The 72089-nt window shown below is 34.2% G+C and overlaps 3 protein-coding genes and 1 long non-coding RNA gene across 7 annotated transcripts; all 4 read right to left on the reverse strand.

Moving 5' to 3' along the window:
- Window positions 1-19357: 19357 nt before the first annotated feature.
- On the reverse strand, window positions 19358-21457 carry LOC142541346 (uncharacterized). The gene is made up of 2 exons (XR_012819315.1): window positions 20925-21457; window positions 19358-19603 (listed from the first exon to the last, which is right to left on the reverse strand). It is a non-coding gene; the product is annotated as an uncharacterized LOC142541346 (long non-coding RNA).
- Window positions 21458-24608: 3151 nt separating this feature from the next.
- On the reverse strand, window positions 24609-27445 carry LOC142541350 (uncharacterized). The gene is made up of 2 exons (XM_075647897.1): window positions 25829-27445; window positions 24609-25713 (listed from the first exon to the last, which is right to left on the reverse strand). Exons 1-2 carry the CDS (start codon window positions 27405-27407, stop codon window positions 24698-24700), a joined length of 2595 nt encoding a protein of 864 aa, XP_075504012.1. The 5' UTR covers window positions 27408-27445; the 3' UTR covers window positions 24609-24697.
- Window positions 27446-32550: 5105 nt separating this feature from the next.
- On the reverse strand, window positions 32551-34039 carry LOC142541359 (heavy metal-associated isoprenylated plant protein 26-like). The gene is made up of 2 exons (XM_075647905.1): window positions 33792-34039; window positions 32551-33309 (listed from the first exon to the last, which is right to left on the reverse strand). Exons 1-2 carry the CDS (start codon window positions 33873-33875, stop codon window positions 32926-32928), a joined length of 468 nt encoding a protein of 155 aa, XP_075504020.1. The 5' UTR covers window positions 33876-34039; the 3' UTR covers window positions 32551-32925.
- Window positions 34040-41571: 7532 nt separating this feature from the next.
- Window positions 41572-62785, reverse strand: LOC142541371 (uncharacterized). Of its 4 annotated transcripts, XM_075647911.1 has the most exons (6): window positions 61341-61681; window positions 59869-60027; window positions 48242-48357; window positions 47415-47627; window positions 47123-47238; window positions 41572-46314 (listed from the first exon to the last, which is right to left on the reverse strand). In XM_075647911.1, the coding sequence occupies exons 4-6, from the start codon at window positions 47578-47580 to the stop codon at window positions 46210-46212; spliced, it is 387 nt and encodes a 128-aa protein (XP_075504026.1). In that variant the 5' UTR covers window positions 47581-47627; window positions 48242-48357; window positions 59869-60027; window positions 61341-61681; the 3' UTR covers window positions 41572-46209. The 4 variants fall into 4 exon arrangements, with proteins under 4 accessions (XP_075504026.1, XP_075504038.1, XP_075504034.1 ...); XM_075647923.1 differs by lacking the exons at window positions 48242-48357; window positions 59869-60027; window positions 61341-61681 and adding exons at window positions 61706-61850; window positions 62480-62785; XM_075647919.1 differs by lacking the exon at window positions 48242-48357.
- Between the last annotated feature and the right edge of the window lie 9304 nt (window positions 62786-72089).

Here is a 72089-nt window from a genome sequence, read left to right on the forward strand (position 1 = left end):
GCCATAGCGTTCAATAAGTGTGCAGGAATTTGATTTGCCATTTCTGAGATTAAGAAAACCTGAAATTTCACAAGACACAAGCTCGGAATGTATGAGTTTTCTCTTGAAAGTAGATGTACGCGTAAGAAGAAACTGAAGTTAAGCGGGGAAAGGTACTTATGTACGTGACTATTCAAATGCTGGACACGTGTTAGTCCATTGAAAATTTTGAATAAAAACATGTGTACGTGTGCTGTAAGCGTGTGTACAAATTAAACGGTTAATAAGCGTCCACGTTTTAAGATAAAATTCATCATGAGATAGCAGATAGTCACGTCACTTGATTTGTAATATAATATGGTTAATTAGATAACTTATATGAGAAGATTAGTGAAATACCCAACTGATCGATCAGTTGTAAGACTGAGTCCTTTCAGTTGAGAATTGAATAACATTTGTCTTCTCAGTTATCCTCTTAAAACCAATATTCTCCCTTAATAGATTCATATAAAAAATTATAAGCAAGATTAATTAAAATTATCCTGATGCTTAGAAGTGTAATCGTCTGCTGTAATGACATTGTCCTTTCATCTTCCTTGTCCTGGTCTATAAATAAGAGTAGAACAGTTAGTTGCAAATATATCAGCAAAAAGAAATTCAACAGCTAAAATGGCAGATGCAAGTGGTTCAAAGGCTCCGGATATGGCTGAAGAATTTATGCGAGCTGCACTGGAGAAAAGGAAAGAGACAATAGAAGAAGAAGTCTTCCATCAAATCCTTCGCTACTGGGAGGATTTACAAGAGCTCCAGTTACTTTGGGAGAATGAGATGGCTACCACTCCCGTCCTGGTGGAGAAACTGGAGAAATACCGGAAGCGCGTGCACGTGGCACACACGGTGAATATTTTCGAGTATGACAGAGATTATCAGCTGATGCTCTATAAGGAGGAGAGAATCCTAGAGCTTATGGCTAAGTCTGACAGCTTCCATAAGACTTCCACTGGAGATTTAACTCAATGGATGAGCAAGTGGAGAGCTTTTATTCAGGAAGAATTGAACACTGTAATCGATGATGATTTCTTCAGATGAATAAAATGTCATTTCAATTTATCTCTGTCTTTTATTTTCCTGTATTTGTTTTCAATTTCATCAACTGACAAATAACTCATAAGCAAGATTACTGATAAAGATTAACTGGTAAAAAATTAAGATAAATCAATTAATCTAAGTATATTTCGAAAATGAGAAAACTTAGTCTCAGCCAATGGTTTGGTGAAGATATCAGCTGCTTGCTGATCAGTTGAAACATATTCCAGTCTGATGTCCTTCTTCAAGGCATGATCTCTGATGAAGTGATGCCTGACATCTATGTGCTTGGTCCTGGAGTGAAGAACTGGATTGTAGGTAATAGCAATCGTGCTTGTATTGTCACAAAATATGGGTGATTCTTTTGCGTCAATTCCATAATCTCTCAGTTGTTGCTGAACCCAGAGCAGTTGAGCACAGCAGCAAGGTATTCTGCCTCAGTTGTGGAAGTTGCTATGGATGTTTGCTTCTTGCTGAACCAAGAGATCAGTCAGTCTCCTAGAAACTGACATGATCCACTTGTACTTTTACGATCAAGCTTACATCCTGCATAATCTGCATCTGAATATCCAACTAAATTGAAAGATAAATCTTTAGAATACCATAACCCAACATTTTGTGTGCCTTTTAGATATTTTAGAATACGCTTGGCAGCTGTAAAATGTGATTGCATAGGATTTGCCTGAAATCTAGCACACATGCAAACATCAAATACAATATCTGGACGACTAGCATTTAGGTACAATAATGAACCTGTTAAACCTCTGTAAAGCGTCGTCTCAACTGATATTCTCCCTTGATCTGTGTCCAGTTTTACTGATGAACTCATGGGAGTATTTGCAGCTGAACACGATTCCATGCCAAACTTCTTCAGTAATTTCTTTGTGTATTTAGTTTGACTAATGAAAGTACCCGACTCCAGTTGCTTCACTTGTAATCCATGAAAGAATGTTAGTTCACCCATCATGCTCATTTCAAATTTCTCCTGCATCAACTTAGCAAATTTCTCGCATAATTTGGGGTTAGTTGACCCAAAAATGATGTCATCAACATAAATTTGAACGAGTAGAATATGATCATTCTTGGAGAATTTGAACAAAGTCTTGTCAACTGATCCAACAGAAAAATCGTGATCAGTTAGAAATTTTGAAAGAGTGTCATACCAAGCTCTTGGAGCTTGCTTAAGACCATATAAGGCTTTGTTCAAATGGTAGACATGATCAGGAAGGTGATGATTGATAAAACCTGGAGGTTGTTCAACGTAGACTTCTTCCTGCAACTGGCCATTCAGAAATGCACTCTTTACGTCCATCTGATAGACTTTGAAGTTTTTGAATGAAGCATAGGCAAGGAATATTCTGATTGCCTCCAGTCTTGCAACTGGTGCATATGTCTCATCGTAGTCAATTCCTTCTTCTTGCCTATAACCTTGTGCTACTAGCCTTGCTTTGTTGCACACAACTGAACCATCTTCGTTCAGTTTGTTCCTGAAAACCCATTTTGTACCTATAACAGTTTTTGAAACTGGTCTTGGAACTAGGTTCCAGACATTTTTATGGATAAACTGATTTATCTCTTCTTGCATTGCATTTATCCAATTTGGATCAGCAAGAGCTTCATCAGCTTTCTTTGGTTCCAGTTGTGATACAAAAGCTGAGTGAATGAATAGATTGAGCATCTGATTTCTTGTTCTCACCGGATCAGATGGATTACCTATCACCAATTCTGGAGGATGTGATTTTTTCCATCTGAGTTCAGCGTTTATTGCTTCTGAGTCAGCAACTGCTTCTGTGGGCAACTGAATGTTTTCAGTTTCAGTTGGAGCGGTTTCAGTTGGTAACTGAATATCATTTGTTTGCTCTATCAACTGATCGTTAGGAACAGCTTCTGGTTCAGCTGGTTGATCTAATACTTCTGGTTCAGGTGTTTAGAGGTTGTTTTGATTGATATGATTTTCTTCTTCATCATCATCCTCCAAACTGATATCTGTAAATCTATCTACTAGCTCAACTGGGTCAGTTGGCTTATCAGTTAGTACAGTTTCTTCAAAAACAACATGGATAGATTCTTCAACATTCAAAGAATTTTTATTAAAAACTCTATAAGCTTTGCTCACCGAAGAATATCCAAGAAATATTCCCTCTGTAGATTTTGCATCAAAAGTTTTTAAATAATTTTTGCCATTGTCAAGAATGAAACATCTGCAGCCGAATATTTTGAAGTATGAAACCACACTTTTTCTTCCATGCCAGATCTCATAAGGTGTTTTCATATGATTCTTATTAATCATTGATCTGTTCTGAGTATAACACGCAGTGTTTACTGCCTCTGCCCAAAATCTTTGAGAAATACCCGAATCAGCAAGCATTGTTCTAGCAGCTTCTTTAAGAGTCTGATTTCTCCTCTCAGCTACACCATTTTGCTGAGGAGATCTAGCTGCTGAGAGCTCATGCTTAATTCCAGTATTTTCTAAAAAATTTGAAAGAATTTGATTGATGAATTCAGTTCCTCGATCGGATCTGATTCTATCAATACCAACTGATTTTTCATTTAATAATCTTTTGAAAAGCTTGATCAATTGTGCAGCAGTTTGGTCTTTTGTCTTGAGAAAAATAACCCAAGTAAATCTTGAAAAATCGTCTACAACCACCAAGGTGTATTTCATTCCCCCTAAGCTCATGACCGGTATTGGACCAAATAGATCCATGTGCAACAGCTCTAAGCATCGGGAAGAGGATTTACGACCCTTGTTTTTAAAAGAAGATTTTACTTGTTTACCAAACTGACATGCTGGACAAATTTTGTCTTTGATAAAATCCATTTTGGGCAAACCAGTGACAAGATCGTGGTTACTCAGATATGTAATAGATTTGAAATTCAGGTGGTTTAATCTCTTATGCCACAACCAGTTTTGAGAAAATTTTGAAGCAACTAAACATACTGGTGCATAAGGTTGATCATTCCAACTTACTTTGTATGTATTTCCACACCGTTTGCCAGTTAGGATGATCTCATTATTTGATCATTTGACTGAACAAGAATGTTTGTCAAACTGAACTGAGAATCCATTATCGCATAATTGACTGATGCTAATCAGATTATACTTGAGATTCTCAACTAATAAAACATCATTAATGATAAAGTTACCATGGATAAGCTTACCCTTACCCACAGTTTTACCTTTGGAATTATCTCCAAAAATGATGTTTGGTCCAGTGTACTTAACCAGTTGAGATAACAAGTTTGACTCTCCTGTCATGTGTCGTGAGCATCCACTATCCAAGTACCATATTGATTCAATGCTTGTACCTGTTACGTGCAATCACACACAAGATAAGATTCTGGTACCCGTTTCTATTTGGTCCAAAATTGATTAGTCCTTTAGGAATCCAGACTTGGATCAGTCTAACTGACCGTCCAGTTGCTGTATTCCAGATGGTCTTTCTCGATCTTTGTGTGCTTGGTGTATAGTGTGCAGAAGATACAACATGTGATTTGTCCTTTTTCAACTGATTGTTCAGCCAGTATCTTTTCTGAACTGGCTTCCTGTTGTAGCAATTGGAGTAGCCATTCGAATAATTTTTGCTAAAGCTTTTTGGTGGCTGACTGCGTGAATCAGTTACCACTTTTGGGCTATAACCAATACCACATCTTTTGCCCTTGTTCATACTTTCAGTTGGCTGTTCAACCAGTTTACTTGGCTCTGGTTGTTCTTGTACCATAACTGATTTGACAAAGTGAATGTATTTCCCTTTGTCCATATTCAGTTTTGGTCGAGTATCTTTGGGAGACATTTCATCTTGGTTACTGAACCCTAAACCATTTTTATTAGTAACTGATTTCTGTGAGTTCTGTATATCAGTCAATGCAACAGATGATTTGTTCCAAGCCTGAATAAGCTCAGTTTGCTTTGATTTTTCAAGCATTAACTTTTGAATCATTAATTGATCCTTGCTTCTTTCAGTATTGAGTTCACCAATCTCCTTTTTCAGACTCAACATATCAACTGATTCATCAGTTTTAGTCTTATTGTCTATAGGATCAGGTTGCTTTGCTCTAGCCTTTTCAAATGATAAGGCAAGCTTATGATACTCACTAACCATATCATGCAGAGTTGAAATAAGTTCTTCTCTGGTAAAATCAGTTGAGCTAAAGTCAAATACCTGTTGACTGCTGGACTCTAGTTCTGTATCCCCAGCCATCAAACATTTCACTTCCTCTTCATTGTCACTAGAACTGCATGAAGTTTCTGGTTCTGACCCCCCACTGTCAGTTTCTGCCCATTTTGATGTGCTCTCTTCAGCCAAGAGCACTTCATGCCTCTTCCTAGAGAACTTCTTATCATCCTTGGATCTCTTTTTGTGCTCATATGGTTTCTTTCTTCTTTCAGTTGAGCCTTAACTGTCTTTCTTTGGTTTGGTACAGTCAGCAATGAAATGACCTGGTTTGCCACAGTTGTAGCAAGCGTTTGATTCTTCCTTGGAATTGCTTCTTTGATATTTATTTTGAAAATTTCCCTGATTTTTCCTCATAAATCTTCCGAACTTTTTGATGAACAATGACATGGAATCATTGCTTAGTTGATCAGCAGCTTTTTCAACTGAACCAGTTGGTTCTGTTCTAACCGCAGCTAAGGCAGTCGTGGCTGCTGGAGTAGAAGATTCTCCTTCTCGAGTTTGCAGCTCAAACTCGTAAGCTTTCAAATTAGCAAATAGATCATGAAGCTCAACTTTGTTCAGATCCTTGGATTCTCTCATTGCCATGGTCTTCACGTCCCACTCCTTGGGAAGACCTCTGATTAACTTCAATGCAACTTCTTTGTTTGTGTACACTTTTCCAAGTGCATTTAATTCATTGATGATGCAGCTGGTTCTTTCATCATATTCATGCATCGTTTTACCAACTCTCATTTTGATATTGTCAAACTTCTGAACAGCAACAGAAAGTTTGTTTTCTTTGGTTTGTTCGTTCCCTTCGCAAAGCTGGATCAGCTTCTCCCAAATTTCTTTGGCTGTCTTGAACATTTTGATTTTGCTGAAGGTCACTTTATCCAGCGTCTTGTATAGTATGTCATTTGCCACATTATCCAAATTGGCTTTTCTTTTATCCTCTTTCGTCCATTCTTCTCTGGGCTTTTCTATACGATGAGGTGCCCCATCAGTAATGGCAACAGCTGTGTTGGCTTTCAAAATCTTCATGGGTCCGTCAGTTATAACATACCACATATCATCATCTTGTGCAACTAAGTGAGCCTGCATTCTTATTTTCCAGTCATCAAAGTCCTCTCTGGAAAACATTGGGATCTTGTTAAAAGAAGACATACTGAACAGTTTGAGTAAGATATTCTGAGACGAAATACAACTGCTTTGATACCACTTGAAAGGATCGGTTAGAAGGAAGAAAAGTGTTTAGAAGGGGGGGAGGGGGGGGTTGAATAAACACTTCACGAATTTTATATTCTCTTCGAAGATTTGGATTTAGTTTGGTTACAAACTGACTCTAGGTATCACGTCGGTCAATGACAATCAGTTAAACTGAAGAAAACAGTTGCGGAATAAGAACAGACTGAAAGATAGAATATCTAACTGAAATATAATAACTGAAGGAAAAGAACACAATTGTTTCTGGATGTTCGGAGACTTGAATAACTCCTACGTCACCGCTTCTATCACGAAGATAGGATATCCACTAAAAGACTTTGATCAAATACAAGACTTGTACTGACCCACTTCAGTTTGGACTTAACACTGCCAAAACTGAAACTCTTAGTTACAAACGCTTTTACAGTCCTTGACTGAACTTAGCACAACTTAAAGAATTAGCAGATATTACAAAGTGCTATTAAGCTCAAATGTATAGCCTGAATGCTACTGATAGAACAAGTAAGCGAGAGCTTTCGATAAGTAAAGAATTTTGCAGTGTAACAGCAAGCTTCAAAGAGATTGGAATTTCGTTGTAGGTTTATTCCTGTTCTCAGCTGTTCTCTTCAACTATTTATAAGCTTCCATTTCAACGGTAACATTAACTGTTGTTTGAATATTATATCCGTTGATATGCCACATCGTTATTCTTCTGACAACCGTACTCTGTGACCTCTGAAATGCGGCGTCCCACTAATAGTTGCAGACTGTAGTGGTACTATCTGTCGGTTTTTAATGACGTGTTCAGTTGAATTAATCAGTTGCTGAGCAATAAACTGGTGAGGAGAATAACTGAGTTGCGTTTCAGTTGTGTAGATCAGTTTACTATATTCAGTTGCTGAGTTCAGTTTACTAGATTCAGTTGGTTCGAATAATCAGTTGGCAATTTGTCAAACGCCATAATTTTGTTTCCAACAGACGTATTATTTTAAGTTGTGGTTTGAGAACAATATTTGCTTCCGCTGTTACATTAAACATTAAATCTTTTTATCAGTTTATTTTATGAATGAGACATGTTATTTATTTTAAAAAGGAAAATTTTAAATAATTCCGCAAATTTTCAAATACGAAATACGGACCTCTACATCTAGATAAAAGCAACATAATTTAGTCATGTTTCACAAGAATAGAGGCAAAGGTCCTGTATGTGAATTAGAACCTAAGCCCAACCAAGAAAAGTAAGCTCATTGGCACAAAAATTGTTGAATTGAGGTGATTAATCCAGATCTCCAGTAGTTTATGATTCCTGAGTTGGCATAAAGAAGATGGAATATTTCCTTGAAGTAAGTTGTTCATTAATACGAGAATCTGGAGATTGGATATCAGGTATTCAGCCAGATAATAGGTTGTTTCCTAACCAAAGAGAATTCAACTTTGACAGATTGCTATATTTTCTGATGGAGGGCCTTCAAATGAATTACAAGAGATGCCTAGATCTTCAAGCTGCCACAAGTTTTTGAAAACTAATTCGGGCATTCTGTGGGTGAAATGGGTTTGCTGACAAATAAAGAACAATAATGTAATAATATATGGAAATTCCAAAGTGAGTTCGTTGTTAGAAAAGTCGAGGTGTGTCAAAAAAAGGAGTTAAAGGATTCTAGAACATTCAGTTGTCTCCAAGTGATTCGAATAAAAATCCAAGAATCTTACCTTTTGTAAATAGCCAATTCGGCATGGAACTTCACCATTGAGTTGTTGCATTGTAAAATAATATACTGAATCTCTGTCAAATTCTCAATCTCAGGTGGAATTATGCCTTCCAATATATTGTAGCAGAGGTCCAATAAAATAATGCTCGACAGGTTTCCAATACTAGACGATATCAACCCACTGAAGTTGTTTCCGCTGATATCAAAACTGGCGAGATTTGGGAAAGAACCGAAATCGAGCCCGTCAATTCTGCCTTAAAGACGTGCTTTCGATAAAAACTGAGCCCCCATCATTGCAGGTAATCCTGGCTCAATGACAAATGTTACTAAGGTTATCATGGGACCATGAACGGGAAACATGTGTAAGGCCCAGATTTCACATATCCAAACACACGCAATATTTGTAGAGGTCAAGCCTTATTTAAAGTACTAATAACTCATATAATCAACACAATGCCTAAAATTTATAAAGAATCTTAATTTGTTTATTAAAAAGAACAATGAGTCAATATCTCAATCAGATATATGATTAAATAAATTAGTTTTCCAAAAGATTAGTCAAAATATTTGGAAGAAAATAATCCATGAATCCTAAAAGAACTCAAATGAAAGAATTAAATCTCCAAACTCTACGGAACATCTTCTATGTCAGCATCATCCTCAATGATCTCTTCTATATATTCTACATATTCGTCTTTCTCATTCAGATTATTAATTGAAAACAAAATTATTCAGTACACTCATGTATCCCGCCACTAATTCTATATCAAGGATAATGACAAAAGCTTTCATAATAATAAATAATAACTACACATGTACATAGGATGATAGAATGCAAGAATAACATAATTATATAATCTAGATCAGAATTCATTTCATGCATCACTTTGACCATAGAGAAACAAGAGGTAGCTCACATGCAGCACTTTGACCCGCAAGAACCAAGATGTAGCTCACATGACAGACATTACATAACTATCCACAATGGGACCCCATCATGCAGCACTTTGACCATAGGAAAACAAGAGGTGGCTCACATGCATACTCACATGCAACATTTTGACTCGCAAGAACCAAGAGGTGGCTCACATGACATACATATCATTCAAGATATCACAAAAACATAATCTGATACAGAATTCCATCGTATAAAGAAACAATAAAAGCACCAATAACAACAATATACATCCAAATCAATTATTGTAGAGCTTTTGCGAAATAATGACGAAATAGGAGTGTACGCACCTGAGATCCTTAACTTAATTGTGAATACTTGGACAAAATCTTCCCACTCTATATAAAACCAAATTAGTTATCCCAATTAACAATGGCTTAATAAACTCTAACTTTAAAGCAAATATTATAAATATTTCTAAGATTTTCGCATTATTTACAATTAATTATGGGTTACTGTTTGAAAGTTTACAATTAGACTATTTTATTAAACATAAAAATATCTAGATACTTAGTTTTAGCACAAATTCCCATATTCAACGAACATTAGAGTCCTATCTATCTTTGACACAAGCATTGAAGCTTTATTTAAATTAATATCTAAGACTTGATAATTCAACTAAAGTCACTGTAAAATTTTAAAAATTAGCTATGATTTATTTAAGATGTTCACACGTAAGATTAGAATTCAAGAAGATGACTTTTCTATAGAATTTGATCTTAATCCATCAAAACTAATTAATTATAGATAAATCAAGTTTCATAACCTTCGAGAAATAGCACACTTGCAAACTAATTAGTAATCCATTTTTTTAAAGTCGCTAATCAGTTGTTGGCTAATTGTATTATACATCAAACCCAAATTCTATTCAATCTACTCATTCAATCTTATTCCCAAATACACATATATTAATGTTTCCTTGGAAGAAGAAGAAGAACAACTAACATTATCTCCAAAATACAACTAACCTTGGACTAGAAAGGTGCACAACCTAAGCTTCCGGCAGTAGGAGTCGGCCAATTTGTTCGGTGATGAAGTCTGTTTTTTTTTTTTTTAAAGAACGGCGCTAAGAGGCTGTGGGTATGGTTTTCTTTTCTTTTTCTTACTTATAAATATTTATGTGTATACGTTATGCAAGATAATGAGCCAACATCTAATTATTATTTATTTTGTAAGCCCATTAATTAGCTAGATTCTTATATACATATATTTACGAAATTTAATTGGCTAGGATTAGGGTGTTACATTTCTTCTCTTCTAAGAAAATTCCGACCTCGAAATTAGCATGCATGTCACATATCTACTCAAACAAAGTACGTAGACAAACAATGAATGAAATGCATGAATTTGTAAATAATATGTTTTGAGATTAGCTACTTGTCTTACTAAAATAGTTCAGATTGGATTTTCTCATCTTGTCCTCTAGTTCCCAAGTCGACTCTTCGACACCATGTCTAAGCCACTGGACTTTCACCAATCGAATGGTTTTGTTTCTCAATCTTCTTTCTTTGCTGTCCAAAATATTTAAATGTTTCTCTTCATATTGTAGAGCATCGTTTAACTCTAATTTGTCGACTTTTAGCACATGACTTTCATCAGGTTCGTTCTTTCTAAGTAGTGAAATGTGAAATACATCGTGAATCTTGGATAGTTGTAGTGGCAATTCCAATCGATACGCCAAATCACCAATATTCTCAACAATATCATAGGGACCAACATATCGGGGTGATAGCTTCCCATGCATCCAAAATCTCATAGTCCCTCGGAAAGGAGATATCTTCAAGAATATTTTGTCTCCCACTTGAAATTCTAGTGGCCTTCTTCTTTGATCGGCATATTTTTTTTGTATGTCTTGAGCTGCTATCAATATTTTCTTTATCAATTGAACTTTTTCGATCATTTGCTGGATATCGTCTGGACCTGTAAGACTTCGTTCGCCTATTTCTTGCCAAAATAAAAGAGAACGACATTTTCTACCATAAAGTGCCTCAAAAGGCGCCATAAAAATGCTGTCATAATAGCTATTGTTGTAAGCAAACTCTACAAACGGTAAAGCTTCTTGCTATCCCATGTTAAAATCCATCACAACGGTTCTTAACATATCTTCGAGTGTCTGGATGGTTATTTCAAATCACCCATCCATTTGAGGATGGTAAGCAGTGCTCATACTCAGTTTTGTTCCCAAAGCATCTTGAAAGCTTTCCCAAAATCTTGAAGCAAATCTTGGGTCTTTGTCTGAAACTATCGAAACTGGAATACCGTGATACTTCAAAATCTCTTTGATGTATAATTGTGCGATTTCCTTGAATTTATAACTCCTTCGGCATGGAATAAAATATGCAGAATTTGTCAAACTATCCACTATTACCCAAATTGCATCACAATTCTTAAAGGATTTCGACAAGTGAGTTACAAAATTCATAGTGATATGATCCCATTTCCATTCCGGAATTTCGAGAGTCTTGAGTAATCCATTGGGTCTCTTGTGCTCAACTTTAATTAGTTGGCATTCTGGACATTTCAATACAAAATCTGCTATATCATTCTTCATGCCTTTCTACCAAAACTTTTCCTTCAAGTCTTTGTGCATTTTCTTGCCTCATGGATGTACGCTGAAATGGCTAGAATGAGCATCTTTCAAAATTTATTTTCTCAAATCTTTTTCACTTGGTAAAACCCGTCGACCATTTAGTCTCAATGAGTCATCTGTCGCAATCTCGAGTCCAGACTTTGTGGTCTTCAGTAGCCAATCTTCGTAACTTATGAATTTTTTTGTCATTTTTCTGAGCATCTCTTATTCATTGATAAATACTTGGCTCAACTGTGATTGTAGCAACTTTAATTGGTTGGTGCTTGTCACTGAACAACATACAACAGTCCTCAATTAGCTTAGAAATTCCTCTAGTCACTTGCACAACATTCAATGTCTTTCGACTCAAGGCATCTGCAACTTGGTTTCTCTACCTGGATTGTAACATATATTACAATCGTAATCTTTTAATCTTTCACTAAGTCCATCCATCGTCTCTGTCTCATATTCATATATGGCTGAGTGAAAATATACTCGAGGCTTTTATGATCATAAAGTATATCAAACTTAGCCCCATAAAGATATTGTCGCCATATCTTCAATGCAAGCACTATGGCTGCTAACTCTAAGTCATGAACTGGGTATTTCAGCTCATGCGGCTTTAATTTTCGTGAGGCACAGGCAACTACATGTCCATTTTGCATCAAGACACATCATAAACCTTTGTGTGAGGCATCAGTATACACTGCAAATCCTTCAGTACCTTCAGGAACAATTAAGACAGGTGCACTTGTTAATTTCTGCTTGAGCTCTTCAAAGCTTTTCTCGCATTCTTCTGACCAATGAAACTTTACTTCTTCTGTGTCAATTGGGTTAATGGTTTTGCTATTTTTGAGAATCCTGAGATGAACCTTTGGTAGTATCCTGCTAAACCCAAAAAGCTCCAAATCTCTGGCACGGACTTTGGTCTTTACCAATTAAGTACTGCAACAACTTTCTTCGGATCAACTGATGTGACCTGAGCCGATATCACGTGGCCTAAGAAAGTTACTTGACTTATCCAAAACTCACACTTACTTAACTTTACATAAAGTCGGGCCTTCTCTCAAGGTTTGCAATACTATTCTTAGATGTTCCTCATGTTTGTCTTCTGTCCTTGAGTACACCAAAATGTCATCGATAAAAACTATGACAAATCGATCCAGAAATTTCTTGAACACTCGATTCATCAGATCCATGAATACTGCTGGAGTATTAGTCAATCCAAATGGCATCACTAAAAATTCATAGTGACCATATCGAGTTCTAAAGGTTGTTTTTGGTACATCTGCCTCCGTCACTCTCAATTGGTGATATCCAGATCTCAAATCAATTTTTGAGAAAATAGTTGTCCCTTGAAGCTGGTCGAACAGATAGTCAATTCTCGGCAGTGGTTACTTATTCTTTACTGTTGCTTTATTTATTTGCCTATAGTCAATACATAAGCGCATCGATCCATCCTTTTTCTTCACAAATAACACTGGGGAACCCAAAGGTGAATTGCTAGGTCTGATGTACCCTTTATCTAGCAGCTCTTGCAACTGATCCACCAATTCCTTCAATTCAGCTGGAGCCATCCGGTATGGTGCTCTTGAAATGGGTCCCTGGTGATAGGACGATACAAAATTCCACTTCTCTATTTGGTGGAAGTATTGGTATTTCTTCTAGAAAAATATCCGTGAAGTCTTGGACCATACATATACCATCAAAACTTTTCTCGGTTTCTTCTACTTTCATTGCATAAATCAAGCACCCATCACATCCAATCTTTAGTAGTCTTTGCATTTTTATAGCAGTAATCATAGGGACTTTGGCTCTCTAACATTTCCCATAAAATATAAATTTATTCCCATCTTCAGATTCATACCGTGCGACACGTTGATGACAATCTAATTTCTCCTCACATCTCTTCATTATTTCCATACCCATGATATGGTCGAAATCATTCATGTCCAATATTATTAGGTCGGCTATTATTTTATGGCCCTCGTGAGTTAATTCACAGTTCTTAATTCTCTTAGTTATCAACACTTTTCCCAACGGTGTAGAAACGGTAAGAGGCTCAGACATAATAGAATCATGCAATGACTGTGCGGATACAAATCTTAAATATATGAAAGAATGAGTATCCCCACTATCAATCAAAACATATGCAGTAATTCCATGAATAGAGCATGTACCTGCAATGATTCAGCCTCCTTTGCTTGTTCTTCAGTCAATGCATAAACACGAGCCTGTGGTTTTTGTTGTGCTTGGTCTCCATTAGTGTTTTTATTCTGAACAGGAAGACGAATGACACGGGCTGTTCTAACTTTATGTCCTTGCTGCCCAACCTGGTCTGGTTGAGGTTTTGGTTGGGTACAGTCCTTCGCTATATGATCTGTCTTGCCACATGTGAAACACGCCCTATTAGTTCGGTAACAATTAGAAGTATTATGATTCCCTCCATAAGTATCACACTTGGCTTTCGTAAAATTTTGATGGCTAGGTCCTTTGATCTTCTTCAAATAGTCCTTTGTAACACCATTGTCGGTCGCTTCCCATAATTAGTACCACCACTTGAAATCTCTTGAGTAACTGCTGCATGGCCATTCTTGGCGATCTTTGCCCGATCTAATAATTCAGCATATGTATTTGATCTGTTAGCTACCACGCGATCATAGATTTGGGGTTTCAACCCCATAAGAAAACGGTGCATCTTCTCTTGTATGTTTGCAACCCAAAGAGCATATCGGATCAAGGTACTGAACTTCTTAGCATATTCGGCCACAGTCATGGTCCCCTGTTTCAATTCAAAGAACTCTGCAGCTTTTGAATCCCTGTCTACTTTAGGAAAATATCTTCCAAGAATGCCTTCTTAAAGTTCCCCCCAGGTAATCACACCTTGTGTCTCCTCCAGAAGAGCCTTGATACTTTCCCACCAGTCATATGCACCATCCTTCAATAAGTAAACTGCAAGACAGATTTTGCTCCTATCATCGCATCCATAAGCCTCCAAACTTTGTTCCATGCGACGCATCCAACTATTAGCCTGACTAGCCTCCTCATTTCCATAGAATTTTGGTGGGTCTAATTTCAGAAAATCAGAAATTGTTGCTCTCATTCGAAATCCTATAGCTTCGCCTCTTGCAACTCTTGCTCGACCTCTCTCTTGATTCCCATTCTGATTATTGATGTTGGCATCTTCTGATACATCATCGTTAATCCTCACTTGTCTGTGTGGTAGCATTTCTATTCAGAAAATCTTATATTAAACAAAGTAATATTTTTCCTAAACAATATGCAATAGGATGTTATATGTAAGAAAAGAATTTTGTGAACGCAATATAAAATCTTATTATCCTACATAATTTTATAGGTGGGCAATTAATAAACAAGCATACACCAACATAAAACTCAGTCCTAGATCGCCACTAATAGCTTCGTCTTAGTCATTACTTAATACTAAAATCCACGAAAGATATTAAAACCTATGGCTCTGATACCAAAATGTAAGGCCCAGATTTTGCACACCCAAACACACGCAATATTTGTAGAGGTCAAGCCTTATTTAAAGGACCGATAACCTATATAATCAACACAAGATCTAAAATTTATAAAGAATCATAATTTATTTATTAAAAAAACAATGAGTCAATTTTTCAATCAGATTAATGAGTAAATAAATCAGTTTTCCAAAGGACTAGCCAAAATATTTGAAAAGAAATAATCCACGAATCCTAAAAGAACTCAAATGAAAGAATTTAAGTGTCCAAACTCTACGGAACATCTTCTATTTCATCATCATCCTCAATGATCTCTTCTATATATTCTACATATATGTTTTCCTCATCCAGATTATTACCTGAAAACAAAATTATTCAGTACACTCATGTATCCAATCACTAATTCGATCTCAAAGATAATGACAAAAGCTTTCAAAATAATAAATAATAAATACACATGTAGATAGAATGACAGAACGCAAGAATAACATAATAACATAATCCAGATCAGAATCCCTATCATAAAACACTTTGATCATAGGGAAACAAGAGGTGACTCATATAACAGACAGAACATAACATCCACAATGGGACCCCGTCATGCAGCATTTTGACCATAGGAAAACAAGAGGTGGCTCACATGTATATCTACATGCAGCACTTTGACTCGCAGAAACCAAGAGGTGGCTCACATGACATACATATGATCCAGGATATCACAAAAACATAACCGAATACAGAATTCCATCTTATAAGGAAACAATAAAGCACCAATAACAACAATATGCATCCAAATCCATTATTGTAGAGCTTTTGCGAAATAATGTCGAAATAGGAGTGTACGCACCTGAGATCCTTAGCTTAATTGTGAATACTTAGACAAAATTTTCCCACTCTCACAATCTAAAAGCAAATTAGTTATCCCAATTAACAGTGGCTTAATAAACTCTAATTTTAAAGCAAATATTATAAATATTTCTAAGATTTTCGTATGCATTACAATTAGTTATGGGTTACTATTTGAAAGTTTACAATTATACTATTTTATTAAACATAAAAATATCTAAATACTTAGTTTTAGCACAAATTCCCATATTCAACGAACATTAGAATCCTTTCTATCTTTGACACAATCATTGAAGCTTTATTTAAACTAATGTACCGACGCATGTGTTGCGCGCTTGTATAATATTTTTTATATTTCATTTGATTTATATTTAAATGAGGATCAAAATATAATTATAAGAAATAAAATATAATTATAAGAAATAGTGAAGGACTACACTGTAATTTTGATATATAAATTAAAAAATAAATTGAAAAATAAAAGAATAAAACAATAACTTCAGTAGGAATTGAACCTATAACCTAAACCCTAAGAAATAATGACTCTATCCACTGAACTACATATAACTTGAATTAAAATTTTAACATTTTATTAATATATATAATTATTAAAACAGACCATGACACCAAAGTTAGTTACTCTAAGTGTCTCGAACTTAATAAAATAGTATAGAATAATATCTAAGACTTGATGTGGTACACTTGAAAATCATGTGTTCCAAATCTAGATCATTCTCCTGCAATGAGGGTCCTACCCCTACTGTAGGGTCAAAGGACCAATTATAATCATGTAAATAAAAGTACCCATTTGAAACACGTGTACTACACATAAATTCCTATTATTTTTATTTAAATTAAAATTTAGAGTTAGAAAAAGACCAAAATTACAAATTTATAAAATACAACACGTTAAATTTGGATTTTGACAATATAAATGATCACACTAGCGAAAAGAAAAATATGCGCTTCTAGGATATAAGAAACAATATGTTAGGATCAAACGCTTACCGCTAAGCCAAAATCTATAGCTGCTAGCCAAGGCGCAATTTTATTTCCTTATACTCGTGGCAACATAGAGAGCACCTACTTGAGTGTTATTGGGTCGGGATGTTAGTTCCATGAGTCCCGAGAGGTGCGTGTCTATCTGCTTGTGCTATACAATATTATTTAGAAACTAGTGTTACCCTTTCCTTACCGTCAACCCTGACCCCGGCAAAAACAATGTTACTAGTTAAGATCTGGCGTCTCTCTTTTATGGCCCACCTAACCAACCAGATTAAGCGGTGCAACGTCAGTAGCTTGACGCACGAGAACTTCCCAGGAGGTCACCCATCCCAGTACTACTCTCGCTCATGAACGCTTAACCCAACATTCTCAAAGAAGTATAGGCTTCTTGGGAGACTTGAACCCATGACCTTGCTCTGATATCAGTTGTTAGGATCAAGTGCTTACCACTGGGCCAAAAACTATATCTGTTAACCAAAGCACAACTTTATTTCCTTATATTCGTGGCAACATATAGTGCATCTATTTGGGAGCTAATGGGTCGAGCTGTTAGGCCAATGAGTCCAGAGAGGTGCGTGTCTATCAACTGTTGCTGTCTCATATCCTTATAGATCAATTTTTTTTCATTTCCCTGCGGTCAGCCTTGTCCCCAACAGACAGTATTACCCGTTAAAATCTGACGTCACTCTTTTACAACCTACCTAGCCAACCAGATCAAGCATCACAACGTTAGTAGTTTGACGTATGAGAACTTTCTTAGAGGTCACTCGTTCAAGTACTACTTTCACTCATGTATGCTTAACCCAACACTAGATATTTTTTAAAACAAAAATAAAAATATCATTATTCATCTCGTCTTTTTTTTTTTGAGATCCTAATCTATGGGGTGGTAGGACTCGAACTCGAGTTGTAGGGGAAAGCAGAGTGAGACCATGAGAGTTAATACTCGACCTCAGTTCATCTCATCTTTTAAGTGAAGATAAAAGTAAAATAAAGTGAGAATTTTTTTATTTTCTTCTTTTTTTAATTTTCTATTAACAGAAGATGGTGAAAAAGGTTTTCTTCGACTCAACAAGAGCTTTAGCTTTTGTTTTCGCGGGAAAAGCGGACTTAGCGAAAGTAAAGAGGGAAGAAGAAGAGTAAGCAATAAGATGGAAAATCTTTGGGATATTCTCATGGTTATCATTTTCCTATGGTAATACTACATATTTCCAATTTTCGCTTTCTTAATTATAGCGTAGAAGAACCAAGAACGTAGAGACCGGGATACAGATTCGTCAAGTGAAACTTTGATCCAATGCGAGATGACATGTTTTTTTGTTTTGCAATGGACTAAAACTATAATCCAACGATACTCCATTCATTAGTCACTTGTAATGACTATAGTTTTTCATGTAAGGCAATTCTCAATGTTATATATCTATTTATCTAGGGATTTTTTTTTCCATCCTCTATATTTAAAGTTTTGCGATTTTTTTCCGTTTTATTCTCAAACTCGAGTTTTAATCATGCATCTTTATTTTTTTAGCAATTTGTTCATTTGTTTTGTATTTTTAGTCTTTTTATTGATTGAGTGCATTTGACATATTAGTGTCACGTAGAAAAAAAGTAAAATTGAAAAAAAAAAGAAAAAGATAATTGATTAAAACTGAAATTCGGTAATATAGAAAACTAAAAGTGCATAGAGACAAATATCAAAGACCAAATTAAGAATTTTTCCATTTATCTATCTAAAAATCCACACCCGCATCTTTCAATGAATTTTTCAGACCCAATTATTATAATTTATATTAATTATCAAAAAATAATGATTAAATTTAAATATGGAGTGGAAAATGATTTAAAATACTTAAAAATGTACCTCAGAGCGTGGAAAAATTTCTGCATTATCTCCCCGTAAATAGGACATACCAAAAATTTAAAATGATATAAAAGAAAAATGACTCAAGGACAACGATAATGTATTTAAACAATCACATTCAAGTGTCGACCAAACACAAATCAACCATTCACAGGCAACTTGTTCAAATAAATCTGGCAAAACTCACACAACATAAACTAAATCCAAACTCACCATAACAACTCCAAATAATCACACAAATACATGGGACATTTCCCCAGTAAATAAATTCTGACATAAAATTGACCAGACTCTAATATAATAAAAATGGACTAACGGAGAGATTTCAACTCTTATAACTGAGTAATCCTATCACAATCACGAGCTCCACTGGCAAAGATTCTGCCTGGTGTTGCAAAACTACTCTCATGACCTACTATGGTGCCCAACAACAACCAGAGTATCCCCCATTAAAAATTCTTAGGTTAGAATTATTGTATGAAAGAGTTAAACAACAATAAGATAATCATAAATCATGTATAAAAATATAATAAAATGAAATCTTCAATACATGAACATGACTCAATAACAACAGGAGAATATGAGCCAATAAACAATACGATAACAACAAGAATAATGCTCGAGCCAAAACACACAGGGAAGCTATATCGTCATGCAACTAAACCGTCCTTCCAAGTATGCTAGGTATGTTGTGATGTGTCTAATAAACACCCAAGACTCAGCCTCCATACAACTGATAATGATACAACTGGAAGGCACAATAACGAACAACATATGATGTCAATATTTCAAGTGCATATCACATAGAAAATGCATCAAGAAATAGACAATCATAATTTTGGTATCAAGAATAACTCGACTCGAAAGCCGCTAGTTGATTTCGAAATAACCACATGTGTTAGAAATACAATATAACAATAGAAACGGGTCACAAGAATGATTTGGCTCAACATGAATGCCATAAAATCATGCCCTAAACTAAATGTTATAAATATATCAAATAATTGAGCATAAACATCAACAAGATATTTTACAACTCATATAACTCCACATAATCACATTAACAACTATAAAACATATATATGTCTAAAACATAATTTATACATTATGTCGTAATTTACCGAACTGTACTTGAACCAACTTTGAACTACAACAAGCTCACCTTTGATCTCATCGGCCTAAGAAGTAAGATAATATGCCGAATATTTAATATATCAATCTACAATAACAAATAATTCATATAAAAATTTTCAAACTTCTCGACTTGAAAATATTTTATTAAATATTCAACTAAACCAAATACTAATCCAAAATATACTTATCATACAACTAAAATCCTAACTCAAATTCTCGTATTTCATCAGAAGACATTAAGGTGAGATTAGATCATTTCGACATTTTCATACACCCGAAAACAGGAACCAATGCAGCTGGTTCTATCACAGTTTGCATATTCATCACTTAATGGAATAAAATTCATATCTAACTCATTATTATCTCAAATCAATATCCTCCAAGTAGAAATGAAAAAAAAATCAAATATCTAACTTTGTCTAATTGAAAACATATTCCAATTCTCAATCGTTTGTACCCAGAATTTATTAGAATACTCTGCATCAACCCAATTACGGACAAAATTCTGTAACAGAGTAGTTCCAGGAAAATAGGCATAACTATCTCGATTCTTAATGGAATTAAACGATTTTGGTTTCATATCAAAGATATTCATAGATCTACAACTTTTATTTGAACTAAAATTCCAGAATCCTAGTTCACACAGCTCATATTCCCGAAATATAGTAGGTTTGCATCCCAACTCAAATACAAAATACATTTTAAACACATTTTGGTAGAAAACTCATATCAAATCCATAACTGATTGAAATTCGATTATTCCAATGATCAAAGAAAGCCAACACAGAGCACTAGAAGTCTATTTAGATCATAACTACTAATTCTCAATGAATTAATCACAGCGACCCGAAAACAAACACATTATAACACAAATCTCAACCTTGAACCAAAATGAATCGAAGTGCTTAAAATTTGAATCCTAAAACTTGGTATACCTGCAAACAACTCCTGGGCTACAAAATAAAGTTGGAAATGAGATCTTCAAGCCCAAAGTACACCAGAAAATGAGAAGAAAAGCTGAAATCCACAAGTAGCTCGGCTCCTTCCACACGCAGAAAAACAGCTCACGGATAGGGCTCTGTGCGGATAGAAATGAACATAAAAAACAATGATTCATGCTCAAATCGAAGCTATGGATGTAAAAAAAAAAAACCCTTAATAATTTTGAGTTTCAACATTGGACGGAGAAGTTATGACAATTCTTCTATTGCTGCTACAATAGTGACGGGGAAAGGGGTTGGGGATGTATTTTCTTCTTTCTTCTTCTATTGGAATGAGATATGGGTGTATGTATATGTGTGTATTATGTTTATTTACTAATAATAGCAATGTGTGTCAATTTATCCCGATTTTTCATTTATTTTGTTCTCGCGTGAACTCCGATATTTTAAAATACATATTTTTAATACATTTTGTAAATTTATTTGGTATAATTAATGATTTTAATTAATCAACTCACTAATTATGCCAAATTACCAGATAATTAATGACAGGGACTTACATTTTTTCACTCCTTAAAACAAATTTTGTCATCAAAGTTTCTGTTTATATACATAAATCTTACACATTATACGAATACAACAAGCCAATACTAACAATAAAACAGTTATGGATAAGATGCTCTCTTATTCTCCTTTGTCTCCTAAGTTGATTCTTCTACCACATTCCTTGACCACTATACTCGAACAAGTGGTATAACTTTATTACGAGAACCTAATCTTTGCGGTCTAAAATGCAAACCGGATACTCAGTGTACGATAAAGAGGAATCAATTTCAACCTCGTCAGGCTAAATCACATGAGATGGATCGGGCAAATACTTGCGCAACATAGAAACATGAAACACATCGTGTATGCCAGACAATGACTGTGGCAACTCTAACCGATAAGCGCAAGTCCCAATATGCTCAACAATCTCATAAGTGACAACATATCTAGGTGACAATTTAACTCTCATACAAAAACGAACAATACCCCTAAACAGTGAGATTTTTAGAAACACAAAATCTCCAACTTGAAATTCTAAAGGTTAGCGACGTTTATTTTCATAACTTGCCTGACGATCTTGAGCAGCTTTTATTCCATGACGAATTAATTAAACTTTGTCATGTATTTCTTGAATAATCTCAGGTCCAGTCAAAAGCTTTTCACCAAACTCATCCCACAAAGAGACGATCGACATCGTCTGCCATACAAAGTCTCAAAAGGAGTCAAACCAATAATCACTTCAAAACTGTTATTATAAGAAAATTTCACTAATGACATCAAATTGACGAGATGTACGAGACAAGTGAGTGACAAAATCCATAGCCATGTATTCCCAGTTCCACCGAGGAACTTCAAGACTGTGTAACAATCCTCCTAGTCTCATATGTTTTGTCTTGACTTGCTAACAGACTATACAACAAGATACAAACTCGTCCACACCATTTTTCATTTTTTCCACCAAAACCGAGGTCTTAGAATATGATAGATTACCTCCAGAGTGGATACTATAATGAGGGCAATGAGCTTCTATAAATATATTTGTATGCAATTCAGAACTATCATGAACAACCAATCTTCCATTCAAACAAAGAAAATCATCTGAATGAATTGTGAATGCAGATTGATGTCCTTGAGACATTAACTCATAACATTTCTGAACCCGATCATCAATTTTTTGAGCTGACTTAACAATCTAAATCAACTCTGGTTCGTTAAAAATCCGAGACACACAAATGAAATTTCCTTGAATCTGAAAATCCAAACCAAAAGTGCAAATATCCTCATGCAACTCAGAAACATGAATAAAGGATAAATTAACATCAGAAATTTTACGACTCAAAGCATCAGTAATGACGTTCACTTTCCTGGCTGGTATTGGATATCACAATTATAATATTTCAAAAGACCCATCCAACGCCTCTGTCTCGTATTCAAATCTGATTCAGAGAAAATGTGCTTCAAATTTTTATGATCTGAATAAATTACAAATTACTCACCAAAGAGATAATGCCACCAAATCTTGAGTGCAAAGACAATAGCAGCCGATTCCAAGTCATGGACATGATATCTAGATTCATATGGTTTAAACTGACGAGAATCATAGTGTACAAATTGGCCATGCTGAATTAGAACACAACCTAGACCTTGACTTGATGCATCAATGCAAACAAAAAATCCTCCCGAGCTACTTGGAATGGTGAGAACTGGTGTAAAAGTCAATCTCTCATTCAATTCGACAAACTTGACTAACATTCATCTGACCAGGTGAGTATCTGATTTTTTTGAGTCAACTGAGTGATAGGTTTAGCAATTTTTGAAAAAAAATTCAATGAATCTACGGTAATAATCAGCTAAATCCGTGAAACTTCGAATCTCTGGCACACTGGTAGGTATTGCCTAGTTCAAAATTGCTTCCACTTTATTTGGGTAAATAGAAACCATGTTGAAAGATAACAAAAACAGTGTTTCATGGCTCAAATCGAAGCTACGGATGTGGGGAACAAAACCCTTCAAGAAAATTTGAGTTTCGACATCGGATGAAGAAGTTATGACGATTCTTCTATTGTTGCTACAATAGTGACGAGAAAAGGGGTTATGGATGAGTTTTCTTCTTTCTTCTTTATTGGAACTGAAGATGGGTGTATGTATATGTGTGTATTATGTTTATTTACTAATAATAGTAATGTGTGTCAATTTATCCTGTTTTGTATTTATTTTGTTATCATATGTTATTTGAACTCTAGATGTATTTTTTTATCGTATTAACTTCGATATTCTAAAATGCATATTTTTAACATACTTTTTAAATTTATTTAACATAATTAATTATTTCAATTAATCAAGTCAATAATTATAACAAATTATCAGATAATTAATAACAGGGTCTTACATTTCAAAAACACTCCAGTCACTTCATAAACACTACAATTTAATTGTACAATCCCATTGTCTGCTTATTTGTTCCATTTTAGGCATATCATATTCCTGATCAAGTAATTATTTAAAAATCTAAATGTAGTAGTTCATACTCTTGCTAGAGTTGCTCCTTTTTATGCTAGTTCTTTGGTTTATTTTGAGACTCTTGCCGATAATTATTGTAATTCTTTGCATGATTAATGAAATTTTCTTTTTTTTAAAAAAAAAACTTTTTACTTACTCCTTTAATAGAAAATGTATATGACGATAAAATCTTTTAAGGAACTTTACGTGATTTGAGGCTAAATGCATTGAATAATCACGAGCCTAATGATCTTATAATTGTTTATTTTTGTCAAAATATATATTGTTTTAAAAGAGAGAAAACAATGTCAATAAATTAGGCATATAGTAGTAAAGCATTGTTCTGTTTATATATGCATTCCCAACTTCCTTGTTTCAAATGACTAAAAGTAATAAAACGAAGTTGGCATTTATAGACATAAGCATCAATATATTTTTTTCAATATGTATCTTATGAGACGGACTCACAGATCTTTATTCGTGAAACGAATTGATTCTGCCCATATTTACAATAAAAATTAATATCTTAGACATAAAAATCAATATTTTTCATAAGTGACCCAAATAGAATACCTATATCACAAATTGACTTGTGAAACTGTCTCATTGTTTTTGTGTTTTTATTCAATGTAGTCAAAACTATGGAATAACACTATATAGTACATATCCACAACCTCAATTTATTTAGTGCTGAATTTAGAACTCAAATCTATTAATACAGATCAAAAAACGAAACGACTTGAAATGATCCCAAAAACTACTCCAAATCCGTATCCCATAAGAATAACTTGCCACGTAAATCCATCCAAAATGCTACCATCATCATCACCTTGTTGTGGCAACATCTCTTCGTCATCCGTGCATTTCTTAGTCAAAGGAAATCCACATAATCCCGAGTTTCCTGTGTATGAGCTGCTGTCAAATGTAGAAAACTGACCGCTAGATTGGGGTATCTGCCCAACAAGATGATTATATGACAGATTCAACCGTGCTAGAAATGTTAACCTCGTCAACTGCTGGGGAATTTCCCCTACCAATTGATTTGAAGATAAGTCCAAGGACTCTAGTACGCTTATATATGCTACACATTCAGGAATATGACCCGTGAGGATGTTATGGGACAAATTCAAATACCTTAATGATTTGAGCATTCCTATTGTATCTGAAATATTTCCATGAAACAGGTTGTTTGACAAATCAATGGTCGTAAGTGTTTCCAGAATTATCTGATATTGAAGCTCCAGTCCTTTTACAGTTAATGTTACAGACTCCATGTAAAGGTAACGTAACGCTGAGTTCTTTATTTCAGTTTTGTTTTCCTTGACATCAATCATGGCTTTGAAATTCTTGAAATATTGGTCTGGCAAAGCTCCAGTGAATTGATTGTCGGAGACGTCGAAGATTTGCAACATAGGATAGGAAATATTACTCTTTAAAGCAGGCATCGTACCATGGAACCAATTAGATCTCAGCACAAGAACTCGAAGCTCCATGAGATTTTCCATCCAAGAGGGAAAATAATCTTGAATTTTATTGTTCCCGATGTTAAGAACCTGAAGCTGTCGGCACTTGGCCAAGGACTGAGGGACTGTTCCTTCCAAATCGTTGCTATTCAAGTTAAGAGATAACAGAGCACTTCCGTTTCCTGTGCACTGTGGAACTTTTCCTTCCAATCTGTTATTCGATAGATGGAGAATCCGAAGGGCACTAATATCGCAAATGGATGATGGAATCTCCCCTGTTAAACTGCAAATCACTTAGAAACTAATGGGTAGAAAATCGAAAAATTAAATGAAAAACAACCTTTGAATGGGCGTCCGAATGTAACTTCCTCGCGATAAAAGGAACTTCACCTGTTAATTCATTTGAGTCCAAGAGTAGATAATTCAGCCTTCTCAAATTTCCCGTCGTACGTAGACTCGAACAATTTTCGAAACACTCCAACAATGGCCCGTGTAAATCGTTTTCTTGCGCTGCAAAATAGTAGACAGATAACCCACAGCATAATCCTCGTGGGAGATTCCCCGAGAAGTGGTTTTTAGAAAAATCAACAGTGGCCAATCCAGGAATATTTTTCCCAAAATTCTCAGGCAACTGCCCAGTCAATTGGTTATTCTTCACATTAAAATATTGGAGTGAAGTTAAATTCCCAATTGTAGGTGGAATAGTTCCACTGAGATTGTTCGCATCAAGGTTTAGCGCATAGAGGTTTGTGAGATTTGTGATTGTTGGTGGTATTGCAATCGAGAATAGATTATTTGAAAGGTCTACATAGTTCAAATTTCGGAGGTTTCCAATCTCCAGTGGGATGGAACCTGAAAATTTGTTATTTGCCAGGTCGAGTACAGATAAATTGGTCAGTGAGCCTATTTCAGATGAAACCACCCCCGTGAAGCGATTGCTTCCAAGAGCCAATAACATTAGTTGGGTCCAATTGCTTAAAAAATGAGAGATATCACCAGAAAGATTATTATCAGGTAGCGACAAGTATTCTAGTTGGGTCAGGTTTGACAAGGATAGAGGCAAAGGTCCTGTAAATGAATTCCAGCCTAAGTGAATAAAGGTAAGGTTGGTGCATTGGCCGAGCTCAGGAGGAATTGTTGAATCGAGGTGATTATATGCGAGAGATAGTTCTTTAAGGTTCACGAGTTGGCCTAAAGAAGACGGAATATTTCCTTCAAATGAGTTACTGCTCAGACCAAGATATTCGAGCAGTAACAAGTTTTTGAATACTGATTCGGGAATTGGGCCTGCGAGATTGTTAAATGACAAATCAAGTTGAGTAATACTCTGGCACCTGATTATAAAACTTGGAAATTGCAAAGTGAGATTATTTTCACCAAGGCTGAGGAGTGTCAGAAAAGGGAGGCTTGGGATTCTAGACCAATCAGTCGTCTCCAAGTGATTTACTCCAAAATCCAAGTGCGTCACCTTTTGAAGTTTGCCAATTTGACGCGGAACTTCACCACTGAGCCTGTTGTAACGGAAACTAATGTACCGAATCTCTGTTAAATTCCCAATCTCAGGTGGAATGATGCCTTCTAAGATATTGTAGCTGAGGTCCAAGAAAATGATTGTAGATAGATTTCCAATACTAGACGGTATCAATCCACTGAAGCGGTTTCGGCTGATATTAAAACTGGTGAGATTTGGGAACGAACCGAAATCGAGCCCGTCAATTCTGCCGGAAAGATTGACATATGATAAGTTTATATCGGAAACGGAGCCCCCTTCATTGCAGGCAATCCCCGTCCAATTACAAAGGTTACTGATATTATCAAGGGACCATGGAATGGTAAAAGGAGATGGTGACAGGGTTCTCTTCCACTGAACGAGAGCTTCAGCTTCCGTTTTTGCGGAAAAGCCAGTGTTCATCAAAAGCAAAGAGAGAAGAAGAAGCAATAAGATGGAAGATATTTGGGATGTTCTCATGGCTATTTTCCTGCAGTTATACTCCAAGATTTGCTCTCTTTTATTTTATAGTACTCAAGAAGAAGAAGGTTCGGTCGACCCTACCCCTGCGGGCACTGCCTGCAGGGGTCGATCCAACGGCTCGGATTTTTTCGAGCCAATTTTTTTTTTTTTTTTTACAGGGAGGTGGGCCCGGATCACTCATGTGGAGTGATCCGGGCCGTTCATTGCCCGTGCAGGCACTAGTGATCCGGACCGTTCATTGTCCATGCAGGCAGTGCCTGCACGGGTAGATTGAAACAAACCAAGAAGAAGGGATGCTACAGATTGATTCATCAAGTCAAGAAAGACTTGGAAGTCCACTCGTCAATCAATAAAATCCAAACAGCTTCCATCACCATTATTACCGATCTTGATAAATATGATCAATACATAGACTATAAGCTTAAGTAACACATACGGTCTTCGAGTGATTTTTCTTGATGAATTTTATATTGTTTAATTTTTTTTGTACCTGATCAAATACCCCTATTTACTTTAATTAATTTTTTAATTCAAATTTTATTTGTTTTACACATTTAGTGTATTTAAAATTTTATAAACTAATTGTTTAAAGAAACCTATTAAAATTCATAGAAATTAAAAATTTGTTTTAAAAATTTAATTTCTATTTTTTTAAACAAAAGTAGCTATATAAAAAAACGACTGTACACACAAAACGTGTGCATAAAAAGTTTATTGTACATTCAGGCAAAAATAAGCAATTATAAGAGCATATATTATGCTCGTAATTATTCAATGGAAGTTGCATGTGTCTTTTCCTAGTCAATTACCTATATGAAAGAGCAAATCTTTTTAGAATTGTGATTTGTCTTTTAAGCCCTTCATTAATTTATAGATTTTAATTAATTATTAATATTAATTTATAGGTTATAACCAAAACATTTGTCTTTTAAGTCCTCATCAATACAAATCCAAGCATTCAATAAAGATATATATGTGAATTTCTAATTGTTGTAATAGTAATCTATTACCTATATAAAAGAGCCAATCTTTTTAGAATTGTGATTTGTCTTTTAAGCCCTTCATTAATTTATAGATTTTAATTAATTATTAATATTAATCTATAGGTTATAACCAAAACATTTGTCTTTTAAGTTCTCATCAATACAAATCCAAGAATTCAATAAAGATATATATGTGAATTTCTAATTGTTGTAATAGTAAAAACGAAATATCAAAATTTTTAATTTATTCCATCTAATATATAATTAATTAGTAGCCTAATTATTCCACATAATATATAATCAGTAGTCTAACAAATGCTAATGAATTATCACTACAATATATATTGATTGTAGTAATTTATATAACTTCAAGAATAAAATGTAACTCATATATTAAATTTCTCAAATAATCTATCTTTATACTACCTTTAAATATTTTACCTTTTAATTTTTTATCTACATGTGATTTTATGATTTTAATGCAATTTTGTAATTATATTTTAGTGTAGTTTCTAATTAAGTAGTAAATTATAATATCACAAGAAGATATAAGAAAAAATAATTATATATGCAATAATACTATAAGATGATAAGTATATAATAATATATTAATATAAAATTTAATACTAATATATTTTATGATTTTTTAACTAAGAATTGAAAGTAAAGAGTTTAACAAATTATTTAGTAGAATTTATATCAATAATTATGAATGTTAATATATTAATAATATCATAAAATATGAATCTCATGGAAAAATTCAGATAGTTAGCTATAATAAGAAATTTAAAAATTTTAGTAGATTTTTTTAAAAAAAATTATATATCAGACAAATTTATAAATTAAATAAACAAAATTTTGGTAGTATTGGAAACATCTACTAAGAATATTTAAGATTTAGGCGTCAGGGTCTAAGGTTAAACCCGACCATGGTTTTCAAAAACAGTGAAACTAAAATCAGAACTAAAATCTTTTCTTGGCTTCAGTTCTAAAATCAACTCTCGTAATATATAAATTTAAGGCAAAATTTTAAAACAATTAGTTTCATCGTCTCACATATTCTATGATCATTTTATTTGATATTTAAAAATGGATAATAGAAGCAATTTTTAAAAAAATTATATCTCAGAAAAATTTATAAATTCAATACATAAAATTTGGTATTCTGTGATCTTTTGATTTATAATTTTTAATTTTTATATAATATATATATATATATATATATATATATTTATTTATTTACTATTTATGAAATTTTAAGAAAAAAATCAACAACAAAATAAGTGACAGAAATATTGCATATAATTTGTTTATGATACAACTGTAAAACTTAAAAATAAAATGATTTTTTATATTTAAAAATGGATAATAGAAGCAATTTTTTAAAAAATTATATCTCAGAAAAATTTATATATTCAATACATAAAATTTGGTATTATGTGATCTTTTTATTTATAATTTTTAATTTATAAATATATATATATATATATATATATATATTTACTATTTATGAAATTTTAAGAAAAAATCAATAACAAAATAAGTGACAGAAATATTGCATATAATTTGTCTATGATACAACTGTAAAACTTAAAAATCAAATGATTTTTTATATTTAAAAATGGATAATAGAAGCAATTTTTAAAAAAATTATATCTCAGAAAAATTTATATATTCAATACATAAAATTTGGTATTATGTGATCTTTTTATTTATAATTTTTAACTTTTATATAATATATATATATATATATTTACTATTTATGAAATTTTAAGAAAAAATCAACAAAATAAGTGACAGAAATATTGCATATAATTTGTCTATGATACAACTGTAAAACTTAAAAAACAAATGATTTCAAATGTTCAATACTACGACCTATTTGATATTAAAAAATGGATCATAGAAAACATATAATTTGAAAAGTCCAATGGACATACATATACAATCACTAAGAACATAAAAATAAGAAGCGCTGGAAGTATTACATGTTAATGTTATTCATCTCTTTCCAACCGTTTGAATGACAGCTTATATAAGAAGAGCTGGAAGTATGTAAGAAAAACATCAACGTGATAAATAATCATCAAGCTTTCAACAGTGTGATTTTATCTTCAAGCCTGCATACTTAAAGAGTTTGAGCACAATCAAAGATCATATATGTATCGCTCATCAAGCACGCACTCAATAGATAGTTATCTGATCATTCAATGATCAAATTCGTGCTACTAAAACAAATCGTTTACTTACATCAATAATCTTTTGAGTTATTTGATTAATAGTGGTGTCTTGTGAACCGAGAGTTCTAAAATCCAGAAATATAAAGTGATCACTAAGAGCTCCAAAACAGGCAGTGTGATAAGTCCTGATTAGAGTGGGTTGTTGCAAAAAGTTTTGTAAACCTAAAATCTTTTAGTAGAATCTTTCATACAGAAGAAGAAGGAGTGACGTATGAGTGTTTTTCTCCGAACATCCATAAAATTCTCATGTCTTTACTTTTCACAAGTCTTTATATTTCGAACTATATCTTGTTGTTTAGATTGTCAACCGGTTGAAAATTTCATTAGAAATATTAAACTGTCTTCCGCACTTTTCACGTGGTTCATGAGAAAATTTTTCAACCGTCTAAAAACGATTGAAAACAAATTTTAAAAACAAATATTTTTTAAAGAATTTATTCACCTCGTAATTTAAGGCTTAATGAAAAATATAAATTATGTACTTTTTTAAAATTTATTCATTAACTAATGTATATGAAAATTAATTTATCTATGATATATAATTCTAAAAACAAAAGGTAAAAAAGTTTTGTAGGAGGTTAAATAATATTTATATTGAATATTAGATGTTATATTTCATTATCAATATTATTATTTCATTAGTTTTGATAATATTTTGATGAGTTAGTCACAAATATTTTAAATTAATAATTATTTGTAATTTTTTTATTTCACTTATATAAATTATGATTTATGCATTTATAAAATCCATAATTGAGTTGATTTTTAGGTTATTATACCTTATACGTGATGCTTAGATATATATTTTTTTCAAAAATTTTTTTCAGTTCAATTCGTCCTATAAATTATGCTCATTATAATTTATTATATAACATAAAATCAACATTTTGAATTTTAATTTGAGATACTAAGGAAATGACAAAACCACATGAAAAGAAACAAATTTCATCATGTTCCAAAAGAGAAACCATAAAATTCAAGATAATGAAAAAATAGATGATTTCAGTAAAATGATGTGGAAACTTAGACAAAACAGCCACACAGAGATACCCAAAAACTAAAAATTAAACAAAAAAAATTTGATAACACTTTTTCATATTATGAATATTCAATAGTAAATGGTTTTTTCGATTTCACTCAATATAAGTTTTTTATGTCCACTTACTCATTACAACGTTTATTCACCACGTGCAACGCACGTGTTATTTGCTAGTACCTATAAAAGAGTGAATAAAATGATGAAGTTTTTTTCATTGTGATTGTACTTCTTTGCCTAAAAATTATATATTGTTTTTTATTAATTTCAAAACATACGCTGATAACTCGTATTTTTTTATCAATGCCAATTCATTTTTAAGTTCCGCAGATAAAGTAGAGATTTTTTGTTATCATGCATCCATTTTAATTTCCCGTTTCTCAGGTTCGCTTCAGCTTCACAGAAAAAAGCAGTCTTAGGCGAAGGAAAAAAAAGAGTAAGCAATAAGCTGGAAAATATATTGGATGTTTAACATGGTTGTTTTCCACAGATCTCCAACTTTATACAGGCTAGAAAGTAGAGACTGGGATACGGATTCATCAATTCGACGATGACTTGGAATCTTTGATGGAACATGTTCTTTGTTTTCAAGTAGATATCTATCTAACCATCCAGAGACGTAAATGAATATATTAACAGGATTGATCAATTAAAGAATTTAAATAAGAATATCTTTGGGATGTCTTATCTTACGATGTAATATTTAAGAATTGATGTTTGGCCAGAATTAACTTGGCGAGTAAAAACATTTTATTATTGATTTCATGTCTGGTTCCAATTTGATTGGATTATTAAATTTTTTTATGGTTGGTATTTCAAAATATAGAATTACCATTCCTTTGGTTTGATTATAGCTTAATAGTTGAGGGATACATGCAAACTAAAAAAATTATTGATATTATACATGCCATGCACATTCTCCACGTATTGGCTCGATTACAAACGTAATAAAATCTTTTACTTGAGATGAGAATTATTAGTTTCCACCTGTTATTTTTACCACTTTCCCAACAAAAACTTGTTCCACCTTCCACTCATTTTGGTCTTGTAAAGAAATGATGACTGATGACTAATATATAAGCACCAAACCAAAATGGACGCATCCCAACGACCCTTTAACAAGATAATCAAAACAAGCTTGACTTTATGGAAACACCGCACACCACACTCGGGCCACATGGAAAGCAACCCTACATTTAATTCTTAACAAAAGATTCCAAACTTCCATCATATCATACACGACGATGCTCCCAATCTCACATGACAACACATGCAGCCGGATTTTCGTCGCTAAAAGCCGTGGTGTACCGGACCTCGGTCGAGCTCGCACGTGCGAGATTCGACATTTGAGGGTCGTCAACGTTTCGAACATACCCGGCGGGGGCCTTCTTGTCGTAGACACCGGGTGCATAAGGGTGCGCGACCACGTCGTACGGGACGTATGGCCAGATCTCCACTTTCTTGCCCGTGCGATGAGCTACACGGGCGAGGACTTTTTGGGGATCGACGTAGCCGATGACGGTGAGCTTGTTCTGCTTCGGCGAAACCTCTATGGATGTCACTCCTTTCATCCCCTCCACAGATTTTCGAACCCTCCTCTCGCATCCTTCGCAATCCATTTTTATCTTTATTTCGACGGTCTGTTGAAACGAGAGAAATGGACGTTTTTAACAAATATGTTAAAATTAAATAAATGATCAAGCTGCAAAAATATGCGTCTTAGTAAATAATAATTATGCAATATTCCTATAATCCTATGGCACATGTACATAATTAATAGGAGATAAATACTGTCAATGATCAATTAATGATGTAACCTCATTTGTCAAGAACGATGATTGTCACAATTTATTAAAAATAATGAAAAATATATGAAGAGATAAAGACTACCTCACTCATCATCAACACAGATTTTATATCGACACATAAGAGGGAGCAGAGTCGGCCATGTTTACGGAAAATACAGCTAAAACCCACGAAATCTACACGCATGCAGTAGACGAGTCTGACTATGTAATTTCATATTTTAGAAACGATCTGAACTAACAGTTTCGTACTCAGAGGCCAAGTACTATTGCAAATATATATATAGTTAAAAAATACATAAAAAATGTGAGCCAACCTGAAGCTGTTTGCGTTTCTTGTGGTGCCTGGAATGGCCGCCGGTGCAATCGAACATGTCCGAAAGATGATCTAAGGCACCCATTTCTTCTTCTTCCTTTCTCTCACAAACAAAACACCCAGTATTTATATGAATAAAGCACCGAGTTACTTAGTATAGATTTTATATGTATATATATGTGTGTGTACAGCTGGTGGACAGAGAGCTATACTTTGCACTGATTACTTTGGACACTCGGGGTTCTCTGTTTATATAAGCGAGAGCTGGGAGCTTAACGTCGAAGGAAGATTGACGCGTGGAGACATGTTATTGGGTAATGATTTTGATACGTTTGCACCGACCCGGAGGAAAAAAGATAAGGGAAGGTTCAAGGTTCTTGGAATTCGGATCCGGGTTGGGACCCACTCGTTTGAGTCGGCGATTATCTGTGAGCAATTTGAGTGTGAACGGCGCCCAGAGACATTTGACTAAAAATTTGATATTATTTTTATTATATCTTCTCAAATTTAATAGCTTTTATTTAATAACAAAAATTTGTGATAGATGGTCTCAGAAGTCGTATTTTATGTGACAAATATTTTATTTGTGTCATCCATTAAAAAGTATTATTTTTTATGCTAAGAGTATTACTTTTTATTATGAATATCGGTATAGAGTTGACCGGTTTCACAAATAAATATTTGTGAGACCGTCTTACAAAAACCTACTCTGATTTAATTTGTGCTTCTATAAATGGTGGGTCAACACTTGAGACCAGAATTATTACCCGTTTAATACCTCAATTCCCCAGACACGTACAACTTCCATGAATTCTCTTTTTCTGTTTGAATCTCAATTATTTTTCATTCGTCTCAAATATATAATTCAGTATCTAACTTTAATTACATTTTTCCTTTTTTTCCATTTAATATAAATCTTGGAAAACATGCAAAAAATTTTGGATGATTTAAATAAGGACAAAATAGAAAATTTGTTTGTAAAATCAGTTAATATTCTATTGGGTGAATTTAGAAGCTTGTGACAAAGAACAAGCTCTATGTTTTGTGTAAAAGAATTATTTAAGTATAAACGAATAGGCAAGGAACGTACACATAACTTCTCCCAAGATCCAATTTGTACATTCATAGGCATATAAACGATGTAAACAAGTGTTGGTCCCACGTACGAAATTTGAGATAATAAAACCCAAAAATAAAGAATAACCTGGGCACCGAGATTTACGTGGAAAACCCCTAAAAATTATTAGGGTAAAAACCACAGACAAGATGAAAAGAATTTCACTATAATATTTTGTGATGTACAACTCATTCACTGTGTTTCCAAAAAGAACACACACTCTCTTAATACAGGAGAACAAAACAGCTCACAAATATTATAGAACTAAGCACTCAAATGCTTATAAGATGAGATAAAACTCGAAGAAGGGATGATTTCAGAATGAAGGAGGGAGCTCTATTTATAGAGCCTCCTGTCAGTGTGAAGACGCTTATAAAACGCATCTTCCGTCTTCTCACGTAATTCCCGTGAAATTTCCTGCAGCCAACCACTACAAGTTTCTTTGACTGGTCCCCCTCATTTAAATGTTTGCCGACATTTCTCCCACTTGGATATTTGATTGAGAATCAAACACATCTCTACACATCCTTTCAATCTTGCCATTACCTGCTGCTTACGTCTCTGCTAGACCACTTGAGAATCTACACCACTCAAACTTATCAGTGTTCACTGGCTTGGTAAGAAAATCAGCTATGTTGTCCTTCGTATGGATCTTCTGCATATACACGCTTCCTTCTTTTACTACTTCTCGCACAAAGTGAAATTGTACTCTAATGTGTTTAGTTCTGGAATGAAAGGCTGGATTTCTTGCGATGTGCAAGGCACTCTGACTATCACAAAACAAAGTAACATTCTCTTGTTTGTGTCCGATCTCCTCCAATAACCTTTTAATCCATATTGCCTCCTTGCACGCTTGAGTAGATGCCATGTATTCTGCCTCTGTTGTAGATAACGCCACAACTGTCTGCAGTTTTGAAACCCAGCTTACTACTCCTCCTGCAAGTGTAAACTCATAACGAGTAGTAGATTTCATCTTATCAGGATCACCTGCATAATCTGAATCGACATAGCCTCTGAGTGTAAAATCTGATCCTCCATAACATAATGCAGCATTCGAGGTACCCTTAATGTATCTAAGGATCCTCTTAACAGTGCTCCAATGCTCTCGTCCAGGATTCGCCATATACCGACTAACTGCTCCCACTGCTTGAGCAATGTCTGGTCTTGTACAGATCATAGCGAACATCAAACTTCCCACTGCTGATGCATATGGTACTCGAGACATCTCCATCCTCTCTGCTTCACTGCTAGGACACATCTCGGAGGATAACTTGAAGTTAACAGGAAGAGGGGTCGAAATTGGCTTACTATCTTGCATGTTGAAGCGTTGCAAGACTTTCTTCAAATAATTTTTCTGAGAAAGCCAAATTTTTCTGTTACTTCTATCTCGATGAACTTGCATCCCTAGAATTTTGTTTGCTGGTCCCAAGTCCTTCATATCAAATTCCCTAGCCAAATGTGCCTTCAATCCTTGGACCTGATCTTTGTTGGGGCCTGCTACTAACATGTCGTCCACATACAACAGCAAAATGATATAATCATCACCAAACCTCTTGAAATACGTACAAGGGTCTGCACTCAGTCTGTTGTATCCAAGGTTCATGATATAGGAATCAAATCTCTTGTACCAACACCTCGGCACTTGTTTGAGACCATACAGAGATTTCTTCAACCTGCAAACCAAGTTCTCTTTGCCTTTTTCCGCAAAACCTTCTGGCTGGAGCATAAAGATTTCTTCTTCAAGATCCCCATGAAGAAATGCTGTTTTCACATCTAGCTGTTCTAGATGTAGGTCAAACACCGCACACAATGCCAACACTAATCTGACTTTTGTAAGTCGAACCACAGGAGAAAATATCTCATTGAATTCAATGCCTTCTTTCTGAGCATACCCTTTTACCACCAATCTAGTACGATACCGCTCCACTTGGTTATTGCCATCACGCTCGATCTTATAGACTCATCTGTTTCCAATGGCTTTCATCCCTCGTGGTAGTGTAACAAGATCCCAAGTTTTATTCCTGTCTAATGCCTCCAACTCTTCTTGCATTGCTATTATCCACAAAGATACATCCGAGCTTTGAGTAGCCTCGTGGAAACTCGATGGCTCACCATCCTCTGATAATAGACAATATGCAATGTTACTTTCAGTGACATAATCTGAAAGCCAACCTGGTGGTCTTCTGTCTCGAGTTGACTGCCTAACATTGGAAACCTCAGACTCAACATGTTCTTGTTCTTCGTGCTCTGGTACTGCTTCACAAGAAACTTGACCTTCGTCCGTCTTATTTTCCACCTGAAAAATAGTAGTTTCTGAACTCAGTGTGCCTTTGTATCCCTTTACTTTATCTTTCTCGAAGATAACTTCCCTGCTGATGACAAGCTTGTGAACAGTAGGATCCCACAAGAGAAACCCCTTAACTCCATCAGCATAGCCCAAGAAGATACATTTTCTGGATTTTGAGTCCAACTTCGATCTTTCTTGCTCATTGTACAGAACGTAAACAGGACTTCCAAATGTATGCAAATGAGAATAATTCGCCGGCTTCCCAGTCCACATCTCCATCGGAGTCTTCAGATCAATCGCCACTGAAGGAGAACGATTGATAATATAACAAGCGATTCTAACTGCTTTCGCCCAAAATGATTTTTCTAGACCCGCAGTCCTCAACATAGCTCTTGTTCTGTCCAACAAGGTTTGTTCATCCACACCGCCACTCCATTCTGTTGAGGTGTGTAAGCCGTCGTGAATTGTCTCTTGATGCCCTCATGTTGACAATATGCATCAAATTCATCACTGGTATATTCTCCTCCATTGTCAGTCCTTAGACACTTGATTTTCTTTTCTGAATCAAGTTCAACCTGCGCTTTGAAATCTTTGAAGATCTGAAAAACATCTGATTTCTTCTTGATTGGATACACCCAACATCTCCTAGAGAAATCATCAATGAACGAGACAAAGTATCTCGCTCCTCCTAGGGATAAAACCGGTGCTTGCCAAACATCCGAATGAATCAGCTCCAATATGCTTTTGCTTTTGACAGTAGAAGTGCCAAACTTTAATCTATGTTGTTTACTGGTAACACAGTGCTCACAAAAGGGTAGTGACACTTTTGTAAGTCCCGGCAGCAGCTTCCGTTCTGAGAGAATTTTCAACGTTCGTTCTGACATATGCCCGAGCTTTCTATGCCATAGCACTGTTAATTCTTCTCCTGAACCAATTGATGCAACTGCTAGTTCTGCCTCTTTGTGTGTTTCTCCCAAAAGTACATACAGATTTGCAGCAACATTTTCCGCCTTCATAACCACAAGCGCGCCCTTCACAATTTTCATGATCCCGTTCTCAATATGAGTTTTGCACCCGATGTCATCCAATTGCCCCAAGGACAAAAGATTTTTCGTCAGTCCTTTCACATGTCGTACCTCATGTATGGTGCGAATGGTGCCATCAAACATTTTAATTTTGACAGTACCGACCCCAGCGATTTCCAAGGCATGATCATTTTCCATGAATACAGATCCTCCTGAGACTGGTTCATAATGATCAAACCATTCTCTCCGAGACGTCATATGCAACGTCGCTCCTGAATCCATAATCCATGTGTCACAAAATTTGTGCCTGCCTTCTGCAACTGTTGCTGCTTCGGTGAATAATATTTCACCACTGCCTGAAGTACTGGCCACATTTCTTGAGAACTTTTATCGATACTCGTACACTCTCTCTTGAAGTGCCCTTTACCGCCACATTTAAAGCAGTAAATATTTTTCTTTTTACTTCTCGATTTTGATCTACCTCGCCTTTGGCTCCCACTGGAGTCACGCTCCATGAATCTTCCTCTTATCATCGGCAAAGCCTCTGCCGGCTTCGAAGTTACCAACCTGACTTCCTTATTCTTGCGCCGGCTTTCTTCTCCGAGAACCGCAGTTAAGACATCGTCGAATCTTAGAAAGCCCATAAGAATATTGTTGGTAATGTTGATGATAAGTTGATCATATGAATCTTGTAGACTTTGAAGTAGAAGCTCCGCACGTTGATTTTTCCCTATTTTATGCCCCATGAAAGTGAGTTGGGCAAATAGAGTATTTAATGTGTTGATATGGTCGGTCATCGATGAGGATTCCGCCATCCGAAGAGTATAAAGCCTTCTCTTTAGGAAAATCATGTTATGTAGCGACTTGACCTCGTACATCTTTGTCAGAGTATCCCAGATAACTTTAGCTGTTTTTATCTCAGAGATACTTGACAAAACTTCGTCAGCTATAGCCAAGTGTAAATTGGCAACAACATTATTATTCATCTTATTCCACTTTCCATCATCTATAATCTCCACCGGTCTATCTCTAATAGCCGCCAAGCAATTCTCCTTTCTTAAAACTGCTTGTATCTTTATTTTTCACAGCATAAAATTGCTTCCGTTGAACTTTGCTATCTCGTACCTTCCCGCCATTATGCCTACAACAATTTTAGTAGACTGGACAAAATAATCTCGCCTTAAATAAAAAAATCTTTTCTGATATGGAAGATCAGTCTAGGCTGCAACCACAGAGCATACTCAGAATTTTAAGAAATTTTAAACCAAGGCTCTGATACCACTTGTTGGTCCCACGTGCGGAATTTGAGATAATAAAACCCGAAAATAAAGAATAACCTGGACACCGAGATTTACATGAAAAACCCCTAAAAATTATTAGAGGTAAAAACCACGGGCAAGATGAAAAAAATTTCACTATAATATTTTGTGGTGTACAACTCACTCACTGTGTTTCCAAAGAGAACACACACTCTCTTAATACAGGAGAACAAAACACCTCACAAATATTATAGAACTAAGCACTCAAATGCTTATAAGATGAGAGAAAACTCGAAGAATGGATGATTTCAGAATGAAGGAGGAGCTCTATTTATAGAGCCTCCTGTCAGTGTAAAGACGCGTATAAAACACGTCTTCCGTCTTCTCACGTAATTCCCGTGAAATTTCCTGCAGCCAACCACTACACGTTTCTTTGACTGGTCCCCCCTCATTTAAATGTTTGCCGACAACAAGTTTGATAATTAAATTATATTAGCAATCGAGGTACAAGCGTTGCGTGTGTCATGAATATATGAGGTAAATATATTAAACATTCATAATATTATAACATCATTACACTAAAACATTTTGAACTTGAATCATGAATGGTAATGGATTCCAAGTTTAAATAAATCTGTCAAACTCAATTTGTTACCTTACATGATATAGGTTTTGATCATAAAAGATAATACTATTTTGAAGCCGTAATATCATCCCATGTGAAATAATAATAAATATAGATGTAAAAGAAGTAAACAAATAGTCAAAAGAATGTCCAAAAAATATCAGAATATCATCAAATATGCCATAACAGTAAAGATGCAAACGTGCCAGATAAAAGTTAAGATTTTGAGATCGGAACTCTGCTAGATCTTGAAATGTGTGAGTTTAAAATCTTCTAACCAAAATGTACATTTGTCTGTAAAGATTATAAAAGCTATAATATAATGATTTAGTGACTCAATTAAGAATATGTGAGAGATTAGATCGTAACACCTTGAAGCTCGTAATAAATACATTATAACCTGCAAGATCAAAACGAACAAACGAATTTGATATGATCACTAAAGTAAAGCAATATAATGAATCATGGACCATAAACTTATTCATGGTTAAAAACAAACCAAATGAAAATGGGGGCGAGTATATCTGATCCATTGAATTGAGTATGTCATTTCTACAAATACTTTGTTTGTAATAAGTATCCTTCAGCTTTTAAGAAAAAAACACAAAAGAAATTCATAACCACCAAAAAATTCTACTTAAATTTCAATTCACCCAAGTGTAGGTTGTCTGCAAGTAATATATTTCGTAAGTACAAGATCGATCCACAGAGAGGTTATTTTAAGTTTAAATTTATTAATTTATAAATTACCAAATACAATAATGAATTTTACAAATTATAAATTTTGTCAAGGCTCAAGGATTTATTCTTGGTTTGTGTAATATTGTTTAACTAAAAGTAAAACAAAGAAAACCATCATAATTAATGGTTCCAAGAAAAAAAATTAAATATTTAAACACATACATAATAAATATAGTTTCCACTATAAAAATATCAAATTAACCGATATTTTATATATGGTACATATGATTATATATATAACTGTATAAATACAAAATTGCATAAAATAAATGTTAAATTAAATCATTATATTTTATTTAGATCAACCGGCAGAGCCACGCTATTGCCTAAATGAAATATATGATTTAATAAGTTAGTTGCGGTAAACTAAAAGTTAGATGCGGGAAAGTAAATGTTAGTTGCAATAAAGTAAATGTTAGATTGTTAGATGTTAGTATTAAATCATAATATTTCATTTAGAACAACTGGCAGAGCCACACTATCCTCTAAATGAAATATATATATATATATTATATATATATATAAACAATAATAATAATTGATGAAATATTTATTGTATCAAAATTAATCAACAAATCAAGATAACCACTTCAATGGTATCAAGCATTTGATGTAAATTGATAACAACAAATAATTCATTTTTATACCTACAATAAAAAGAAATTAACTAAATAAAAAGAAATATAGAAAAAATATACAAAATATAAAAAACTTACTTCACCAAGAATTCATCATCTTCACCTTGACATATTAGATTTAGCTTGTCATGAGCTTACTTTTGATCCACACTAGAATCATCACTCATAGTTGAGAAAGAAAATATATTACACTTAGAACTTTTATACACACACACTATATTTTACAATGGGATATGATACTCCTCAAGCTATCACAAGGCCTATATTTATAGGCCAAACGAGAGGAAAGGTAAAAAATTTCATTATTGTCATGTAGTTGTATAGTAGTTTTTGTCTCCTCCAACTTCAACTTCATAGCCCTTCTTTAATGCTATGTTCTAAGACATTAATCTTCGAATTTGACTTTGCTCTAAACAGAAAACATGGGAAATTGTCTGCAGATGAATTTGGCCTTCTGGTTCACCTCATTTGGTTAAATATTGAAATAGTTATTATTTTTTTACTATATCATGGTCATAGTAAAAGTAAATATGTCATCATTTTGATATTTTCACAATTTGATCATCTTAATGAATTTTTTAGGAATTCATGTCTTATGCAAAGTTGTAGATAATTCTTCAAGGATTCCTAACATGTTTGAATCACCTTAATTTGAATTTTGTAGCTTGAGTTATCATTATTTTACCAACGTGTAGAAAACCTGAAAATAAAACATATTTAGTAAGACAATTAAATATAGACAAACAATACTAAAATAACATAATTTAATAATTTTAATGAAACTTAAATTTTAAAATATAGGTTTTAACATATGATAAATTATTAATTTTAAGTTTAATCATGTATCTATAAAATTTCTACCAAGACTGCGGCTTATTAATCTTGTTTCATTGCATAGCCCAAGTTCGGGCGCAATATTTCTCAAGAGCATGATAGGACTTCTTACTTTCAATATGATTTTATGTGGTGGCAAACCACTTGGACAAAGAGAATTCAAAAATTCATTCTTGAAAAAGGTTGTGATTGTCCTCTTCTACACTATCCCAAGAGGTATACTCTTTTTCTTCTCCGGGAAACTTGAGAATGAGTATTTGATTAATATTGTCTACATCAACATTTTTTGGTGTGATGATGGATCTATCAACCATATAGTTCTCAACATTAACATGATTTGGCATATTAGGAAGAATAGAATCAATCAACATCTGAATTGATTATTCACCTTCCCATGGTATGATAATTGGATCTGGTAATTTTATGAAATCATGATTCACAGCGTGTTGCAATCCATCACCTATACGCAAGAGAAATTGCGAGAACTCATTATCTTGAGCAGACTCATATTTTGTTGAAGGTGTATTATCTTTACGCAATGCCAAAATGTTAACCTTGAAATACTTGCATCAATTTGTTCTGCCTTTGACCCTCGTTTAACAACCGGTAACACTTATCTAAAATCGCTACCAAAAACCATTGTCTTCCCTCCAGATGCTATTTGATTTCCATAATATCTTGGAAACTCTTACTAACGAATTCAAAAGCATAACGATTTGCCATTGGAACCTCGTCCCATAATATAGCTGATGCACGCCTTATTATATATGCAAGTTCTGTTCGTTTTTAAATTTTGCAAAGTGTTGATGTGGTCGGTCTAATTGGAATTTGAAAACGTGAATGTGCAATTCTTCCACCTGACAACAATGTCGCAGCTATTCCAAATGTTGCTTACCGCAATTATAATTTTACCCATTTTTCTTAAATGTGCAAACATTGAGGAATATAAAAATGTCTTACCATTACCTCTAGGACCATCAATGAAGAATAATTTTGATTGGTTGTGTGCATAATACTTCCTATGATGGTGTCAAACGCAATCTTCTGTTGAGAATTCAAACAGTTCAATTGATTTCAAATCCTCATCAGAAATCTGATAAGAAATCTCATCCTTACTTATTCTTGGCATCGGTGTGTCTTCTAAAAACTCAACACTTATTGATGGCAAATCAAAATCATCAATTTTTTTTGTACTGATGCAACAATTTTCGTATCTCAAGCAATAAATTATTGATGATGAAGTTACTTGATGAATTTTCTCTTCCATAATTTCCACACATGCAAGGATGAAACTCATCCCAGAGTTCTCGAACTATTGTTGGTTGACAGAACACCAATATGGATACAAATAACATTTTCAATGAAGATGACATTCTAATGGAACGTGCTTCTTGCAGAAATTGTTTTACATAATCATCCTGTTGGAGAATTCTTCTCATGAGCATACTTCTTAAATATTGGATATGTTACCTCATTCACAGTCAACAGATATTCAAAAGATACAAGGCCCCTAACATGATTTAAAAGGATACGAAGATAAAACCCCTCACCTTCATATGACAACACAACATATTATCTCTCAACCACTTTATTGTTGTCTCTTCGACGAATCCATTTTTTTCAAGATTTTATCCACGTGTAATATTGTGAAAGTTCTCGATATAAATACTTTCCAGTCAAGTCAGGATCACAATTTATTTTGAAAAATTCTGTTAGCATTGTCTTCGAGTTGTCATCATCTGCAAGTAGATCACTTACGTGTTGTTGGGGGTCAAAATAAATCAAATGTTGGTTTGGTGTACGTAGTTGTAACCTAATGAATGAAGGATACATCCTACAGAACTCAAATGAGAAAATCCACCACAATGCTTCAGGCTGCACAAATCCACCTTCCATCCACGAACTGTTGGATTTCATCACAATTTTGCCCATTTCGTAACTCTAATGCGACCCGATCAGGACCTTTATGAATGTACTTGTATATGTACTTGACACGTTTAATCTCTCCACATACTTCAACATTAATATGACAATCATATTTTAATAAAAGCCACGGATTGTACGGGACAACCCAATCATTATGAATGAAAACATCGTCATTGTTGGGAATTGATAGTTGGCCATCCTTCACGTCTTCAATACAGAGGATATGAATCATTTCCTCGAGATGTGTATTCCACAAATGGCTTTGGAAAGTTCTTCTTACGTTTACCATTTACCATGCATGGACAATTAGGATTGATTGATCCACATGACCCATGTATCATATGGTGGACAATTGCTTTGTGTAGATTGGGTTTTTCCGTTATTAAAGGTATTTCAGCACGCACAATTGAGTCAAAGTGATCGGGAGTACACAACTTGTCATTATTTTCAAATATGACCAACATATGAACATGAGGAAGCCCTCTTTTCTGATACTCAATGATGTACGAATAAGAGCGGACATTACCTAAAATCCCTCTATCCACAATGTCTTTCTTAAACTCCTCAAATTTTGATTGAAATATTATTGTGATAAAATCTAAATGGTCTTGAGGTGATTTTCTAGGAAGTAGTTGATATTTTATCTCATTTCAATTCGGAATGCATGTCATTGTAAGCATTATATCTGGTTTTCCATATGTTTGTACCAAAGTCATGGCATCTTGATGCCGTTGGTACATATCACGTGGGCTTCCACCGAAAGATGATGGCAAAAAGATTCTGGTACCAACATTTCCTGTATAATGTTTTTGATAAATATGTATAAGACGTGAGTAATAACACGTCGCGAAAAATAATTTTCAAATCATTAAGTTATCGTACCCGCATTATTTTTACCTTCATGTAAACAATCTTGCAATCCTTGGTAAAGTTCTGAACTCATATCACGTGAATTTGAACGTATCCGTCGTAGTCTTTATGTTTCAATCTTTACATAATTGTCAACTACATATTGTTGAAGTAGACGACTTCCTCTAATTAACAAAGACGGGGAATTTTCTCGTATGTGATTAAGAATATAATTTACACTATATGAGTATAGGTGTAAATTTAAGTTTTAAATTTTTTAATTAAAAAGATAAAACATAAAGTACAATGTTTTTTTTACTGACCTATAGCATATAGGCATAGTAATTTAAGCATGTTAATCGAGTACCATTGATATTTCGGCTATTTATGTCCCAACCATATGTACCATATGGTAGAAGGAGAGGATATTGCAAAGGATCGTAACAACCAACTACATTTTGAATGCTAATAAGATTTCCACTGATTCCTTGTATAATAATATCTCGACTACTCAAAGTTTCTTGACATTTGTTGTCAATAATGATGGCTGCAACTTGAGATATTGTTGGTAATTTATATTGATGTTCATTAGGTTTTTGTTGCTTGATAATGAGTCTACAGTTAGGTATGTCTTGACATTTACCAATTGTCGAAACACATGCACAAATGGATTGTGTTGATCAATAATATTTTGTATCTTAAGCATCAATTCTCGCCTTAGTTTTGGATTTTCATGAAGTCTATTGTCTATATCATGATCTGTGTCTACAATCCACATCTGCATGTACCTTGGCCTACAATTTTCAGTTGGTAGATGACTTCCAATCGAGTGATATATTGATCCCTGGTCATGAAATTTGTAAATTCCATGTATACCGGTTGCTAAGGACTGGTATATGTTGACTCTCATTGATGTAAAAGAGAAAACATGATTGTATGCATTTGTGAACTGCTGAAAATGTCTACCTTCCTCATTATCCGCAGCATACAACTTGCAATTCAATTGGAGAAGGGATATGATCAAAATTTTTGTTTCTATTTCTACAGCAGAATTGTGATGTTTCACCATGAAACAGTAGAGCTTGACTATGTATACAAATTCTTGGGTCAAACAATTGTCATTCATAATTTATATCATTTTCACCGAAATTTCTTGTTATGTTATGATATTGACGTGGACGTGGATACCCTTGTATGTTAGTAATGACCATTGAAGTTAATTCCTGCAAAAATTTAAAAATTAATCTTCAAATTAAACAATTTAAAAAAATTTGTTGCTGGAAGAGTGAACAAATACATTATATAGTGGAATTTTATTATTCTAACCTATTTGTAAATTCTGTTTTTAAAAATAACCTATTTTCAAAATATTTGACGATATATACCATATATTGCAAAAACTTCAAATACATTTTTTCTCCCCTATATCTTAATTGAAATTGTGAAATAAATATAATCGCTAATGAAAAAGTCATATATTTCATAATTTACAGTAAAAAAATACCATAATTTAAAATAATATTTTTCTTATTTATGGCTTTTTGAAAATGAGAATAATTATTTAAATAAATTAATTTTTTGTATGAAACTATGAAAATAAGACATTAAAAAATATACAATGTGTTCAAATTATATTTTCCATGTTTAAAATATTTTTCATATAGGATGCTTCCTAGTTAATTTTAAACCAACTTCTGAAACTTTTAAATGATTAAATATTTGTGCATAAAATTTTGAAAATTAAAACAAAAAATAAAAATCAATCACCTGGTTGATGGACTCTCAGTCGAATGCACTAAATATTAAATGTAAACTTGAACGGGAAATTGATGGCAGAAGCAATGAAAAGGTTTTTTAACAAAAAAAAAAAATACACCTGTGTGTCAAAAATAGAAAAATTGTTTAGCCAATTAATACTAATTAATCCAACATATTTTGATAAAAAAAAAATTATTTAAACCCATTGATAATGTATAAAGGTGCGTAACATATATATTGGCAGCAACTATTTATTTGGATATAGTAGAATACCTTGATGAACAGAATTTGGCGATGGTAGACTGTTCCACGCTCGAAATTTGATGTCAAAGTATGTAAAGATATTAGCTCTGAGCGATATGTTTGTCGCACTATAGTCACATCAACAACTGTCATGAACAATAGATGTGGAGGCTTTTTTAACTTAGCAGTAATATTTGAGAATGAGAACTATTTAAGATGTTTTGTACAATACATCAAATTAAATATATGATTGTTTTGCCAAGAAAGTAATGTTTGACATTACATTGTGGATATAATTCCAAATATTGTAGAAGATACTTACGATTTTCACCGATGTTATGAGTTGATTCTTGAATCATTGTAGTTGGTGCAGCAAAATCACTATTACCAGGATTAGACTCATCTGGAATTGATGATCTTTCATCTTGTCTTCTTCGATAATTTGCACGACGGCGAGCCAATTCCTTGTTCCTTGCAACCTCATTCATTGATCGTCGTCCGATACTCTGGGCCAACCTCTAATTTATTTGTTGATCTGTTGAACAATATATGCATATTGTAAGTGTGTTGTGCATCTAGCACACAATAAAAGTATGACTTATAGACCATCTGAATATTTTTTGGACTACGTATTATACAATGTTGGTTTGAATTAGAAATGGAAGAAGAAAAATTCATTCTTCTAATTTGGTAATTTGATCGACGTCGAGTAAGGTAAAATTGTCGTCATTGTTGGGTCATAGAATATACTCTTTCACGTTCGTTATGAATTTGCATTTGTGGTCTTTCGATGATGTAAGAGCTGGAGTTAGAATTTGTCATGTCCTACATAGAATTATAGACCAATAGTTAATGTAATTATGAAAATGAGAAAATAATAGTGGAACACATTTCAGAAAAACTGAAATGATTATGTTTGCGTTTGCGTACATGGCATTGTCGTCAACTATTTGATGCTATCATTTTTTTTTATCTAAATATGAAAGATATAAAAATTATATATATTAATGCAATTGTATTATTATGTTGATTGATCATATGAAACTGATTCTTAAAATAGAAATATTTATATTACTTTTTTTATAATATTCCACAATATAGTACTAAAATGTTTAATTAAAATATGGAATGAAAAAAAAAATAACATGCCTGCGAAGACCTTTGTTGTTGATTTGCAACGTCATTCTGTATAGAAAACATATTATTGACATTGTTGTGTCTATTTTTTCCGAACTCGTGGCTTCCGTATTTCAATATTTAGATATCTACAAGAAAAATATATTCTCATTCCATCAAACTCGTCCTAGAACATAACCTAACATACTGAAATAAAGATAAAAAAACATATGCAATGCAGAATCATGAAAAATTATCCAAAATTCGAGTCCAAATATTAGAAAATGGTCTCGAGTTTTGGTTAAACGGAAAGAGGTAGATAGTTAAAATGCATCATAAATTGCTTAGAAATTGAACTTTTTGTTCGTCGAAGCTCGGTGAAAATATATATTTTGAAGTTGCTAATCAATTCTTATGGAAGATAGAAGTGGAAAAAATATTTTGCAAGCACGATCAAAGTTTCTTGTTAAAAATATACTTGAATAAAAGAATGGGTAAATTGTGAGAAAATACTCAAATCAAACTAAACTTTAAATTTAATACCCGCACTAAAAAACTTTGGTTCCACTACCTAAAAAGAGTTTAAAAGATAAAAATACCCTTATTTGTATTTATATGTGAAAAATTCAAATGGTTAATTTTCTGGGCCACAAATGGCATCAGAGCCGAGGTAAAATTATTTCAAACACTAAAATTTATTATTATAGAGTAATTAAATATTTGGGGAGGAGAATTTTCTCAATTATCATGAATCGAACCCAAGTTCGAGATTAATTATTTACAGCATTTATTCCAGAACTCTGGAATATTTGAAATAGGAAGATCTAACCAATGTTAGATATCAAGAAGGAACTTATCAGAGTCCAAAGATAAACTTATGATTCAAAATAACAGGTTCTTGGAAATAGTGCCGAATTCATCTAAACTCTCGGGAGATCTTAGAGAAATTCAAAAAACGGTACAAAATTATGACAATATGCTGTATTATGTACCACAAAATGTGGAGAAAATACTTGAAAACCAGGAAAAAATTCTTGGAATACTAAAGCATATTCGAACAAGCATTCAAATCCTAGAACAACAACCAAGTTCTAGTAAGAGAACTTCAGAAGGAAGGTTACCACCATCTTTTGGTACTGACCCCTTGTTACTTCAACAAGGGAAGGCCAAAGTAGTGTCAAAACCTTTGACTGAAGAAGAAAAAATGATCAATCTAACTAAATCTATCTCAAAAAAGAAATTAATATGATGGCAACTTTAGAAAGGATTGGTCTAGAGGATCTACAAGAGCTTGCAAAATCTTTTGCAAATCTCAAAGTAGTAGATCTGAAGATGAACACAACGGGAGGTGAAACATCTTCTATAACCTGGTCATCTTCTCAGGAACCACCAAGGAAAAATGTGGGATCTCAGAATATAAATATGAGAGAATCTCAACCCGATTTTCATACTTGTGGAGAACCACACTCAGCGGGAACAAGGACAATGAGAAATCAAATTCCCTTGCACCAAACACCCTATGGGAAAACTTTTTTAGAACCTATACATCCTTATGGGGTTATGCTTAACCTTGATGTAGTAGATTTCAAAAAAAAAAGAAGATCTCATAGATGACTGGACATCTGCTGTGAGAATCGCTGCAGGAACACTTGATCTCAATAGAGAAGGATTTATTGAACTTCTAAAAATGAGTCTTATGGGATCAGTTAAAATTGCTTGGGATATGAATTCATTAAAAACCAAAGAGTCAGTCATAGCTGGAAAATCTCTTAGTGAGATAGCTGGAAAAGTTACTACCCTATTTAACTATTTTAACAGTCAAGATACAGAAAAGAGGGAGAAATATACTCAAGCTATGTATCGCCTTGAATTACATGATATATGTTGAGTGGATGAATATATTATGTTATTCACTAAATATATATACAATTCAGGGGTCGAAGAAAATATAGCGATGCAGCTTTTCTTCGCCAAAATGCCAAGTCCCTGGAGAGAAATGCTAATAAGGGAATATATCACTAGCAATCCAGATACATTAGCTTGAAGAGCCTATTTTCCTAAAGGAAAATTGGCAGAATGGTGTCATTTGACAGCATTGCAAAAGAATTACAAACGTTGAAGATGTATTAACAAACGTACTCCTTTGTGTTGTAAGGAAAATGATCTTCCAACAATTATTGGAAGTAAACCACAGAAGCATAAGAGGAAAAGTTTTAGAACTCATCCTTATGCGAGAAGTGGAAGAAGTTCTTGGAAACCAAGAACAGTTTGGTCTAGACAAAAATTCAGATCTTATAAATTTGGGCAAAGAAGTGGACCATCAAGAAGTAGGATATCATCCCAGCATCGAGTACATCTCGAAGCTCAGGAAGAACACCTACGAAGAAAACTTTTAGAAGAGCTCATCTTCGAGCTAATGAAAGTTTCAAGGATTGCAATTGCTGGACATGTGGAGCAAGAGTTCATATCTCAACCAATTGTCCAGAAAATGAAAAAAGAGGTATTAAATGCTTCGATCCAACCTCGGATATTGAAGAAGCAGTTTATTACCAAGATCTTATTCAGGTATACCGATTTAAGGATATTGCCTCAGAATAAAGTGTAACGTCCCGAAAATTTGAGAATCCACGTGAACCACATGCATGAAAGTTATTAAAATTCTTAGGTATTTTATTAAATTGTTATAAAGCATTAAATGCATGTTTATTCCATGAATTTGTGTTTAATTCATGATTTATTTAAAGTTCATGCAATCTAGGGTTTTATTTTAAATTATGTTTAATTATTTAGTGCATTTTTATGCATAATTCATGCATGATAGGATTTAATTCATGAAATTTTAAGGGTTCATGCATTAGCGCTTCTTGATGTATTTCGCGCCCGAATGAGGAACGGAGACCAGAGAATTATCATGAAAATTATTTTTATTACATGATTAATTTTTATTAATTAATTTAAGGTGTTCTTAAGTGTATTTTTCCAAAAATGAGATTTATTAGGTATTTTTATCCGCATGATTTTATTTTTAACGGTACGTAAATTTTATCGAATCGGGAGACTTTTTGAGAATTCGGCTAATATTTTCAAGAACTTACCAAAACGAAAGATTTTTCGGGAGTACGTTTGGACTTGATGGGCTTATTTTTAAGCTTAATGGGCTCAAAGTTACTTTAATCCTTTTAATTACCAATTAAGGGCTCATTCTCTAGTAATTAAATATTTAAATAATACCCTAAGCTCCCCTAAACCCAACCCTACTTATATCAGCCGTCCCACTCACTCTCCAGCGGCCATATTGACGTGAAAACCAGGAGCAAAGTTTTTCCTCCATTGTTCTTTCAAGAAAGGTTCACTCCCCGCTCCTCTGCACCTCCCCGACGCGAAATTCTTCAAGTTTTTGAGCATAAATCATAAAGGCACGCACGTACTTTCGTTTTCTCTTCATTCACGCCGTATTATTTCTGTTATACATGTCTACGTATGAGATTTCTGTTCGGCCATCAAGAAATGTTGCTTTTATGCAAGTTTATGCACTTCTTTTGGTAAACCACTCACGTTTTGTTATGATTGGTGCAAGGAAGCTGTTGTATTGGGTTGTTATGGTCCTGTAGGTGTCGTGTATGAGGTAAGGAGGCTGAAGGTTGTGTCGGGGCTTGGTTAGGCAGAGGGGCCGTTGGTTTGGCTTTTGCGTGTATATGTTGAATGGATCGAGAGATTTGTAGGGCAGCTATGCATGGTTCGATCCTGGCTAAGAAACTGAACCACTTGGGTCCGTGACAGGTCTAGGAGGGGGCCATGAGCTGCTGGTCTTGGCTCAGTAGCAGATCGAATGGAGTAAGGCAAGGAGAGGCTTGGTCGGTTGTTGAGCGGTTTAGGTGGTTCAGTGCGGGGGTTGGTTGTTTAAACAATAGGATTAGTTAGGATGGTTCAAGGAGGGCCTCTTGGGTTCGGTCATGACTCTAGCATAGCTGGTTTGATGCTAGACACGTCGGCTTTTGGCTAGGATCGATAATCTCGCGGCTAGGTGCATGAGGGTTTGTAGGGATTTCGTATTGCCGAACGTCCAGCAGCCTTCAGAGTCTGTTCGAGAGGTTAGGAGGTCTGATCTTACTGGTTTTAGGGCTGTTAATGTGTTCATAAGGTGTGATAAAAATTTGGGAATAATTTGATTGAGTTTCGATTCGATTTGGGTTAAAACCGAGACCGCGGTCCAAGTTTTAAAACGAATCGGTTATGTTTGATATTGGGATCGAGTTTACATCTAAGAATGATTTTAATTATGTTTTGGGACATTTTAAGGAGTTTGGTAAGCTTCGAGTCAATTTTAGAGGTCCAGGGTTGAAACGATAATTTTTGGGTTTCCAGGGGCAAAATGGTCATTTTGCACCCGGGAGAGTTTTTGGTCATGGCAGCACCCTGAACACAAATTTATGATATTTTAAATGTTTATGCATCATTTTTACGAATGTTACGCAATTATGATAAATACGTTGCATGCTTGGTTTTAAGGAAAAAGTTACGTATATGCATGTTTTACTAAGTGGTGAATATGATGTTATTTTTGAAGGATGAGAATTGGTTGTGACTGACGATGTATATGTATACGATGACATGAGATATGATGAGCTGAGGCCCGAGCTCAGTGGATGGGTAATGCTGTCGCTAATGTCCCCCGCCGCCCGGTACTTGTGGTTATACGTAGATGGATCCATCGATAGAGCTGATACGAAAGTCACAACTAATGAACTGAATTCAATTAAATGAAACTGTATACGTATATGATGACATGAGATGACATGATTTGACACGAGATGATTTTAAACGACACGTTTATGTTATGCTTTTAAGTTCATGAAAGATATGTTGAGTATGATATTTTTCACTGCTGTGTGCCATGTATATGTACTTGTTATTCCTGGTAAGGGCGTGTTGAGTCTTTAGACTCACTAAGCGTGTGTGATGCAGTTGAGCTAAACGATGAGTAGACTGGAGGTGTCGAAATTTGAGTAGGCAGACCTGGAGCGGTGAAGACCCGAGGACCGCATGTTTCCGCACTTTGATTATGAGATTTGAGATGAGATGAATATTTTCATACGTTGATGATTTTTACTCGTTTATTTTTACGTATGATTTTTGGATAAGTTTGATTAATTTAAAATGCATTGTTTTTACTGTCAAATAATTACGATTATTTTAAATGTTATTTCGAAATGCGAGCTTTAAAAAAATTTATTTCCGCACTTTTTAAAACGAGTAGACATTTCAGAAAGTATATGTGAAGAAGAAGAAGTCTTGAGTCAGGAAGAATTTGATGGAACTGAATCGGAATATGACTGAAGACGAGGTGTTTCAACTCGAAACACATGAACATTTGTCTGATTTTTTTAGCCAGACAACAATATCTCATAACATGGTCCAGAGGACCATGAGAGAAAATCCTAGTCTTCAGAGATATCAAGAATTATCTGCAGGACAGGTAGAAAAGTTATTAGGAAGTATTGGCCTAAGAAACAAAAAACATCATCTAATCTATAAAATTTCTAGAAGGGAAATGACAATTCCTATGGAAGTTACACGAAATAGAATGGAGATGCAATTAATTTATTCTTAAAAAATTAAGGAGGAATTACAAAAAATCAAGATAGAAATAGCAAGGACTATGTCCTGTATTCATATCGGAGCAATCCAGATCATGATAAAAGCTAATTTAAAAAAAAAAATAGATTCACCTATTGACATTGCTATATGCGATAAAAGAATGTGGAACCTTCAAAATTCAGTACTGGGAACTATCTCAGGAAATCTTTGCGCAGGAAAGATTGTAGGAGTAATCTATCCAAGAATTGTCTACAACTTGGCAGATCGATATTTTAGCCGAGCCTTGACATCGCACCAGAATTTCAAGGAAAAAAGGCTAATGAAAGAAGGTAATAGACCATATTCTATCACTTATCAAATTTCATATGCTCTATTTAATACACATCATTCATAATTGTTTATTAGAAATAAGTTTATTGAAATACATGAGATATTTGGGAAAGTTGTTCAAGCAATTTATCCAGAAATAGTTGAGTTTTCTTTAATACAGAAAACAGATATCCAAATACAAGACAAATCGATTCTACAAAGGAATCAAAGTCTTATATTGGAATCGAGAAGAATATCTTTTCAAGAAGATAGAATTACAAGTTACAGGTGGGGAAAAGCACATGTTCAAGAAACCCAACAGGAGCTAAAAAGATTTTCTACAATAGGAAATCTTATATGCCAGAGGGGTGGAAGGAAGTAGAAATAGTATTTGATATTACGAAACAAAGGAATTAATTCTCTTGTAATATCATATATTATTTATAACAACTTATGATAGAAACTTACCAAATAATGATCAATATTGGAGAATTAGAAGTTCAAATAAAAGGAATTCAAGGGAAAGTACTAGATCGATTGGTTCTTGGACTAGAGTTTCTCGAGGAACATAAACCTTGGAAACATCTAGAGTATAGAATGTAGTTTATGACAGATGATAGATATGAAAAATCCAATTACCACAAGCCCATTCTTGATATACATTCCAGTTGAAATGTTATACGAACAATATAAGACAAAATATTTTGTTGCTTATATTGATTCAGGTGCTGGAATTTGCACAGCAACAAGAGGAGTTTTTCCAAATAATTTTGAAGAAGAACCACCAAAGATTGCTGGAAGAGATTTCTCCAGAAGAATTTTAATCTTATGCAAAGGGATTATGATGACTGAAATTATGATCGGAGGTGTCGGACAAACACCTTGGTATAAGGTAAAAATACCACCGATTTATTTTCATGATACAAGTGCTGACATTTTGCTAAGAAACTATTTTCTACAAATGTTCAAGTCTTATACGCAAGAAAATGAGACTAGACGATTAGTGTTCACAATCATGTGATCATAAAATCATAGTCTAGCGATTACGAGAGGAATTTTACAGAAAATTGTCAATCCAATTTCGCATCAAGCGTGATGATGAAGGAAAACTTCTGAACCCGAAAATGAAGGATTCTAGACAGTTTGGAGAAACAATGCTCCAACTAAGAGCAGATAAAGAGCTCCAACCAGAGGAAATAGAATGCCTTAAGATAGCTCTACATAAGAATGAAGTAGAGTTTGAATATAATGTATCATTGGAAAATGTCAAAAAAAGAATCAAAGAAAATTACAATGAAGAACCCTTTTATGGTAGGACAAAAATCAACTCAAAGCTTGCCTTAAAATTAAGGAAGGCAAAGAGTATGAATTTTTACGATGAAAACATATCCCAATGAACAAAGGATATGCAAATTATAATGAAGGAACATTTGGACCTTCGTTTTAACAAAGCAGGAATTTCACCGTATAGCAGTCCATGATTTCTTACATTTCTTGTAAGAAATCATGGTCATGGTGAAATTAAAAGAAACAAACCCAGATTAGTTATTAATTATCAAGAAATTAATAAGATTCTAGAGTTTGATGAGTACTTCATACCTAGTAGAGAACATCTAATTAGTTGCATACGCAATGCAAAGATGTTCTCTAAATTCGATTGTAAGTCTGGATTTTATCAGATTAAGATGCAGGAAAAAAGTAAGAAATTTACAGCTTTCTCCACCCCCACAAGGACACTATATTTGGGAAGTATTACCAATTGGATTGGCTAATTCACCCCAGATATTTCAAAGGAAAATGGATAATCTATTTAAAGATTATTTTAAATTTATGTTTGTCTATATTGACGATGTGCTAATTGCATCTAAAAATATGGAGGAACATATTAAACATTTAGAGATTTTCTCTGATATTTGCAATAAAGAAGGACTGGTTCTATCAGAAAAGAAAGCAGTCATTGCCACAAGAAAGATTGAATTCCTCGGAATAGAAATCGACGAGTCAGGAATAATTTTGCAAGATCATATAGTAGAAAAAGTGCAAAATTTTCCAAACGAGTTGAAAGAAAAGAAACAATTTCAAAGTTTTCTAGGAGTTGTTAATTTTGCTGGGATGTTTATTAAAAACCTAGCAAAACACAGGAAATTGTTCAGTCCATTACTGAAAAAATATGCGAAATTTATATGAACGAAAGAACACACACAGGGACTTAGTCAACTAAAGGAGATTTGTAAAAATCTTCCAAAATGGCTATTCCTCAGGATGAAGATGATCTGGTATTGTATACAGATGCCACTGATCATTGATGGGCGACAGTATTAACAAATCTTACGCTAGAAGGAGAACAGTCATGCAGATATTGCAGTGGACTTTTCTCAGATGCAGAAGCCATAAGATGGCATATCAACGAAAAAGAATTCTATGCAGTAAAAAAGACTTTTGAAAAATGATCATTATTTTTATTGTTTCTATATTGACGATGTGTTAATTGTATCTAAAAATATGGAGGAACATATTAAACATACTAGAGATTTTCTCTGATATTTGCAATAAAGAAGGACTGGTTCTATCAGAAAAGAAAGCAGTCATTGCCACAAGAAAGATTGAATTCCTCGGAATAGAAATCGACGAGTCAGGAATAATTTTGCAAGATCATATAGTAGAAAAAGTGCAAAATTTTCCAAACGAGTTGAAAGAAAAGAAACAATTTCAAAGTTTTCTAGGAGTTGTTAATTTTGCTGGGATGTTTATTAAAAACCTAGCAAAACACAGAAAAGTGTTCAGTCCATTACTGAAAAAATATGCGAAATTTATATGGACGTAAGAACACACACAGGGACTTAGTCAACTAAAGGAGATTTGTAAAAATCTTCCAAAATGGCTATTCCTCAGGATGAAGATGATTTGGTATTGTATATAGATGCCACTGATCATTGATGGATGACAGTATTAACAAAGCTCACGCTAGAAGGAGAAAAGTCATGCAAATATTGCAGTGTACTTTTCTCAGATGCAGAAGCCATAAGATGGCATATCAACGAAAAAGAATTCTATGCTGTAAAAAGGGCTTTTGAGAAATGACCATTATTTTTATTTGCAAAAAATTTACCAAATGGAGAGTTTTCGAGCACAAGACTCTATACCTGGAGCAGGGGATTCAAATACTCCTAGAACAAATGTTAAGTCGGGATCATCTCCAGATGAGTCGGCTGAAACAAAAATTGAGACTACAGATCCTTATCTCGAGTCCTCAAGTCAACCCTTCACCTCGGGCATTGAAGAGAGAAAGATCAACCTTAGACCAAATACTAACAAGGATAAATCTAAGGTTGATACTCATGAAGCTACAATTTCTCCATTACAGGTATACCAACAAAATTGGGAGAAATCGAAAACAAGAGTAGGAATTAACCCAGCTACTATCAGGGTTGATGTTGCAGGAAAATATCCTAAGATATGGATGAAACCAAATTCATATCCAAAAGAGGTCAAAGCTTGGTATGAATTCAGGGCTCTTGCCTCAGTTTATACCACATCACCAAGCTTCCCAGAAATTTCAGGCCTACCAAAAGGGATCCAGGAAGCTGTTCATGAAACTTGGACAAATAACGATTATTTGTCCAGATGAGATATTCTGGAGCTATACTTTTTCAGCACAGCACCAGAACAAGCAGGAAAAGGCTCTCACGAAGCCTTTTATTTCATCAAGTTAAGGAGGTCAGATACAAATGTTCAAAAATTTATCAAGGATCCTCCGTCAGAAGAAATATCTTTTGTTGCTTCAATTATTGAAGACGATATTTCTACCAGAAGAGCATGAGATTTATGGGTCTGTCTAACTCTGAGATGGACAAAGTCAAGTTTCCGTTTAAGTTTTATCATAATTCGGTAAACGGATCGTTCATGTTAAATACTATGACAGGAAAAACCACAAGTTTTGCAAAAGATCTATTCGAAAAGAAAAGAAATCTTCTGTGGAATAACAAGCTGCCGGGGAGTAAAAAAACTTGTCGGAAATTCTGCAATATGATTCATGTGGGAAGATGGTCAGAACAGATCTGTCCAGAGTATCCGAATCAAAAAGAGCCAGAATTCGGCAAAGGCTTCAGACCTCGGTCAGACAGAAAGCATCTCGCAGAAACATGACCAAGTGGCGAAGAACCACAATCACGTTTTCCTCGGGGACATCAAAAGTTTAAGATTCCTCGACAAAAATAAGTGGACATGTGAATCTAACCACTTTTCCTTGAGGATAACAAAAGCTAAAGATTCCTTGACAAAAGATAGTGGATGAGTCAAATTACAACTATAAATAGGGAGTAAATGGGAACAATAAAAATACACCAGACCTAAACCGAAGTTGGTAACAAAATGTATTTCAACTATCTCAAAGTTTCCAGGAGAAGGATTAGGGTAACAAGAAAACAACTGATGAATTTCAAAGCTTATCATAAAAGGCTAAAGGAATTAGGAAACGAAATCTCAGCTAATATAATACAAACACATATCGACTAGTTATGTCAAGAGATAAGATCACAAGAGCGAGCTGTTTCTAGACTAATAATCTAGAAAAAGACAAGTCAAGAAAAGAAGAGGGACCACTCAACCACTCCCTCAAACCCACTCAAAAGGATAATGCCAACCACAGTTGGAAGGCAATAAAGAAAAGTTAGTTCAAGAGTTTGAAGTCCATAATACAAATCTGTCAGGGACATCTATAAACAATAAGGCAGAAGGAAGATGAAAACATGACTCAACCTCTTCGTTTTTCTTCAAAATAATTTGTAATATTTTCTTTCAAGTTTATGTGTGTTTTGAGTTCAGCTGTTATTCGTAGCTAAACAAGTTTCTCCTCCTCTACAGGAGGTTACTATGTAATAATGGTTTGTATGTTTAAATAAAAGAACCAAGGCTTTTGCCCCTCTCATGTATTATTTTCAAAATTGAGTTTTTACTATACACCCTGAGGTAGGAAACAAAACAAGGTTGTGCTAAGTGCTGCTGAAAGAATCTGTGTCAGAAACCATCGATTGCGATTGTGTGATTGGACTGTGATGAGCAGTCTGTAAAACTCGGCGGATATAACCCGGCGGCATTCTGGTAAAAAAGTTAAACTGTTCAATTTATTATACGGAAGCATGATGGACCTTTTATAAAAAAAATCGATCATTTGAGCATGGTATATAGGCTGAAAACCTTGCGTAGCTATATGTCTTGGGGCTATATGCCTTTAAGAACAAGCTCGATAGGTATAACAATGTCACGTACCATATTTAGAAAAAAATGGTATTATTGGAATTTTAAAAAATTTGGATAGTTAAAACTAAGTTTTGAAGGATTGGGTAGTAAAAAGAAAGTTGAAAAGGGAGTTGGGTATTTTTAAATAAGTTGTCCTAAAAGAATCGTGGGTGTACTTTTTTCTATTTTTTAAAATATTAGGCGCTTTTCATTTAATTTTTTTTAATCTTATTGAATTCTACAACATGAAAATCAAGAGGCAAAAATGTAGCAACTGAGAAAGTCTTATTTTTGAAGCTACGCCGATGCGAAGTTCTACAAAGAATCCATGCAAAGCTAAACTGAAGAAAGTAATAGCTACCTTTAGTACAAACATTTTCCACCTATTGTTTTTTATCATCAAAGGTGTGTTTTCACAATTGGTAGTTGGATATACCCAAACAATAAATAAAAAAATTGGAAAACAATCATAATGGGGAAAAAACCATAACAAAACAGAGAAAAGGAAACAAAACCTTGTAAATTTTGATGAGTTTGACGCGTGGTTGAAGATCGGTTCAAGTTGTGAGCGTCATGAAATGCAGCTAATTGGAATAGAGTAAATTGACAGAGCTTGTCACAAAGTAAACCACCCCGGAAGATCCCAAGATTCCAGTAGTCAAAAGGGCTCCAAACTTTAACAAACATATCACGTATTGAAATTTGATCATCAAAGAGTTGTATGACACATTAGAGGCATGAACTATAAAAACCCTACTATTGTCCATTTTTAATGACCACAATTTACTATTTCATGCAACCCAGCATAAATAGCGCGCCAATTTGAGTAAACAATAATCAAACAAAATAACTAACGATCAATATATGAGTTGTGACAAAACCTTATTATCTCATATAACTACGTGTAACATAGTTGTAAATTGAAAGGCAGGAGAACATTAATGACATAACAATGAACAATGAAGAGTAAAAGGTAAATCAGCTCAAAACAACAAAAAAGTACTCAAAAAGTAGCTCTTGAATTAGTGAATGGCCTTCAAAACATGTAAATAAAGGACCTTCGGACATATAAGTACTCACCAAAAAGGAAATGAAAAACATGTCATCCTCGTGACGACCCCAACTTTGCCATGAAAGGCTCAAGATGAAACCAAATGACCAAATCAATAAGAAGTTTGGATTATATATATTTTTCAAGCACAGAAACAGTAATTACGTGGTTTCACCATAAAGTTAATTAAAGTTTGGGTGCGTAACTTTTTTTTTAATTATTTTTTTATAATAAAATGAGACCTTAAAGAATATTTTGAAAATAAATAATAATGCTATGAAATGCTCAAAATGAAACCAAATGACCAAATCAATAAGAAGTTTTGATTATATATATTTTTCAATCTCACGAAACAGTAATTACGTGGTTTCACCATAAAGTTTAATTAAAGTTTGGGTGCATAATTTTTTTTTTTGGGGGATAATAAAATGAGACCTTAAATAATATTTTAAAAATAAATAGTAATTCCACAATGGTTTATTAATTTAACAAAATGTGGGTGGTTGAAGTGGGTGGCGGAGTTTGGAAAAAAAAATAAAAATTGTAAGAGACATTTGATTCCAATTGTATATTTAGCACTTAGGGTATTTTTTATTTCATAAACTTTAAACAAAACAAACAAAAAATAGCATAAAACCTAATCAACAATCATGAAGTAACGCTCCTGATATTTTTAATTACAGCACTCAGAAATGTAAAACCTAAACACTGAGAGAAGAAGAAGTGACGACAAAAAAATTTTAAGGAAACGGTCAGAATTTGGAGCGGTCTTCGGTAAGAATATAATTTAGAACAACTATTCTCCACAATTCACAGGAAAATCGGCGCACCACATCAAAACACTTACAGAAAAGAAAATCAAAGACAAAAAATCATGCGCCGTTACAGCAGTAATCAAAATAAAATAAATTTAAAGAGGAAAAAAAGCGAAATCACCGTAGGGTGTTGCAGCGGCTGTTGGGGGAAAATAAGTGGTTTTGGAAGGGAAGAGGCGGAGGCGGAGGCGGAGGCGGAGGCGAGTTGACCAACAATTTGAGAAGATTTTGAGATGAAAGAGATTTAACGTAGATCAGGAAAACGAAGAAAGTAGAATGAAGTTTTAGTCTCTTAGTTTGGGACTTGGTAGGGAAGAAGATAATCTGATTGGAACTTGAAAGAACGTCGAAAGGTGGAGTGAGGGTATTTTAGGTCGGTTGAAAAATAGATCAAGACATCATTTAATTATTTTAAGATAAGTAACTTTATTAAATGGTAAAACAAATATTATAAAATGCGGATGTATTTCATTTTAACACCAATACCTTATGAAAAGACAATGCATGGCCAGTATTTCCATCATACCACCAATACTTTATTCAAGAAAATTCGACCGGTGTTGTTAAAACGTTCATCCAAAATCTCCTCAAATCTTCAACATAATCCCTTGACATTCCACCTAAAAGTCATCTACAGACAAATAAATAAACATAATATTTAAGTATATGAAAGTCCTGATGAGTACGGGGAAATTTATCCACTTCTTTTAATTTATTTCCAATCCTAACACAATCATTCCTCCAAATTTGGTGGAGATACAAACACAGATAAAATGAATATCAATCCAATGAAAATAGTCTTTGTGCTTTGATTCACTATCAAGTATCAGCCATAAACACCATTCTATTGGGTCGTTATATAAATATTTTTAGACTTCAATATACAAGCACATTGTAGAAATGTATATTCTCTGGATTTGTGTTTATGTGACAAACAGAAATTTGCCATTTTTCTAGAATTTGAATACCGGAATGGAACTAATTGGAATATGAATACTTCGATTCCCATGAACAAATATGCACTGGAATGTAAAGAAATGGAATTTGAATATTTTAAATCCGATACACAAACATGCAGTGAATCAATTACGGTAAAAGTAAAAAAGAAGTAAAACAAAGACAAACATTAGTACAAAACTGTGCTTCTTTCTCAATTGGAGCTCCAGTAGCAATTAAAAACCCAAACACATGCTACCAAGCGAGGGCTTATATTTCTCTGTGTCAAGTAAACAAATTGCACAATTTATAAGAAGAAATTACCATGTGGTGAGACAGGGACTAGTGAACCGCTGTTTCTTCGGCTTCAATCCTCCATGGACGATGAAAATAAAGAAGTTGAAAAACACGAAAAACGAAACAAACGGATTGCATTCGAGCAGAGGAGGAAGAAAAATGAACAAAGAGTAAATCTGATTTGAGCATAAGAAAAGCAAAAAATATATTTACAATTAAGAAATTAACAGATTCTGCACTTTCTTGGGATAAGAAGATTTCGAAAAAATTTCAAAGAACATAGACGGTAATATGAAGGTCGGATGAAGAGAAGAGGTTTTTATCTTCTGCGGCTCTTGCCCTATTTACTCGAACAGATAACTAAGCATAGAATGAATTGTTATTTTTGTCCTTCAAAGTCAGAATGTGTGCACTTTCCGGGGAAAAAAAGGGAAGAAAGAAAAGTGTGTGAACCAAAGCCCAAACCTTAAAATCTTGAAAAAACAATCAAGCATGGGCTCAAATAAGAACGACAAACTTCGATACATGAGGCCGGAAAAGCTATAGCCCAGATTGTCAAGGCAAAATAATTTATTTAGATAATACAGAATTTAAGAACTATGCAGTCCCACTAGCTTCATTCTGGAAAAAAGAAGAAGATATCTTACAAATTATAATATGAATTGTTTAGGGCTACATTCAAGGGGCTTGAAAATGATTAGTTTTGCAATGATATAGTTTAATGAGAAAACATCAAAGATAAACTAAAAATATATTGGATATAAACAATAATTTTAAATTATCGAATTTGTTTTATTACCAAATACACATACATTCGATGAAATCGAATACAAATTCAAATCCATCAATTCAATCAACTATGCTCGTATAAACCGAATTATAAATTATTATCATCATGGATGCATTTTTTTTTTTTTTTTTGAAAATAAAGATAGATGGAGAAATTGACGTTCATTGAATTTCGTTACTTCAAAGTTTTCATTGAGAAATTGAGATCCACAAGACAAGATACATGATATCAATGCCCGTGGATCGTAAATTATATATTTTAAATATGATTCAATTGATCAGAAGATCTCTAATTTCAAGATGGCTTATTACATTTATGAATGCTTGGAATTCATCGACTCCCATGAGATATCCGTTGATATGCAAGATGTTTGTGTCATCGTTTCCTCACATCCTAGACCGTACAACACCAGTTTGGCATTGTTCTTATCGGATTGATGAACACATAATAGCCTACCAGTTTGGTTGATATGAGATATGACGATCTAATTTTATTTTGTTAGGGTCGTTGAGCCCTCGAGGAGATAGTGTCTTCCTCATGTGGTCGATAAATATTCTGGATAAATCCAATAGATGAAAAAATAATAATAAGGGACATTGACAACACTCATATTTTTAATCATTATATATATATATATATATATGAAAAGTGTGAAAAGTAAAAAACAATAATATGTAGTATACGACATGTGTAATAAACCATTGGCATGCACGTACCATCAGTTTCCTTGGAATGACATTTAATTTTTTTATATAGATGAATTTGTCCAGCGGAAATTTCGGCCCGAGTTGGTACTATGTCGTCACTATTAAAATGTCTTCTGTGTTAAAATGTTTTAATAATTTTATTTTATTATCTCGATATAAAAAGAGATTTGTTGTTATATATAAAAAAAATATTTCATAAAAAATTTTACGTTAAAATATAAAATAAATATAATTTAGTGTTATATTTAATAATATTATAATTTTCAAAATTATTAATTTATTTATTTTTTAAAAATAATAATATTCATCATTATTTCTAATATATTTATTTAAATGTGTTGATTTTGAAATAGTAATAAATAAAAATATACTTATAGATTTTTATATACAATTAAAGTAATAATATACATTTAAAAAAAAGAGTTCATATATTTATTATTTCACTAAAAACAAATCTACTCGAGAAATCTAAATGTACGATGACACACATAATGATTAGGAATTAAACAAGTATTTACAATTTTTTGTAATTAATTAAATTAAATAAATAAATAAAAACAATTATCTGAAAAGAAAAAAACTGTCTTAAAATATGCTACAATACATTTTTGAAAAAAATATATATACTAACAATGTGTCATGTGACTTAAAAATGTTGGAAATAAGTAGTCTAATTAAACTGTTTGTTAGTACATTTATGAAAAACTACTCAAACTATAAAAAAAAAATGTCTATTAAGAAAATATCACTTCCAAGAATTTTGGTTTATGACAAAGACAGGTCAGAACTACGGTTCGTATATGAAATATGCAGTAGTTCAACCGCTCTATTCATCCACTTATATATCTTTCTGACCGGCTAAAGCTCCTTACTTCAGACCGTTAGTCTTAAATAACTCTCATAACCGGATCATTAAAAGAAGAATATTTATTGCTCAAAGATATTCTCTGACCGGCTCTATACATTCAAATTATTACATCATCTTAGAGTCAACGTATATACATATGTTCCAAGATTGATCTGCATTAATGAGTCTATCCCAAAGAAAGGAGACCAAGTATAGACGTCATTTTCTGATGTTAAAGACAGTTACTATAAAAGGAACTTCTCAAGAAAAGCACCTCAGAACGGTGCTGACCAAAAGGAAGATTAAATGCGTTCATTAAAGAACATTTAATGCTCATAAAGATGACAGCGACTCATCTGTTCAGATAATCAGGTTAACGTTGCTATGTCCTTCCCGACCGTTAAGAAAATCGTGTATTTTAATGGAAGAGTGTGCTAAGCAGAAGGCAGTTCTTTTCAGCTCACAATTGAATCATAACAGCTTGCTTGCCTACTTGAAAAGATCTCCGAGCACTCCTAAAAGTTTACATACTTCTTCGCTCAAATCAGCACGCTTTCAACAGAAAATCATTTGATCATTTTAAGGATCATTTTCGTGCTACTCACACCAAACCGTTTATTCTCATCAGTAACTTGTTGGTTATTAGATCAAGTCTTGTTATCTAGTGAACTGAGTGTTCTTAATATCCAGAAGTATAAAGTGATCACTAAGAGTTTCAATACAGGCAGTGTGATAAGTCCTGATTGGAGTGAGCTGTTGCAAATACGTTGTAAAGCCAAAGTCTTTTAGTGGAATCCTTCCTGGAATAGGAAGAAGGAGTGACGTAGGAGTATTCAATCTCCGAATATCCATAAAAATCTTGTGTTATTTACTTATCGCAGGCTCTTACCTTTTTAAACGTAATTTGTTAAGTAAGTGTTTGAACCGTCATTGGAAATTGTGAACCGTTTTCCGTACTCATCAGTGGTTCAACTTTCCAACCGTTTGAGAAAGAATTTTCAACCGCCTAAAAACGTTTGAAGAAAAACTTATTTTAAATAAAAAATTTGAAAGAGTTCACTCACCCCCTCCCCCTCTAAACTCTTTCCCGATCCCAACAAGTGGTATCAGAGCGGGGTTTTCTCAAACACTGACATCTTTATGGCTTCTTTCAATAAAATTCCAATGTTCTCTAAAGAAGATTATGACGATTGAAAATTCGCATGCAGGCCACATTTAGCAGCCCAAGATGACGATATGCGGTATGTCACCACTGACGAGCCAATGAGAATTCTGAAGGTGAATACAGCTGCAACAATAACTGAAGGTGCTCCTCAAATGGTTGAAAAGAACAGATCTAAATGGACAGCTGAGGATAAAAAGAAGGAAAATTTGGATAACATTGCGAAAGATATTCTCTATAAAACTTTGGACAAGAATATGTTCGCCAAGATCAAGACCTGCACTACTGCGAAAGGAAATATGGGAAAAACTTACTCAACTATGCGAAGGCAATGATCAGACTAAGGAAAACAAATTGACTGTGGCTATCCAGAAGTTTGACAACGCAAAGATGAAGCCAGGAGAAACTCTTGCAGAATTTGACGAACGGTTTAGCAGTATCATCATCGAACCCACCTCACTCGGGAAAGAATATTCCAACAGAGAAATTGCTTTAAAGGTTATGCGAGCTCTTCCCAGAGAATAGGATGTCAAAAACTATAGCAATGCGAGAATCAAAAGATCTGAACAAACTGGAACTTCATGATCTCTTCGCCGACCTTAAAGCATATGAGTTCGAGCTAGGAATACGAACTGAAGAGGATCCATCCACATCGCAACAAACAAAGGCACTGCCAGCTACCATAGTGACTCTTCCAGTCGAAGAGTCCTCAAGTAAGAAATCGGCCGAGCAATTAAGCAATGAAGCCATGTCTTTATTCGTTAAAAAATTCAGGTAAATTTATGCGTAAGAATCAATCACAGATGAATAAACCTCACTTCAACAAGGACCATACTGATGATGGTCAAGCTTGTTTTAACTGTGGAAATAGAGGACACTTTATTGCAGAATGCAACAGGCCAAGAAAAGATGAAAAGAAATCAGGTGACAGAAGACAAGTTAAAGACAACAAAAGATTCATCAAAAAGAAGAGTCAGCGAGTCCTAGTTGCAGAAGAAGACAAAGGCAAATGGGCTGAATCAGAATCTGAAAAATCTATTTCTGAAGAATCTTCAAGTGAAAGCGAAGATGAGAAAGTAGAGTGTCTCATGGCCAAAGAAGATCAAGAATCTACTGATGAAATGGTATTTGACTTTAACTCTGATGAATTCACACGAGTAGATCTTGTCACCACACTTCACGACATGGTAGATGAGTTTAAGAGGCTATCACAGCAGTTCAATGAAGCCAAAACAGAAAAAAAAAAAAACTTGGAAAACAAGTTAACTCTCTCTAGCTGTTCGTATCAAAAAGAGGTTAACAGTTTGAAAGTAAAGTTAAGTTTGTTAATGGCTGAGAATGATGATCTGCGAAGATTGTTTCATGCTACTTTGAAAGAAAACAAACGGTTGATAAATACAGTTAACACTTGGAACAAGTCCTCTGTTTCTATGATTAGGTTGCAGGAAATGCAGAAGCCAGCCGGAGACAGAACCGGGCTAGGTTATAACATTAATGAATGCAGCACCTCAGGAACACAAACTCAACCGCTACTAGAAAAAGGTAATTTAAAACCAATTAAATTTGTCAGATCTAGTACGGTATATGAACATGATGAACCTGAAGATCAAGGCACTCAGAATGTAAATCTTGAAAATAACATAAGGCGATGTGGTTTAGGATACGTCGAAATTGAGAATGCTAAAACCAACCGATCATGGCTCAGATGCAGGACTAATACAACCGTTCACAATGGTTCAGGTTTGGCCAGCAGAAAGTCAGGATCAACTGAAAATCATTCAAAAACTAGACCGAACCATTACCACAATAGCCGACCTGTTCAAAAGAGATACCGGTTGAGTGAGAATGACAGATGGTCTAAACAACATACTGGAAAGAAAAAGACACTGCATACACCACCTGATTATGCACATAACAGCTCTTTCTTTAGGACACATCATGAAAAATCCTTCAGGATAATTCAAGTGTGGATTCCTAAGAGTCTAATAAGCTCATGACCCAAATAGGAAAGGATACCAATCTCTCTTTTCAACAATGTTAGGTGTCAAAGAAAAGGAACTTGGAGGAATCAATCTGATTCTTAGATAGTGGCTGTTCTAGACACATGACTGGAAGCAAAGATCTCATGTCAGAAGTAATCAACTACGAAGGTCCAACAGTCACCTTCGGTGACAATTCTAAAATAAAGCTGTTGGTAAAGGTAAGATTATCCACGGCAAAATTATTATTAGAGATGTACTTCTTGTAAAGAATCTATGTTATAACCTGATAAGCATAAGCCAACTATGTGACAGTGGTTACACCGTAGAATTTCAAAAACTTATTTGTAATGTCAAAACCACGGCAGGTAATATCATGTTAACTGGTCACAGAGAGCAAAATACATACAAAGTTAAATGGAATGATGACTGTCTTAGCGCACCCACCTGTTTTGTCGCCTTAAATGGTAATAAAAATTGGCTTTGGCATAAACGACTCAACCATCTTAATTTCAAATCTATTGCCACTATCAGCAAACTTAAATTAGTATCTGGATTGCCTAAGATTGATTTTGCCAAAGATAGAATTTGCAATGCTTGTCAGTTAGCTAAACAAGTCCGATCAACATTCAAGAGCAAAGGAAGAAACTCATCAGCAAGATGCCTGGAACTTCTTCATATGGACTTGTTCGGACCAATACCCGTAACAAGCTTAGGGGGAAATAAATACACTCTCGTATTAATCGATGATTTCTCCAGATTTACATGGGTAACATTTCTAAACTCCAAAGACCAAACCGCTGATCAACTAATCAAGCTGCTCAAAAGACTTCAAAACGAGAAAAGTGAAGCAGTTGACTAGAATCAGGAGTGACAGAGGAACTGAATTTCTAAACCGATTCCTGTCATCCTATCTTGAAGATCATGGCATAAAACATGAACTATCAGCAGCAAGATCACCGCAACAAAATGGAGTAGCTGAAAGAAGAAATCACACATTGAAGGAAGCAGCTAGAACCATGCTAGCCGAATCTGGTATCTCACGAAGGTTTTGGGCTGAAGCCATCAACACAGCCTGTTATACTCAAAACCGGTCCATGATCAATAAGAATCATGAGAAAACTCCATATGAAATTTGGACTGGCAAGCAGCCAGAAATTGGATACTTTCGTATCTTTGATTGTAAGTGTTTCATTCACATTAATGGCAAAACACATCTCACCTCTTTTGATGTTAAAGCTGATAATAACACCTTTTTAGGATATCAGCAGTGAGTAAAGCATACAGAGTTTATAATCAAAGAACTCTCACTGTTGAAGAATCTATACACATCGTATTTGATGAATCATCTATATGTCATGACAACAATAGTAACAGTATACATGATTTAATAAATAATCTTGATGCAACTAACCTTGAAGCAAGCAGTGATGATGAGGTAGATCCGAGAAAAATAGGGGGAATCACATCAAAAGAAAAATCAACCGCTCAAGAACAAACTCAACAGGTGAACGAACCGGAGGACATCCAACAAACGCAGATAGAAGTAGCACTGGAGCAAGAAGAAGAAATTATTCAACCTACCGAGCTAAATCCATATGGACCATGTCTCCAATGGAAAAAGGACCATCCACTTGAGCTGGTCATCGGTAACCCTGCTGCTCCTCTTAGAACTAGAAATCAAATGAAAAATGAAGTTATGCATGCTGCATTTGTTTCTCAGATAGAACCTAAGAAAATTGATGATACATTACTTGACTCAAATTGGATAGAGGCCATGCAAGAAGAACTTAATCGGTTTGAAAGAAGTAAAGTTTGGCATCTAGTCCCTCAGCCTAATAACACTCATGTGATTGGAACTAGATGGGTATTCAGAAACAAAATGGATGAAAACGGTTTTATTATAAGAAACAAGGTTAGACTTGTAGCTCAGGGCTATAGACAAGAAAAAGGTATAGACTTTGATGAATCCTTAGCCCCTGTCGTCAGGTTAGAAGCTCTAAAAATATTTCTGGCATTTGCAACATTTAAGAATTTCAAAGTATATCAAATGGATGTTAAATCTGCATTTTTGAATGAATTATTAAATGAGTTAGTTCATGTAGAACAACCACCTGGTTTTATTAATCACACTTTTCCTGATTATGTTTACAAACTGGACAAAGCTCTGTATGGACTGAAGCAGGCACCAAGAGCATGGTATGACACATTAACCAAATTCTTGCTTGAACATGGTTTCTCAATTGGAACGGTTGATAAAACATTGTTTACATTTTCAAAAAATGATCATTCCTTGTTTGTATAAATATATGTGGATGATATTATTTTTGGATCAACTAACCCTAAGCTATGTGAGAGATTCTCTAAGATGATGCAGGAGCAATTTGAGATGAGCATGATGGGCGAATTAAATTACTTTTTATGACTGCAAGTCAAGCAGTCCGAAAATGGAATATTTATCAATCAAGCCAAATACAGTTGAGATATGTTAAAAAAATTTGGCATGGAAAATTTCTCTCAAGCTTCCACCCCAATGAGTTCATCAATTAAACTAGATAAAGATGAAGGGGAATCTCTGTGGACACAAAAATGTACAGAGGGTTAATAGGCTCTTTGTTGTACTTAACTGCCATTCGACCGGACATTATGTTTGCGGTTTGTTTATGCGCACGGTTTCAAGCTAAACATATGCAATCTCATTTTATTGCCTCTAAACGTATCCTTAAATATCTTAAAGGAACTGCAAATGTGGGTCTTTGGTATCCCAAAGATTCAAGTCTTAATCTTGTAGGGTACTCAGACGCAGATTATGCTGGGTGCAAGATCGACAGAAAAAGTACGAGCGGTTCATGTCAGTTTTTAGGCGAACGGTTGATTTCATGGCTCAGTAAGAAACAAACGTCAATAGCTACATCAACCGCTGAAGCAGAATATCTTGCGGCTGGAAGTTGTTGTGCTCAAATGTTTTGGATACAACAACAATTAAAAGATTATGGCATCCAAGCTACTGAATCACCCATTTTCTGCGATAACACCAGCGCAATAGCAATCACATACAACCCAGTTATGCACTCTCGGACAAAACATATTGATATCAGACATCACTTCATCCGAGAACACGTCATGAAGAAAGAAATACGGCTTGAATATGTTCATACGGATCAACAAACTGCCGATATTTTCACAAAACCATTACCAGAGACTAAGTTCTCTCATTTTCGCAATATGCTTGAATTAATTGATTTATCTTGACATATTTAGTTCTTGTGTGTGTTTAGTTTTTATTGCAGAAAATAAATGAAAGTATAAAGAGACAAGTCGGTAATACAAAATAAAAATTTTATTGAACATATAGACGGCATCGCACATCCCTAACTTCATCTTCTACCGCCCTCAACCAGTTGCGCAACCAAGCGGTCAGCTTACCGGTAGAGGTACGTAAAAAGTCATCTGAGGAAGCAATCTTCCTCAGAGTCCTCTGCTCTTTTAAAAGCATGAGGAGGTAAACGTCATCATCAGAGAAGGCGTATGATGCATTAGCGACATAAAGGAGTCGCTGATATTTCTTCAGGAGAGACATCTCCTTAGAAGTAACGCCTCGTCCTCCATCAATGGAGGGCCGAAACTCTTCGACCTTTGACCAGACTGCCAGCATCTTCTCAAAAACGCTATCTTCATAAGCAGCCTTGCGGAAAGCTATCATTGACTCTTCAAATTCTTTCACTAGATCCGGCTCATTTGAACTGCCTGCTTTCGCCATGTTGATATTTGCTGTGTGAAAAACTAACCTCTCTACCTGTTTTTATAGATAAAGTGATTGAAGGGTCTCTCTCTCTCTCATGTTGACAGACACTAGAATTTAAAGAAGTTTTCTGTCTAAGCCATCAACGGTTCATTATCCAGGATTAGTCTTCAATTCACATGTTTAGGGGGAAAAATGGTTAAGTCATTAATTAAATAGACTTCTCAACCGTTTCCTCCTAACTACATTACGCATACGGTTCAATTTACTTGGGCGAGATACTTCCACGTCATTACGTAAAAATTACTCAACTTTTCGACTGCTTCTGAATGACGTGACAATTTTTACTTTTGAAATTTCAAAATTAATTATTTTACCGTAGCCCAAAATTTTTCAAATATTACAAAATT

This window comes from Primulina tabacum, chromosome 1, assembly GCF_025594145.1.
Source record: "Primulina tabacum isolate GXHZ01 chromosome 1, ASM2559414v2, whole genome shotgun sequence".
Classification (NCBI taxonomy): Eukaryota; Viridiplantae; Streptophyta; class Magnoliopsida; order Lamiales; family Gesneriaceae; genus Primulina; species Primulina tabacum.

Bases quoted from the DNA above. Each gene is read 5' to 3' on its own strand.
- LOC142541371 (XM_075647923.1), bottom strand. From the start codon at position 47,580: ATGAATGAGGTTGCAAGGAACAAGGAATTGGCTCGCCGTCGTGCAAAT. The intron at 47,239-47,414 runs GTAAGTATCTTC...TGTTCATGACAG, and splicing joins TCATAACATCGGTGAAAATC to TTGTTGATGTGACTATAGTG. The intron at 46,315-47,122 runs GTATTCTACTAT...AAATTTTTGCAG, and splicing joins GCCAAATTCTGTTCATCAAG to GAATTAACTTCAATGGTCAT.
- LOC142541350 (XM_075647897.1), bottom strand. From the start codon at position 27,407: ATGAGAACATCCCAAATATCTTCCATCTTATTGCTTCTTCTTCTCTCT. The intron at 25,714-25,828 runs GTGAAGTTCCTT...GCAGTTTAACAG, and splicing joins GGACTCAAATGAATTAACAG to GGGAGATTCCATCATCCATT.
- LOC142541359 (XM_075647905.1), bottom strand. From the start codon at position 33,875: ATGGGTGCCTTAGATCATCTTTCGGACATGTTCGATTGCACCGGCGGC. The intron at 33,310-33,791 runs GTTGGCTCACAT...TCGTTTCAACAG, and splicing joins AGAAACGCAAACAGCTTCAG to ACCGTCGAAATAAAGATAAA.